The sequence below is a fragment of the Triturus cristatus genome, chromosome 5_1, assembly GCF_964204655.1.
Source record: "Triturus cristatus chromosome 5_1, aTriCri1.1, whole genome shotgun sequence".
Taxonomy (NCBI): Eukaryota; Metazoa; Chordata; class Amphibia; order Caudata; family Salamandridae; genus Triturus; species Triturus cristatus.
The window spans coordinates 983961521-984033609 of NC_140587.1; the positions used below are offsets into that span (position 1 = coordinate 983961521).

Genomic DNA, 72089 nt, shown 5'->3' on the forward strand with positions numbered 1-72089 from the left:
AGGGCTTGAAACATTTTGAACAGGTGAAGCAGATGGGTTCTTGGGACAGGCCTTTGAGCCTTCAACAGGGTTGCCACTGTTGCTGCTTTCATGTGGTGACGGCTGGGCTGCATGGACTGTAGCTTGAACAATGAGCCTTGATGGTCAGTCCTCAGCCCATGTAGGGAGTTCAGGAACAAAGGTCTCCTGTTCTTGTGGGGAATGTGTGCAGTCAAGGATTTCTTAAAGAGATAGAGAAGGATGGTGGTACCCTAGCCCGACTAACTTTCCTGGGGATGACTATGGCATAATTAAGTACAGGACTTGTGGCCAGGGCCTGAGAGCTAGATTCAAAGTCAAGGTACAGAGGTTCATCTGTCGAATCCAAGATAACCTGGCAAGTAGCCTTACCCTTCCTGTGCTTCACATTGGTTGGTGGTTCTCTCCTCGTACTACCGGACCACATCATTTAGCAGCTTTCACAGATAATAATACAGGAGCTTCTTTGACTTAATCTGAGCACAAAGAGATAGGAATACTACAGCATGCAGCTGCTAAGCTGGTTACAGAGCTGATTGAAGTGGTACAGCTTGCAAGGCTCCTTCTCCTCTCATGTGTTCCTTTGCCCGTCGGTAATCTCCTCTCTGTGGGTCCCACTCTGCTACTCCTTAGAGGGTTACTTTAGTGCTTGCTCGGTTAGTCATGCTCTTGACTTCTCAGCTTCTCTGATTCCCTATAGATTGTGCACTGTTTTGTACAGTTTCAGATGGGTTTAGGCCCTTCCTTCCTCCACTTTTTGCAGCACCGCCTTCAATAATTTACTGGGGGGGGGAACGAGCACGCTGCACAAACGCTGTTGCACTGAGTTTTTAGGTAGAGTGGAGGCTTTGAAGTAAGAGTAGCGTAAGAGTGGATAGTGGTGCCTCCTAATCACTCTGTAGTCACTCTTTGGGTCATTTGCTTCTGGCAGTATTGCTTTCTGTTCTTGTACCTGATGTTGTTGGGGGCTTGTGTTTAATGCTCAAGTCTCTTAGACGTCTTTGTACAACTATCAGTATAGGTGGACCTGGTGGCGAGCATTGCGGTAGCGGTGGTAATTTAAAAGGTGATGGGGGGGTAAGGGGATGGTGGACAGGCAGCTATTGCCCCCTTTAGTGATGTGTCTAAATAGTGCCTATGCATAACAGCCAGGAGGGAGGGGCACAAGAGGCAAAAGGTCAAGTCTGGAGGCACGAGCTGGCACAATGTGGGGAGGAAGCGTACCCAGACCACAAGCTGCACCTGGTCCTTGTCAGGCCACTTCCATGAGCCTGGGGCTGCACCAAGAGCAGCAGGACCTATGCCCATTAAGCCCGCTTTGCCCTTGCTGTAGCTGATACTACAGGCCGCTACCCACTTTGGCTTACTGCTGCTCCTTTGCGCTATGTCCTGGAGACCTTGTAGGACGTTTGGCCTCAGCCACTACACCCTATATGCTGTAAAGCACCTGGCGCAGGGTCTTGTACCGGTGTTGATGTTTGCAGACGACACACTCCTCCTCTCTAAAACCCCTATGGGGCTCCAGAGGATTTTGGACGGGTTTTTAAGCTTTTGCAAGTATCGTGGTTTAGAGATCAATGTACAAAAGACTAAATATATGGTCTTTAATCCACGAAAATACACCCATCCTGGTCCTCACCTGAAAGGAGTTCCTCTAGAAAGAGTTCAGGAATTTGAGTATCTGGGGGTGACCTTAAATGAAAAAATGCTCTGGGCTACCCATTTAACCAAGGCTAATCTCAAATTAATCCAAACTTCAGGGGGTCTAGCAACATTTTTTAAGAACACACACTACAAACCACTAACTCCCGTGATAGAAATTTATAAAACCCAGATAAGAAGTGCTACTTTATATGGTGCCGAGATTTGGGGACATTCTACAACTAACTCCATCACAATCACCGAGAACAAGTTTCTCAGGCGGTTAGTTAGGCTACCACAGAGCACTCCCTTGACTCCTTTGCGCCTAGATCTTGGCGTAAGACCTATCACTAAAGAGGCTGGTTGTAGGCCTCTCCTTTACTGGAGAAGAATTTGGACAACCCCGGAACTAGTGTCATTTAAAAAGGAGCTGATTGAGATCCTTAGTACCCCTGGGAGTGGGAGATATCCGTGGCTTGCATATATTTAAAAAAATCTAATTCTCATGGGGCTTGGCGTTTTATGGGATAATCCAAGTGTTACTTGTTTTAATGTCACACGTAAAAAACTGATCGAAAGGTACTGGGCGGTACATATGAATGATATGAATACAGGCACCAGATCTGGGCCCATGTCGTCTACATTTTTAGAGTTTAAATGTATATATGCCCTGGAACCAGTCCTTGATGTGATCCAACCCACTTGCGCCAGGAAAGTTTTTATGCAGTTCCGTCATGGATGTCTCCCGCTCCATGCTGTGACGAATAAATGGTCCAACGGTATAGATAAGGGTTGCCCTGCATGTTTAGCTAATGGAGAAACTGATTTACATGTTCTGTTTTTTTGCGAAGGCTATTGTAAATTCCGACGGTGTGAGCTCATAAATTTATGTAGGAATTTGGGCTCTTCACGTTGTATGGAAGTTTATAGACTGCTAAAAACAAACACTGATCTTTCTATTGTCTATGCAGTATCCAGATTTTTATATCGCATGTGGTAAATCAGGGCAAATCTTTTGGAAGAGAAATAATTTCTTACTTATTCTTAAAACTTGTAAATATTTTAAACTTGTTTTTTATTTAATGACTTGTAAAATAGACTTTGTATATTGATGTCTCTTTTATGGCTTATGCCGAAATAAAGATATATTGACTGACTGTAAACCACCTGCTGCTTTACTGATTGGTGCCTGGTGTCATAGAGGCATGTAGGTGTGTTGGGGCAGGCAATGGGAGCCGCTCCCAACAGGCCGGTCAATCCTTCTCTCGCCAGTCACCCGCATCGTCGGCACTGTAGACGTGCAGATTTGTTATGCAAATCACACAAACGGGTAAACGGGAGCAGTGAACGGGAGCAGGGACAATGAGCGGTAGGCCAGTGGCCTCTGGCCGTCGTCCACACTCTGCTACCTTCTCCTGCCAACCGGAGATCGCAATCCACTCTTCACCGCGTCTCTCCAGAATCCACTCCTCCTCCTTTGCTACATCCTATGTGTTACCCTTCTCCAGCATGTTACGTCTCTTCTCAAGGTGTCGGGACTTCGATGTGGCCTGAGACTGAAGTCACTTAGATAAGGAAAACTTTTAACAAATTAGAGACTATGAGCCAGATGTACTAAAAATGTATTATAAAATAAAAGATTTTGTAATTTATGCACCAACTTTTATTGAATGCATTCATGTTTTGCAAACTGACCTATTTACTAATAGGTCGATTCACAAAATATCGAATCATAATGGGTATTAAATCATCCTGCTTCTTGAATTTTAATGAAGTAGGTTGCAAATTATGACCCACTAAGATCTACTGCCACCATAGGAATGATGGACTGCTGGGTTCAGCAGACCACCATGTCTGTGATTGCTTTTAAATAAAGCAATATTTTTTTTAATTGCAGCTCATTTTCCTAAAAGGAAAAAGAGAATGGATTTTTATTTTTTAATGGAAAGTTTCACAAACCTTTTCTGGAGTAAGCAGTGGTACCATCATCTACTGCCTGCTCCTAAGAAGTGTATTTTATAAAATTCACAAAGGAGAAAGGGTCCCTTGAGGATATATGCCTGCTTACTAAGGGTTAACACATCCTTTGAGGTACTGGTAAAATATTAATGTTCTTCCACATGCCCAGGTGTGTTCTGACGAGCAGCCCTGAGAAGCTGGGGCTCAAGTGTAACTTTTGAACAATCTACCAGTCAGTGAGTGGGAGTGACTCCTGGAAATTCCCTAACCAATGGGCAAAATGTTCCCAAGGGCTAACATTCACTCTTTTTCAACACATCCTGCATGCCTTACTGCAGACATTCCCACAGTGTACTATTCTCATGACAAATCGATATGGCAGAACATTTCTGCCCCTGAACAAGGCTGGTAGAGCACACAGCGGTGTGTCGGAGGAATGAGCTGTTCTCCTCCGCCTCGAACCCATCAAACTGGTTTTGAGATCATCACCCCTCCATTTAGAATGGACCAAAGCTGCCTACAGTTGGCCCTAGGATCAAAGGACCCTTTTTTCCCAGGTCTAACTTTAAACTTAACAATGAATGGGCAGGCATCAGCCTGGTTCCTTTCAAGTTAAGGAAGTTCCTGAACCCTCTCCGTCTGCCTTTCCTGAGAGAGGATGAGTAACATACCTTATAACCAGGTCTTCCTGCCAAAATGCCTTAACCATAGTTTCTTTTCTAAGAGCACTCTTCACACCATATCAAGGGAAAAGCAATGACAGGAGGTACAGCTGCAGATAAATGAATGCTTTCTTTTTAAATATTAAAATCCGTGTTTAAAAGACACTGTAGCTTATTTCAAACTAAAGGTACCAGAAAACGCATTGTAATTATACTTTTGATTTTCTCATTGAAATAACTTCATCCCTATACAGTGTAAATAGCTTTTGGGTGTCTAGTCATTGTAGAAACATGTCAACTTTAACTTCGTACATATTGCACTTTTTAATACTAAAGGCCTGATTTAGATGTTTGCAGGACTGCAACGGAGTGGGCTTTTTTAGCAGTCCTCCCGCTTGCCTACCTGACGATCCACCCACTCTCTGACAATGCTAGTGGTTTGTTATAATCAGGAAGAGAGAGGAGAACTAAAGAGGCTAGTCCATTTCCCCAGTTTATATGTTAATAATCAATGAGAACTAGCTCTTGTTTAAATTGTTTGTATGTCTGCGGGTGGGGGAAAACCATTAGGTTTTTATGAAGGCCCTCACCCACCAACCTAGTTGGTGGCATGCTTCATCATTGGGCCCCACCCGAGGTTCCGAGTGTACCTCAGGTGTGCTTCGACGCCAGATTACTGCGGAGAGGGTTTTTTTGGTTCGTGAGGGTGCTGTGGGTGTGCTCTGAGTGAGGTTTAAAATACTGTCCTGGGTGTCCCAAAGACTGTTTTAATGGTGGGCCCCAGGCAGTCAATAAAAACAAAGGCTATCGGACGTGCACGGTAGGCTTATGGCCTCCGACGTCCTGTGCGGTCAACTAATTTCAGCCAGGCCTTTTCTTCTACTGGCTTTCGTCAGGACCTTATATGTGTGGGGTGTTACAGGGGTTGTTATGAGTTTGTCAGTGCCCTGTGTGTAAAGCACACGCTACGGTGCTTATATGTGCAAGAGGTGTTTCCTCTCGGGTTGTAAGCCTGATTATAGCGAACAACTCAGCATGGAGCTCAGCCGGGGGCCAGGACCATGTGCACTTGCGCATAGTTGCTGGACCCTCAATGAACCTGTTGTCCGGGCAGAGGCTCCGTGAGAGGAGACAGATCCAAGAAGCCAAAGCAGCTGTTGGAGGGCGGACTGCCATGTTCACTGCCCAGACATTCATCGTGTGCCTTCCCGCCAACGTGAATGTGGCAGTCAAGCTGCCACACCTGAGTTGGCATTGGGGACGGATATATGGCACAATCTCACCTTTACTCACGTTCACTGTCCTTCACGGCCATGAACTCGATCTACCATTTAGTGACCCTTCTCCTGCTATTGATGACGAAGAAAATCAACACCGTTGTGGATGGAATCGGCAGTAAGCAACACCATTTAACTGTTACCTTTTAAAATGTCACTGAGCTGAAGTGCTGTAGTCTAGTTTCAGAAAATCGTGCTTACAAGGAATAGCAAACCAATGTGCAATGATTATGTCCAAAATGTAGATAGTTAAGAATTTTAAAGAAATACACCTAAATCAGCACATTGGATATAAATATTTGGTGCAAGCTGCCTTCAAACAAATTTACACAAAAAAGGATAGCAAACCCAAAAAAGAAGAAAAATACATATAGGTGTGTTTAAAAAAGTAAGACAACTGTAACATTAAAAGTATATGCAACACAAATCGGGAGAACTACAATTTAACATGTTGTATACATTGCACTATAGAAGCTGGAACCTTTACCTTATTCATTAACACTAAAATCAATGTGAGTTTCAATTTAGAAGTATCCAACATATACATCCATGGAACTTTACCCTTTTTGCGACTGCAGGTCCTGTACAATATTCAAATCAATATTCACAATACTTGATAAGGTTTAATACATATGTGCTCAGACTGAGCAGGAATCAAGGTCAAACACACACACCTACAGTAACACATTTAGAAAAAACAAATGTTCAACATCAATTAGTTGGTGCAAGTAGTCCTTACAATGATAAAAGCCTGTACCTACAACAAATGATCATCACATACTGCATCAGCCAGTGTATGCACATAACGAACTACACATTAACTAATCTAGCAAGATTACATGCCACCATGGTAAAGAAAAGGATTACTTCACGTTTTAGTTGGAATCATTGCTAGGAATCAAACAATTATGAATTAACATTATTGACACGATAAACTTTGTGAAAATAAAACAATATATTTATTTGCAAAACTGAGATAATTCTCTTAAAAATAAATCGGCAAACTGCCAGTCCAAAGTAAATAAGTTACAATAAGTGTATCTTGCACTCCTATGTACTGGTACAACAACTTGCCTCCTAAGGGACTGCCATGGGAACCTCCTCAGGAAGGGGAATCTATGTGACAGAGAAGTCACCTCTAGACTTTACATGGGAGAGTGTGGTTTGGGGTCAGGGAGTTGGGCTTGGAAAGGGGGTTGGGTTTTGGCAGGGGAGATTTTCCACATTTGTTTTACCAGAACTTTTTTCTTTTTTCCCCAGAACTTTTGACCTTTGAAGGTGAAAGGGAGCTTGGGTTTTGGGAGGGGAGTATTTTTTCCCTTTTTGTACCAGGACATTTGGGTTTGGGAGGGGAAGGAGTGGGTTTGTTTGGTTTTCTGAAGGGAGGGTTTATAATATTTATGGGTAGTGTCGGGAAGGGGGGACGTTTTTTATTATATAGGAGGGGGTTTGGGATGTGGAGGACATTAGGGCAAAGGCAAACAGGACATCCTCTGGGGGAAAATGGGTGGGATGTTTCAGAAGGGTTGGGGTTAGGGAAGGAAAGGGAGTGAGTATGTCTGCTGTGTGTGTTGATGATGTAGGTGCCTGTGGGTCTGGTGTATGTGCTGAGTGCTTTGTGGTTTGTCGTTTGCTATGTGTGTGTTGCATGGGTGAGCATTGCCATTTGCTCTTCTGAGGTGTACATTCTAATATGAGTGGGGGTCTCAGGTAGAAGTGCAGGGTGTGGGTGTGGGTGTGGGTGTGGTGCATGTAGAGGGGGTAGTGCATGTGTGTGGTATTGTGTGCAGTGTCTGTCAGTGTGATGGTGGTGGGTGTGAGGGATGAGTGTGTAGTGGTAGGGGCGATGCCTGGTAGTGTGCTGGGGAGGGGGTGATTAATGTGTCTGTGAGGGTGGGTGTGCTGTCTGTGGGTGTATCAGCAGTGGAGTGGTGGTGAGTGTGTCTGTGGTGCTGGGTGCGCTGTCACTGGGTAGGTCAGTTAAGGGGGTGGTGAGTGTGTCTTTGGTGGTGGGTGGGCTGTCAGTGGGTATGTCAATGGAGGAGTGGTGTGTGTGTCTGTGTTGGAGGGTGTGGCGGATGCATGTTTGTCAGTGTGCCTCTGTGCCTTTTTTTCAGGTGTGTGTGTTGCTTGGGTCTGTTGAAGTGTTTGCATGCAAATGTTTGTGTGTGCTTTGTGAGCTGGCATGAGGAAGGAGGAAGGGATAGGAAGTGGGGCAGGAGGCTGAGCAGGTTGCAAGGCTGAGGTCATGGGAGGAGGCCAGAGCTTGACACGACCGCTGACGGGCAGACATACCACTGTGAATGCCTTCAATTAAAGCTTATATTTGCTGTATCTGGGAGCAAAGCCCCTGGATGCCATTCAGCAGGGCAGTCTATCTTATGGCGATCATGCGTAGGAGTCCAACAGCCTCCTCACTGAGCGCAGCCAGGGGGACTGGGGCACGGGGTGAGGTGTCTGCGGCAAAGGAGACCGCACTCCTAAGGAATGTGGGGGTGGCCAACAGGGGGGAGCAATACAGATGGTGGAGATGAGGGGCAGGTTGGCAGACAAGGATGCAGCTGTAGCACTTCCTGGCCGATCTGCCACCATTGGGGAATGCTTCCTGGTGGAGGCTACCGAAGAATATGAACTAGAGCTGGAGACCTCCAAAGCAATCCCCTCATCCTCCGTGAGACTGGGCCACTCGCTGTTGGTGGTGTTGGCAGCACTGGAACCGCAGAAGGTAGCTGCTTCCCCATCTTCTTGGCCACCCTCTCCTTCTGCTGAAGATGCTGTGAAGGCATATACAATAGGCCATTGTATGTGTGTAAATGGAACTGATCGTGAACTTATATCACAATACATTTAACAAGATTTAACATTGCACCTGCTTGAGGCTCTCCAACTTTGTTTAGACATTTCACAATCTCATTCATGTCGGCAACATTTCCTGAAACTATTTGGTCACAGTTTGGTCATTACACGACAGCTCCTATATTATGGATGATCTTGTCTCTTATCTATCCATTACATTTCTACAGGAACCTTCTAACACCTCTGAATGTTTGGCTTTTGTTGTATAGAAAAATGAACTTAGTTCAGCATAATTATATCATCCTAAAATACATTTGAACGGTGAATTTACAAGCCCAAAAATTTATTATGCAGCATATTACACCTTGATAGATTTCTACTTTTGACTACTGAGTCATAACTTGGGCCTAACTCTGTGTTTCCAAGATGAGTAATCGCTATATACATGTGATGGAACATTCCATCACCAAAAGGCCTTGTAAGTATTCCCTTTGACTCCATCATAGATTTATCTTCCCGACACAAGAAAGGACAATGATTATGGCTATATTTATGTGTTACTGTGTCACTGATGTGTACACATTTCTGTCTGTGCTGTTCTTAGATGTGTATTCCTCTCACAGATTTTGTATGAGAAACCAGACTGGCTTACATCCATACTTGTGTAGGAGTAATACACCTGGCAAAACTGTCACTACTAACAGGAATTAACATGCATTTATGATTCTCCGCACATTTTGGATGTGTGTATAGAATCTAAAATCTAGCCATTGAATCTGATGGGATTAGAAAATCTGGTTTTCTTGCTCACTCTTGTGTGTGTATGAAACCAATTTACCAAGGTGATGTATGGAAAATCCACTGTATTATGACTGCATTGTATGCTAAGTCACCTGTATTAGGGCTAAGCTTAGATCATTCACAAAAGGAAAGTATCATCACACCTGACACATTAGGAACTAGTGGCCTGTAAAGTACAACTTTCCTCTTACATCCAAACAAACACTCATGAGTAACAATTGTTTAGGCAGGCATGTGTCTGCTGAAACTAGTCCACTGGTAGTGAAAACAAAGAAGGTGGTATCCTTTTCCACAAATTCATGTGCTAAACACTTCATCGTATACCTTGTGGCAAACTCACACCTTCAAAAACTCCTCTGCATTGGACATGTGTCAACCTTTACGTAGATGTCAAAAATAGCTGTTGTAACTAAAAATAGCTAGTTAAAATGTTCACACTACAACTCCCCTCGTTGCAGCTGCTGTTGGGATCTGAACTGCCCATCAAGCACTGGATAGTCCACCGCAAGAACGCGGGCTATTAGGGGTGTCAGTGTGCGGCACACAAGCCCCCCACGTTGGGAGAACAGCGTCATAGGTCCTTCACACCTCTTCCTGAGGTAAATGTTGTGCCACCAGAAGATCCCAGGGCCTGCACCATCTTTGCGATGCCACTTCTGATGGGCATGGGCCTGTATGGATACAAAAAAAGAAAGAAAAAAGATTTGCTTTGTGACTTTCTGTTTGTCCTAAGTGATATCACACAATTTATCTGCACTATCTGAAGCATGACTCATAAGTTAACATAACACATGTACATCTTTACATGCTGACCAAAACAAAGATCTAAATCCACACTTTTGTAGTGACCTGTTGACCAACCTCATCCGTTGTCACTTCCTACACTCACAAATCCAGCACAGTGACATCATGTAGGCCAGAGTCACCAACATTTTCAGTGCTGTGAGCTACTTGAGATCACTGCAAAACATTGTGAGTTACTCACAGCCAAGCAACTTGTGCATTGTTAGCAGACCCCCTCATGGCCAGCTTCATTGACTTGATGCCTGAAGTCCATGGAGCCAGATACTCTGTTTGTAAGTGCATACTATGACTTGGGGAGCTCTGAAAGGTCTGCCATGATTGTCAGTGAAAGTTTGCTCTTTGGGGATGCATGAACATGTGTAACTATGGATGGGCTAACATTCTACAGATGACACAGTCTGTGTGGTAAAATCCTGTGGCACAGGACACACTTTTTTCCCATATGAGGTACTGTTACATGGATGACACAAACATACATGTGTATGTCTATTTGTTTTGTGGGAATGTGAAGGTGCAGAAAATGATTATATGATAAGTGTTTAATATACTTTTTCTCTGAGCCATAAAATGTCCTCGATTCAAATGGACATACAATTGTTTGTTTGTGTCAATCGTATAACAGTATCACAAGTGGGAAAAGTGTGTCCTGTGCCACAAGGTTATATCACAGAGAGACCCACTGTCTGCACTGTCTGACTGCAGCCAACTTCCTCCCAGTGGCTGGTATTCACTGTGTAATCAGTGCTAATGCAAGACACAGCCCTTTTTTAGATGCGAGATGAAAGTGCAGAAGAATGTTCCATGATAAGAAGTGTTTGGCTGAACATTTCTCTTCACTTCAAAAATATCACATCTAACAAAGGGCTGTGTCTTGCATTAGTACATATGGCACAGTAAATACTAGCCACTGGGAGTAAGGTCCCTGCAGTTTGAGAAGGAAACACTTCTGAATGGGAGTCAAACTGAAATGAAGTGTTTCCTCAAGAAGTGAGGTTACTTTCCATTTCAAATGTTCTTCATTTCTTAGAATACAGGGGCATATTCTAGCACACACCTTCAAACTTCTATTGTCAAGGAACCAATTTTAATGACACCAATACGTCAGTGCTTCAGTTATTTGCGTTTGTGACTCAACCCCAGCCTGGCCCATGATTCTGACTGAGCACTGCTCATTGCCAGGCCCTGATTTCTGCAGCATGCTGATCATGATGTCCTATGAACACATCCTTCCCTTAAATTTCACAAGGGAAACTGACCTTGTGCCCATCTAAAAACTTAGGTCAACGCTCTGTGCCATTCTTGAGGGGTCTGGGAGCTACTGGTAGCTCCCAAACTACTGTTTTGAGACCCCTAATCTAGACTGAGGTCTTGTGGTACTATACACATAGTAGACATTAATTTTCATTTGATGGCTACAGAAAACATTTACATGTACAATTGTAAATGCATTAGAATTTTTTTTCACATATACGTGATGTGCTATTAATGCAATTCACAAGTATTTAAAAACTATATATGTATATATCTCTATGCATACAGCAAACTGTATCTTGGGCTTCGAACACACAACACATACCAATTAATGGGGTATTTTAAATGTTATGGGAAAGTGCTTACAAATTCCCAAGATCAAGGTCCTATGTAAGGAACTAAATATATGACACTTCACCTCATTCAGTACACTTCAGTCAGGAACTCAAAGGGATATTGTAGCCTGGGTTTCAGGAAAATGAAAAAGTTAGCCAGATTCACATACACATTTCAAACATGTACCTGTTCCTCTGGCGAACCACAGGGTTGGCCATACAGGAAAAAAACCTTCCCTGCCAGCTTCTCCAGCTCCTCAGGCATGAAGGCAGGGGCTCTTACCCCCAAAACGTGAGCCATCCTAGCTCACAGAGGTCAGAAACATCAGCAAAAATGGAGGAGGTCCTGATGGCTCCATTATTATGAAGCAAATTAATTTTGTGCAAATTGGCGCGTACATGTAATCGATGGATGTGATCGGCGGCGGCGACCAACCCAGACACTGGTTGGTTTCACACATGTTAGCCTATGACTGTGTCCATTGTGCAGTAAAACACCCACTAGGTGCTCAAGTTTCACCTCAGATGTGCGCGTAGAAATATACTGACAGCAAGGTTAGGCAGCAGCAATTTTAGGACTTCAGATAATGCTTTGGTGACTGTTAAGTGCATCACCACAACTTTCTTTACACATTTAAAAAAATTGGAGGACACTCATGTTTGTATTTGTAGTACGTTAGGGTGACATGCAAGAGTAGCATGGTGTTAATATCTCCATTTTATTTTTAGGCAAAAAAATATTTTTTTAAAAGGATGTGTAAATAATACATTACAAGTGTATTATTTTTAAAATTCTTAATTTAATGAATTTTGAAAGCCAAAAATGGACATTTGGATGTGAAAAACGTGACAAACACAATTTTTATGTTACAAAAAATGTAGTGAAAGCACTTTTATATGTTGTGCACACCATGACATTTGAGTGAATGAGCATAAATTTATATGTGGGAAATGTTATCACTTTTTTCAATTACAGACATTTAAACCCTGGGAGAGTGAGGAGAAGACAGCTTCAAGTGTACCACCCATTTTCAGACCTTGCCACCATAGAGGAAAGGGATATTATAGAAAGTTCAAATTGAATAGTCAAATTATTCTGGATTTGTCTTCAGCCTGAGCCTGATCTTCTGCAATGCAACAGAAATCCCACAGCTATTACAGCAGTTGTTAAAGTCATGGCAGTACTTCATGTTGTGGCCACAGGATCTTCCCAATACACTATGGCAGTATTTGGTGGAATGGAATGTCACAACTAACTTTCAGTGGTGTTCTACATGAAGTTCTTGTGCCAATGATGAGACACAACAAAAGCTTCATCCAGTTTCCACGACATGAGGATTTGGCTAATGTGAAGGGTGACTTCTATGCTTTGGGTCACCTGCCGCACTTCCATTCAATCAATGTCCAAGTTGTCTGCTTAGCTGATTTGTACATCTCAAGTGTCTGTGACCATTTCCCGGATCAGCGCCTGATTCCTTTGTACTACGGAATAGCAGCATACCCAAGAAAATGTGTTGGACCTGAGGGGCCCTGGCTTATTGAGAAGTACAATCAGACATGACATTGTTTTGGTAAAAACAAGGTGAATCATCTGTAATTGTTTTACTTATTTAGGCTAATTTTTACATTTCCATTTAGGTGACTCAGCTTATCCTAACTGACTTTGGTTGTTGGCACCACTGAGGTATCCAACAATGCCAGGGGAAGTCCACTTCAGAGCGGCCCGTGGACGAACACGAGCCAGATTTCGCAGTCTGGACAGGACCGATGGAGCTCTCCTCTAATCACCATGGCCTGCTGCATCTTACACAACATTGCCTTGTGATGGGACCTCCCATACATGGCAGAGGATGGAGAGCGTAAAGAGCCACTGGGTGAGGATGTTGAAATGGCAAATGTAGATGATAGTGAAGCGATAGACGTTGACGTATGTCAATATGTTATTGCCAAATTCTTTATCTGAGTGTAAGTATACATTTACATTTCACGACATTAAGCTTAAACCAACTTTTGATCTCATGAGTAAACTAGTCTGTGCTGGGCATTTTTCAGAGAGGGCACATTTATGAAATTCAGGCCCAAGATGTTTGTTGCTCAAAGTGCTGACACGCTGACTACTGGGTTCACTACAAACTTTGCTGTTTGATTTGTTTTAGAAAATGTATCCTCCGAAGTACAGATTTGAAATGTGTCTAATGTGTCATCTCATTAACACATTCTTTTCATTTTAATTTGTTTTAGGATCCTCACCATGTCATCTTCATCTGGACATTTCAATGTTGGGACATTTGCAGTTACATGCTGCTGTTGCAAAGTACATTGGGAATATGGGTTGATCCTGTGGAAGACACACATAGACTTTGGGAGTACATATCCTGTACTGAGACAACTTGCAGAGTGATTGAATGGAAGTTTTGGAGATTGCACTGAGCTTGTTCTCTGTAGAATGGTGCCCCCAAGTCAATAGGTGCAGCTTGATTTGCTGTTATCAAATGTGGTGGTCAATCAAAAGCATATACATGGAAAGAAGAAGCAGCCGGGTCACAGGAGACTGCACCACCAAAGTCAGTCACTAGTAGTATGCAATATTGCCCACCTCAAACGTTCTGCTGCCTGTAGAACGTGAATAAATACTTGAAAACAAATTGAATGAGAGGCAATATAATGGCACAAATAAGTCAAATACAACACAGAACAGATCAAAATAGAGATGTTTTATATCTTCCGTCTTTTATTGTTCTTGTTGTACTTCGTAAAAAACAGCCAGCCAACGCGTTTCGCCCAAACATGGGCTTCTTCAGGGCAAAATTATTGTGAGTATAGGATATTTCTTTTGATGCTTGCCAGTCTTGTTACGGGACGCGACGTACGGAGACGGTGTTGGATACTCTATTTTGGACGTGGCTAATACCACTGTTCGATTAAGACCTCAGACAGAGATCGTTTACTCTTGGGTCTCTGAGGTCGTTGAGTCTCATTGTCGCTACACATTAGCTTGACGGATTTGACGTTTTTCTGTTTGCTGATCATCAAAAGAAATATCCTATACTCACAATAATTTTGCCCTGAAGAAGCCCATGTTTGGGCGAAACGCGTTGGCTGGCTGTTCTGTGTTGTATTTGACTTATTTGTGCCATTATATTGCCTCTCATTCAATTTGTTTTCAAGTCAATCAAAAGCAGTCCCCCCCTTCACATTAGCAAAATGCTCGTTTTCTGTTAAGGGTATGAATTATTAGTGTCTCATCATAGCAGAACAAACTTGTGGTAGCACACCACTTAAATTAGGTTGTGACATTACCTCAGATACTGCAAGAGTGCATTGGTCCGATCCTGTATTCACAAACTTGAGTCCTGACAGGATTTTATACAATTGGTATTATTGTTGTGCAATTCCTATTGTGAGGCAGGAGATGTGGCTCCAGCTGATGGCATTATCCCATAATATGTTGCCTATTGAATCTGAACTTTTTATTATATCCCCTTCTTCCATGGTAGACAGGTGTGGAACTGGTAAAGTCACAATGGCACAGAATATTGGTGTTATTTCTATTTTTTATGTTTCATACAAATTTGCCAAATCAATCTGTTGATTAAACAGTAGTTGATGATTTGTTGCTATTCATATTATGTTGTAATGGTAAAAACGTTTGGGAAACCTTACCTACTTGATATTCACTTATAAGTACACAAACGTTTTGTTGTAAACAATTTGAAAAGTATGATGGAATGTATAACAATAGCATGCATATAAAATATGACTTCAACACCAGTCTTTTCTTTTGTTATGTGTTCTTTTACTGCACAAAAGGAAATGAATCAAAAATGAGAATAAATCAAACAAAATAATAAGTCAGTCAGTCCGAATGAAACCATAATTGTAGAGCCAAAATTATTTGTTGTCCGATGTCCAAAATACACCTGTCCTCAGAAAGGTAAATGTGACCAGAAATAATCCACAGAGTGAATGGCAGTGACACACTGGATGAAATTAGGATTGCGGTTTCTTGCTGGTGGTGGGGGTCTTGCCATATTCTAATGGTAGTCCAGATGAACGTGTGCACCTGCAGATGGCTAGTGGATCATTAGTTGCAGGGACTGAGGTGGCTGCAGGTGTTGCCTCTGTTGGCATGGCCTTCCTTCCTGTAGATGAGTTTGATGGAGTTGGCCCACAGAAAGGGGACGATGGAGCAAGAAAAGCTCTGCATAGATGGGTATAAATGTCCTGCAGCACCTCAGTCAGGGAGCCCATGTTGGAGCTCAGATTCTGCATCTCAACATTGTGCTCCATCTGCAACTGCGTCAACTCCTGCACCCCGGAAAAAACCTGGCCCATCATATCTTGGGGCTGCTGTAATGATCCCAAGAACTGGGTGATGTTGGCCTGGGTGTTACTGACCCCAATGGCCGCACTATGCGGGCCCACAGACCCACTCCCACTACCCCTCACCGCACTAGCCTGTGGCATTGGCACAATGTGCCCCATCCCACTGGCTCCTGGCTGGACTAAATGTGGTGGTGTCTCATCACCAACCAGGACTGCGGGCACAGGATGGTGCTTCTTGCGCTTCATCTATAGGAAGTTGAGGAATCTTTTGGCTGTGGTGCTGTTTCAGTTTGGGTTCGAGGTGTAGTTGTAAGCCATGTGAGATACACTGAAGCAGACTGCCCAGGCTGATGCAGTGGACCAGTAGTGTTGTGTTCATTGAAACTTTGTGCATTGGAGATATCCCTGCAGATTGTGGGCTGGAGTGGAGTGATCAGGAGTGGCAGATGTTTGGCCACATGCTGTGGCAGTTGGACCGATCAGAAACGTAGGAGAAAATGTTTCAGTAAAAGTTTGGATTACACATCCAATGAGTTTTGAGCAACTATAATGTAGACACCTAAAATGTTAAAGGAATTGCATATCATAATTTAGTCTTTCAGTGTAAAATTTCTTTAGTACACAAACAGTTCATGTTTCATACTAAAATACTTGTAATAAACAGGTAAGAAGATGTTCTGAAATGAAAAAAGAAGCATTAGTAAGTATACCTGAAATGCAGCAACCATTCAACACAACACAGTAGAGAAGAGAAATGTGGAATTTAGCATTCTAAGTCCTAGCAGGCTAAAAGACTGACATTTGCACAACTTAGAGAGATGTTTAGCATTAGTCCGCATGTGACCAGTTCATAGTTCCGTTTTAAGATATGCTCCTTTTAATCCGCATAAAAGTTTAGATGGCATTAATAGTTACGGTCAACAAATGTTTTGTCGCACTAATGACCTCAATTTACTTACATGACAAGTAAATAAAATGATCCAGAATTCACCACAAACTATTTTCAAAAGAGAGCATTAAATAGAGATTGATGGATGAATGACACTTTAGCATATCAGAACATTTGATGAAAAAGGGCAGAATGAGCAAAAGTAAATTGCAATATTATTTCCCTACATAGAAACAAGACATCATGGTAGATTTAGTTATTTCAAATCAACATTCACAACACTTGCAAAATTCTAACTTGAACATACCTTGTGTAAATCTGCAGTAGTAACAGAAAAGACATTCGCTATGGGAAACACATATGTTATTTGAAGTATACACACTTACCAGCACCATAAGATCATATGCAATGTGATGGCTATTGAAAGCTGTTATCTTAAATCCAACCCAATACATTCAAACAATCAAGCCAAAGAAGATTTTACTGATATATTTAGATTTCCATGTCCAAAGAATTGTGCATGACACATTAGCAACAGCCAACATCAAACCAAAGCGGAGATATGTGTTTAATGACACATTGAAAGGCATAACTTACCAGACTCCAGTCCACCAGGGATCCCTCTGTAGCCTTCAGGGTGCAGGATGGACAAGACCTTCTCCTCTCAGGGCATGAGATGTAATGGGGGGGTGGGAGAACCACGTGCCGTCCTCTGGACCACAATGTGATGCTCGGAGGCCAGGGAATGCATTCTCCACTGCTTCCTACCTTCATCCTGTGCACGCAGATTGTTAGCTATAACTTTCACTCTGTCAAATATTCTGGTCCACATTATTCTTCTCTGAGACAGGGGTGTATTTTGGATTTGGGCTCCAAACAATTGCGGCTTTACTCTAAGTTCAACTACCATGACTGACAATTCTGCCTCTGTGGAACGGGGATTTTGTGGGCCAGGTGTTATGGAGAAAATAATATACTTAAATGAAATTAAATGAACACAAAGACACATACCAAATTTAAAAAAGAGAGAGAACAAACAGGGAGAACAAAAAAAAGCTGCTCGACTCCTAGGAATTAGCTACAGTGTTGTGGTGCTGTGGAATGACAAAGGATCATGGTCTGAGATCGGTTGTATTTTATAGTATAGTAACCAGGTGTTCACAATAGTGCAATTGACATCAGGTGTGTGATGCTAGCATCACCACTAACTACAGCCCCAGAAGCAGTGCAATGCTAAATGCGTCCCACAATTGACTCACTCCATCGGCAGATCACTGCTATGAGACTGCCAGCCCAACTGCATTATCTAAATAGGCTTGGGCGCAACCCCACTACCCTCGCTGCGATGGAGCACCGTTCACTAATATGGAAGTCTGCCGTGTCAGCTGTGGTGAGCCATGGTGGGAACCACTCCGTCATTGGCAGGTGTGAGTCAGCCCGCATACATCTAAATCTCGCTGATGGTCCATCATCAGTTTGATGGAGTACTCAGAACCTATCGTCAAGATCCAAATCAGGCGTTAATTATCCTATATTGTGGGCTACAAGGCCTTCCTAGGGGTGACTTAATATTTTAAAGTAGGATTCCTTCTTGTCAAAAAGGGTTAATTTGACAGGTTTGCCTGTAGTTTTAAAGGCTGCAGCAGCCTGGCTTCAAATACAGACCTGATACCATGTTTTCCTTGTCAGCCTTGTGGATGGCATAATATCTGCTTTAGTCCACAAATAACATTTCATTTCTGTGCCCTTCATTTATTTTCTGAACCATGTACTATGGCCTTATTAAAAAGTTAAATATGCCAATTGGGGATTAGCCAATTTAAGCATGTTTTAGTGATCATAGCACTTACACTGATTACTGGACCACAGTATACCAGTGTGCAGAGTTTAAGAACTAGCTATACTAGGCAGCAAGAAATGGAGATGACTACACAAAAAGATTGATTCTCTAAAAGAGACCTACTAAATGAAGGAAGATCACTCTGCTCTTACCTCAGAGAAGGTAAAAGATATTGTTGTGGACAGATAATGAATACTTTTTCAAATGCATGAACCGTAACCTTCAGTCATTGCCCATTTAAATAAAGCATCAAACCAATATTCAACACCTGTAAAGTCCAGCACACGAACACCAAAATAGAAAACAAATTCTACCTAACAATGTTCCAACAAGCAGTCCTGATCGGGTCAAGATTTCTGGAATTCTATGTAGTGACATTTATCAATATTTTTTTTTGGACAACAATTATTTTTGCCTGAAATGCGAAATTGCCAAAAACGATATTTGAGGACCCTTTCTGTGCTACATCAGAGCTAGCATTTTCAGCTAAGTGAACTTAATCATTGATGATCACCCAATCTCTCAATCTAATAACTGGTCACCTAACAGAGCTGCTGTCGAACTTCTTCCGATGCATGGCAGTGTCTGCCATGAACACTCAAGTGATGATAGGTGTTGGGATAGGAATGCCCCCTCTCAAGTTAAGGCTGTGTGCTCATGTCCTGAGTGACCCAACTGCAAGTGAATCTAGTATCATTACCTCAGCACACGTGAAAGTATGCTGCAGGCCTAAGCCAACATTCATATTAAGGCCCAGAGCATACATCTGAGGTCTTGGATGGGGCAGCAAAACCATACTCTTTGCTAGACACAAGTCCACCACTGGTGTCCCAGGCTATGTACAGTGAGTGGTGGTGACAGTGTACTATGCTTTTAGTGATCAGTAGCTGAACAGACCTTCTTACCTGTTCAGGAATATAAGCACAATGCCTACAGGCCTGATTGAGTAAGGTTTTCACTCGTATCATGACAAGACTCCACGCTGACATCCCACTATAAATATTAAGTGCATGTATAATGTATGGTAGTAGAACCCTATATTGTTTTCTAGTTGCGTCTATACTGTTACCAGTGGGATCAATTTTGGATTGTCCCCTGGTCTGACATGGTACAAGATGGAGGGTGTGAAACAGTGCCCAAACAGAGGAAGTGTATTTGCTGTATTCCTGAGGAGGGTGTAACTCTAGATACAAAAATGTGGAGAGATGGAGACCGGACTGCCTTTAGAAATTCCATGTGATCTTTGAAGGAGGGGGTTACTGATTAGCTCATCCTGAGCACTTTCATTTGGCTATTGGTGGGGAATTGTGTGAGGAGGCAGAGACAGTTGCTAGTAAAAGTGAGGTTTCTGGGGAGAGCCTGGATCCTTTGTTTTCCATTGAATGGTCCGTTCTGGAAGGATGATGAGAGGCAGGTGCAGAGTTTCACACATATTGTGCTCATGTTGTGGGTACTCCTGCCTGAAGGTAGTATCAGTTTCTAAACACAGATAATGGATCCACATCTCTTGTCTGAAAATACTGTGTATAAGTGGACCCCGAATATTACCACATTGTTCCAGTTGCGCTACTTTACTGCCTGGGGAGAAGAGTACTATGTTCTAGGACCGGTATCGGCAACAGCCAGACTCCTAAAGACAGGGGATATTGCCTGATTTATGCATATTCCTGAGTGCACATAACATCAGGTAATTCCATATGCCTAAGAGACATTCACTGTAAGTTTCTGCCTAACACTTTGATGGGACAATTTATCTCAAGAGTTATTTTCTACAGACTGACTTGTGAGTCACACAACTCTATGAAGCTCAATTGCTGCAACATAGTGAGCCTGCACCTCACCTTCAATTATTACTTTTATGTTTTCATTCCATAGAGAACCCTGTAGACCCCACAGGGGCATCCTTTTAGTTTTGCTCACTCCATGTATACCCTATTAAGTTCTGTTGAGATTAAAATACTTATTTTTTTCTAATAAGAGAAGTATTGGGCTGGACAGTACATAAGGATATCTATTGTGTGGCTTTTTGATTTCTGAGTGTCTACCCTGCACACAACCTTCCTGAGCTACCTTGCACTGCTCTTCCTCACCACCCTGAGAGTCAAGGGTGGAAAGGGTATATGTGGCCCAGTCTGGAGAGCCATAGTAGGACATTGCCCAGGACACTAGCGGAAAATGACCTTAGTAACCACTTTTGGGTCCTAGTAGACATTGTCTGCCCTGTGGCTCCCCAAAGAGAGTCTCACCTTAATGTTGGTTTACACAATGTGACACAGGAATAAGTAGGACTTCATTTTAAGAGCTAAATAAAACACTTATTAATTAATTTAACCTGCTGAGCTATTTTGAGATTGGCAGGTGGCGTGACAGCCCACCAGTGTGGTGGAGGAAAACAAGAAAGTGATCGGTGGATTATGTTTAATTTTGCCCAACATGCCACCCCACACAGGAACCCTATGAAAATCAATCCTGTTCCTGCCACATAGTTTTGTCCTATTAGGGCCTTGTCAATAGGCTGTAGCTTGTAGCCTGTGGGGCACTGACTATGGGACCAATGTCTGGTCATACCTGCCATGCTTTGAGCTTTGCACTGAGAAAACAAAAAAAGTGAAGGTTGGCTTGCTAGAATTAATCTTAACCACCATGATACCCCAGACAGGAAGGACTGATATGCATATCACCAGTGTGCCTGAGTACCTACCTCTTCCCATCTGACCAACTTCATCCCACCGGACCAAAGACAGTCACCTGCTCTCATTTTAAGGTCTCTCCTAGCTTGTCAAGGATGGTTTTGGCAAAAGAGTTTCTGGCAAAATGGCCGAAGCACTTTTGTCAAAAGAACAGCGCTTGCTGGCTACCATACCATGTCAAATGGCCAGTCAGCATTTTCTTTTTTTGTATTTTAGAAACAAACCCGAAAAGCAGGCATTTGTTACTGAAATAGCAAAAAAACAATGGCAGAGATGCACAAGGAGTTTTCATATTTTCAGAACTTGCACGTAGGTACTCCTTAAATAAAGTGGGTTTTCCAAAGCATTGCCCAGTGGCCTGTGGAATATTGAGTGGTGAGTCCCAGGTAGCTGAAGCTAGAACAAGCTGGAACTCACTGTTGAAGCCTTGTAGTTCCCACACCTCCTAATGAAGCATGCAAAATGTACTCTTGGTGGGGGTAGCCCCTGCAGATTTACTGCAGGGTTCCTGCTGCACAATGCCATATTTGTTCATGAAATGGGGGCCAGCCTGTCCTGGCATCAGGCCATACACCCCATCTCCAAAGTACTGAGAGTCCTTCTGTACCACTGGAGGGGGGAGACTGTAGAATTTACCCCAATCTACTCTGCCCAGGGAAATGGCACTGAACACCCGCTGGATGCAAGATAAAGGGTTTTTTTTAAAAAACAGCAGTTTATCTACCCCCCAAATACCAGTGCCTAGAGCCCAAATAGTGCAGCCAACGTAATGGCAAGCAAGAAGAAATTTGGGCTTTTTTGGCCTAATTTTGACATATATTTGAAAGGCAGGTGGTTAAACGCCTCAAATCTGCCTCCTTGTGTGACCGAAAGACTGGCATGTGACTAGAGGTAGGGACTGCACTGTGGTGCCAGGATGGTCAAGACCCCCCATCTTGTTCTGTTTCTCACTTTCTTACCTGATGGTCGAGTAGGTTTTCTGACTTCTGTGATTGTGATTACATTAGTCTGTAAAAACTTAAATCTGCCCAACCAGGGTGCTGAAAGCCTACCAGATAAAGAGGAAAACAAGTTAGAAGAGGAATGGGGCGGAAGGCTGGACCATCTTGGTATCGGGCTCCACCTAATGCAGTTGGGCGCTGGGCTATCTTGGCTTTGGGTCACACCCCTGGGCACCAAACAATATTTCTGGCAGAATGATGTTTACCTGCCTTTGTTTGGTTTTGTGTAAATTTGTTCAGTAGTTTTTGAGAAATAAGCATTAGAAAAATGTGTCTCAAGCTTTCCTACAACCCAGACTCGAGGACAGTTCGTAGTCCCAAATTGAGGAAATAAAACTCCCACACTGGATAAGGGAGCTTTTTCTCCTTCCGTCCTTTTCGGGGACAAATACTCTATAAGCCCAAAAGCTTTCATTGTCTGGCAGAATCAAAAAAAATTATATTGTGACTGCCATTACAGGACGCCAGACTGAGAAGGTGCAAAGAAGAGGCAGAGTGGGTACACCAGTCCTCAGTCCCAGCAAATTTCCATGAGCCTGTGACAAGCCCTGGGACAAAGGTGCATAATTGCAGCACTGTAGGTGAAGCATTGTTAGCTCCCAAAACCCCCATCAATCTATCCAGGCCACTGAGGCCATGGAAAAAGTAAAAAGAAGCCAACTGAATCAGTTGATGGCTGTCCAAGCTTGCAGAGCTTGCAGAAAAGGAGAATGATGGGTGGTATCGGACAGTGGCAAGCAGGGTGATGTGATATTCCCTCTCTCTGAGGCAAGCCCTACAACAAACTCTACCACACAGACTCAGGACCATAGCTGCCAAGTTTTCAGTTTGCCTATGTGTGACACTGCCATGTTTTTAGTGTGCTTATGTGTGACATTTCAATGCCTTATGTGTGAGAGACTGAGTAACATTGTGAGTAGATCTAAGTAGTTATATTCATGTAATAAACTAAGGGGTATATTCACAAGAATGTGTGATAACTACCGCAAGAGTAGCGTAACGCAACTTTCAATATCGCAGCCCATCGCGGGAAAATAACCCTGTGTCAACGTGGAATTCACAACAAGGTGGTAGCATGCGATAGACACCAGATTACGCGTCAAATGTCAGTGTCAAAATCGACGCCACACCGCAAACATGCGAAACGCAAAAAATCATGCGATGAGGACAATTGCGGTACACAAATCAGCGAGGCCAGCCACAAGCCTGCAAATCCCAAACGTCTGGCGGGAAAAAGCAACATAAAAGCAAGAAAAAAAAAGGAAAAAAACATTTGGAGCGGCGTAGCAACATGGATGCACTCGAACCAAGTGCAGAGGACAAGCCGGACACCACAAGCCCCATGGAGGACCAGCCAGGAACCCCGCGTTTGTGGAAGGACAAGGACAAGAGGAAGAGGTAAACGGGGTTCAGTCCGCAGGAAGACCGGATCCTCGTCACGGAGGTGACCAAACACCATCCCCAACTGTTCGGCACCTCCACTGCGGCACTGGCAACCCAAACCAAAATATGGCAGGCCATCGTTACCAATGTCAATGCAGTCGGAGTGTCGAAGAAGTCACTGGAGGAGGTCAAGAGGCGCTAGCATGATCAAAAAAGGCAGACCAAACATAAGCTCGCCGACAACAGGAAGGCAGCAACGGCGACTGGAGGTGGGCCTCCTGCGACACAGGAGGAGCTGGATGAGCTGGAGCAAATGGTGGCTGCAGTCAGCAGTGAGGAGACGGTGGCAGGATTGGGGGGCCTGGACACAGCATGATACGAACTGACCCAACAGCAACAGGGTGAGTAACGACCAGGGACGGGGGGACGGGGGGAGATGGGCACAATGGCACATATGCACACTGGCACATATGCGTGGCACACTGGCACATATTCGTGGCACACTGCACACCCACAATGACCTTGGAACATGTCCCTGATTGCCTTGGCACACTGCCACACACATAGAAATGCCAAGCAGGCCCCCACCCACAATGTGCGCAGAGGGCCCCCCAATCACCAATATCACAACCGACCCATGCACATGTGCCCGAATCCAGCAATGCAAGTATCAACAATATCTCAACTGGATTCAGTAGAAGTTGGTATATATGTATTTACAAGACATTACAATGAAGGAACAAAAGGGAGAGACTCTGTGTGTTTCGTTGAATGTGCTCAAGGCATCATATATTAGAAAAAGTAAAACAAGACAGTTATATCAGCAATGAAGAATGCAGAGGCAACCCTGAAGGACTTAGTGCACTTTCTGCTCATGACAAGAGGTGACGGCGCAAGTGACAAGTGAAAAACACAGCGCAAAGTGAAAAGGTGACGTTAAATATATACAGGATGATTGGTTCCAAACAATGATTTTCTGAAATTAAATTAGACACAATTCAGAACAATTCGATGAACCAAAATTGACAGGGTGCTGATTACATGGTGAGTCCAGTGTTAGCTGGGTAAATACAAACAATTAAAAAATTGTCATACCCAGTCATACAATCAATGTATAATGGCATATGAATATAAATCGAGTGAAGGAGTAGTATAAAATCATTTGTACACAATTCCAATGATGATGCAGTCTGAGATACCGGATGGAATTTAAGTAATGAACACATGGACAAATTATAATGATAACAGAAATCAAACAGGGTGTCACAGTTGGTGGGCAAGTAGACAGCAAACATTTCATTAGTGGTGGCACATCGAGGACAAATGCAGACAAGTGGTGACATTACAATGACAAATGATGACAAGTGTGATGAAGGCAAACAACGGTGTCATCAGCTCAATTATGTATCCAGTGTTGGGGATAACCCAACAGACTATGTGTAGGTTAAAATAGCCAATGACAGGTAATCAAGTAGGGGCAAGGGACAGGGATCATAACTGAATGGTGCTGTTCCACTCATCGATCGTATTCAGGCCCTGGGTCACTGAGTTACAGCGTGTGATCCATTTGCATTCGTTTTTATTCAGTAAGGTTTGCAAATTGCCCCCTCTGAGTGGAAGTAGAGGTTGGTCAATGACTTGCCAGAGGATGTCGAGTTCACTGTGGTTTTTTTCAAGGTAGTGTGCCACCAGAGGGGCTGTCAGAACTTTGGAATGTATCCTGCTCTTGTGTTGTATGATTCTTTGTTTAATCATCTGGGTGGGTTGGCCAATGTATATAAGATTGCATGGGCATTGGATGGCATAGATGATGTTCTAGGAACGGCAGTTGGTGAAGGTTTTCATGGCGTAGGATTTGTTGTTGTAGCTGAAATCCTTTGTGTTGCAGGTCAGTTCACAGACGCTACATGTTTGGCATCTATAGTGGCCGATCACTGGAGGTAGGCCCCAGGCGGCGGTGATTGAGTGAGACTGGGTGGGTTTGGTTGGCCAGGTAATGGCGTGAACCAGGTGGTTTGACAAGTTATTGCCTCGTTGGAAAGAGAAGAGAGGTGGTTCCTGAAAAGATTTGTTAGTTCTCAGTATGGTCCAGTTGCGTTTAATGATTTTTTTCACATGGTTACTACAAGGGCTGAATTTGGTCACAAGAGGGATTCTGGAATTTGTCTTTTTTGGTTGGGGTGTGAGGAAGAGGTCTTGGTGGCAATACCACGCTCTTTTACGGGCTCGTGAGATTAGTCTTGGTGGATAGCCCCTGGAAATCCATTTTTCGCAGAGAACGTCAGACTTCCTGAAGTAATCCTGGCACCATTTACAATTTCTACGAATGCGTAAAAATTGACCGTATGGTAGGCCATCTCTCAAACTGCGTGGGTGGTAACTGCAGTAATGCAGTAGGGTGTTTCGTTCTGTTGGTTTTCGGTATAGCATGGTTCCAATTTTTCCTTCCTCTGCATGGATGGTGTTGTCCAGGAATGGTAAGTCATTGGATCTGGAGTTCTGGGTGAACTTAAGATGTGGTTGAGATTGATTCAGCCAGAGGACAAAGGAATTCAGTGTGTCAGAGTTACCCTTCCAAAGGAGGAGGACGTCATCTATGTAGCGCCGCCACAGGGAAATTTGTGTCCTAAATGGGTTGGTCGGGGCTAGTATGTGAGAGTTTTCCAGGTAGTGTACGAACAAAATAGCAAAATTAGGGGCAAAACAAGCACCCATGGGTACACCCTTGATTTGTAGAATGAGTATTGGTAGAGAAAGTAATTGTTTCAAGAGCAATGCGTAATAGGTCCATGATGAAGTCCGTCGGGATCAGGGTGGGTCTTGGTCTGTCTTCAAGAAGTTCCTTGATAACTGTGAGCCCCTCGTCATGAGGAATGTTTGTGTACAAGAACTCTATGTCCAGTCCGTCTATGAGTTCCGTGTCGGTGTCATAGGGTCTGTCTTCTATGGTTTTGATCAGATCCATACTGTCATGTATGAAGGTATCAGTCAATGGCTCAAATTCTTTGATGACTGCATCGATGTATTTTCCTAGTGGCTCCAGGATCGATCCGCAACCGGAGACAATCGGTCATCTAGGAGGACTGTTGCTATCCTTGTGGACCTTCGGTAGAACGTAGATCACAGGTGTTCGGGGGTGTAGGTTGTGAGGAAGGTAAACTCTTCGGCAGAGATGATGTTTGTAGTTCGAGCATCACTGGTGACGCGTTGAATCTTGTTTTTCAGATCAGGCAGGGGATCTCTAGTGAGTTTACGGTAATGCAGGGTATTAGATAGTTGTCTTTTGTTCTCGGATTCATATTTATCGCTGTCCATGACAACGATCCCGCCACCTTTGTCAGCTGGTTTTATGATTAGGCCTGTTCTTTCTTTGAGACCGATAAGTGCTTGTTTTTCGGCAAGTGGGAGATTGTAGGGGACATATTCAAATTGTTTCTGGATATCCATGACCTCACGTAGGACCAGACGTTCAAACAAAAGTATTTCTGGGGGCATGGCTGTCGAGGGTGTATTAAAAGTGGAGGGTGGACAGAAGCGTGGTTTATTCCAGTGGTTGGATTCAGGTTTGTCCGCAATCCAGCAAAGCAGCGGCTCTGTAACCTACACTGACTATGCAAGCAACACTGCATGTCCGATAGTATGGCAGCAGCCAAAAAAAGATGACATGGCCCACGAATCGACGTGGAGGTAGCCTAGTGCGGATCACATCCGTAAAGGAGCAGTTCACACTCTGACATATCCACGTACACCCACAACCCATGCCGTAGAATACACACAGCAGACGAACAATGCACCAGTACACAAAATCTGTCCGAGCGCACATATGACCCAAGTCAAAAAAGATTCAGCCCCCGAAAAGCACATAATTCAAAGGCACCCCACCTCAAAGGGACAAGGCTACACAAAATCAGAGCTGCAGGGGCAACTCCCCCCACAAGGCAGCACATACACATAGCAATCAAAGGACATCAGCAACGACGGCAATGTGGTACAATGTGCAACACCAGCACTACAGGACAGAGCCCACAACAGGTTCCGCTTGTGCGTAGTAACTGTCCACTCACATCTGGCATTGCCTGACACAGCGTGATGATAATGAACGGGTACCACCACACATCCATCATGTATTCGGAAAACATACTGACTGCCATCGAATAGCCAGCTCCCCCAAACATTCATAATGTACATTGGCATGCAGTCTAAATGTAAACATATACATGTGGAATACTGTTAACCTACATCTCCCCTTAACGTTGCAGAGGGACAATCAACACTTACTGCAGAGCAGAACACAAACCCCATCATTGATGATGTAGAGGACAACTTGCACATATGTCAAGATACCCTCCAACAGATACTGGACAGCCTCTGTACCCCACCCCCAGGAGCAGGGCAGGCCAGCTGCCTCGAGGTGACCCCACCACCTGCACAGACCACACAGCAGGAAACATACACCACCACGGCTGTCTCCCAGGACCCCCCGGCCAATACATGGAGCACATACAACGTGTGTGGTCTTCCCAGGTGGAGTTGGCTGAACAGCTGCGGGTGGGTTTCGAGATCATGGCAGCCAAACTTGATGCCATACGTGGTGAAGAACCGGGATTTAATCCCAGCGGTGCAGGGGCACGCCCTAAGTCTTCGGGTTCTTTCCTGTCCTGGAGTACAGAGACACGGGACTCTTCTTGGTGACGTCAAAGATCGTATTTATTGACTGCAGCCAGTAGCAGAGATCCCAGAAGGACAACACGGTGTATGTTCTCAGGAGACTGCTCAACTCTTTACCAAAAATCACATTCCTGGCTAGCATCCATTACTTCAAACTTGACCAATCAGAGAATGACATTGCAAAGGTATCCCATAACGACGAAACCACTTTCAGTTTGTCCAGCCCACTAGAAATGACGAGGCAAAATCTAGCATTCTTGTTCGAACAGGTCGGTCGGACCTCAACCCCAATCGATAACTAGGCCATAAAGGAAAGAGCAGAGGTAGATGAGAAGCGAGATAGAAGGGTGTGTGCATGTACCATAAAATCAGCAATGCCCTGTTCTTTGATCTCTATCTGACCAACTGCCTAACTTGGCACTGGTTCAACAAGTTCAGCCTCGGGCAACAGGGCCAGTTCACTCAGGTCACACAGGAGTCAACACGAACTCAAGCTACGGTGCATGCGTCCCCAGAGACTTGTTTGGCCACAGTCATCCTGGAGTTATCAGCCTATGTGAGGGCAACCACGAAATGTCTGCTATGCACAGAATGAAACCCAGGGGTTCAGACTAGATCGTCAAATGTACCATGAATCCGTTGGAGAAACTTGACGAAAACACTCATGCATACCGCACTTGTCATTTGCGGTTCGCTGATACCAAAATCGTCATGATACGACAACCTAGATTGAACGGGTTCAGGATTCACGGAACCACAGACCCTCCTTTTGCCCTTACTTAGGCAATAACCTAAATTCACGTCAATCTGAATCCAGGTCTATGCTCATCAGATCATCAAGATGTTGCTGTAGCATCATCCTAGAACTTAGTAACTCTCTCTGGACAGGTCTCCTTGAACATGAAGTAGCGCAGAGGCCACATATAACAGGGGCACACTGCACACAAAGACAGAACAGGAATAGGATAGCTAATATCATTCCGATGACCATCAGAATCTTCCATCCCCAGGTGGATAACGATCCCCAGAACCATCCCATTAACGACCAATCTCCTTCGTCCATATGTATAGACTCGGAGATCTTATGCAGCTTGGAAATGGCTTGGAAAACTGTTGGAGCGTTGTCTGGAATGAAAACGCAGCAGCTCGATTGGATCAATTTGCATACCCCACCTCTATCTGCAAGTATGACATCTAACGCAACTCTGTTCTGAAGAGTCATAAGGCGATCCGACTGGAGCTCAGCAGTCAAATTACCAAGGGCACCGGCAGTTTCGACTATGGTGGATTCAACCACTCTCGTCAATTGCCGTACGTTCCTGCTGTTGACCATAGGTCCCCAAAACGGCAGAGAACCCGTCAAGAAATCTCCCAATTCTTGTCCTGCGGTATCTTCCTTACTGAAGACACCTCTAGCAACTCTCATCTTGTGATAATCTGCCACAGCTGTAAACGTAGGAGGCAACAGGAACGAGACAAAGCATGTGCCCGAGAAATCTGGGGGCAACCATGTATATGCTCTGTCATGGCAAACGAAGTAGGTACCCTTAGCTGCTAGAAACGATGGGGAAGTTTGGGATGCAAAAACATAAGTCTCAGTGCAAACACTTTTCCCCAACTGAGCTCTCGGATTCTTGCCATTACCTTGCAGACAGTAATGACCCTGATGTGGTACTATCCAGATCGGAGGGGATCTCTTCGCTCGCTGGTTCCCATTCAGACTAACTCCATATCCAGTAACGTTCCATCCAATATACGCTAGCGTCTCATCTCTCGGGATAGTCTCATAGGAATCTATTCCTCGAATCATGTCGACTATACCCTTGACCAGAGCACTATTCTTCTGGTTATCCTTCACAGAACGTAGGGGGTTAATTTCACGGGCATAAATGAACATTGTTCGGTATGCCCACACAGAACCATTATAGCTAAATGGCAGGATCAGGTAAGGAATACCTCTATCGATAGTATGGGGCATAAGGCCACACACCCAATAATTAGTTGTGTTCACAACTAGCTGGTGTTGGTGCAGAAGCTGAACAAAGGAATTATTGGCGGATTCCATTCTCCTAGTGGACTCATGTTCAGGCAGAGGGTGGAAAGAATGAAAAGAAACAGTAGGAGGAGGCATAGGTTGTGTGGTGGGCATGAACGTCACTTGAAAGGAGAATGTCACATATCCAATTAAAAACATCATTAAGCTAAACAGCATAAACAGACATAATATTAAAAATCGTTTTCCACTCATTACTATACACATTTTGCTCTTGAAACTCATTCTTTTAGCAGGTCTCTCCGTCCCGATAAACTCCATCCTCTAATCGTGCTGCTCGCGGCGGCTGAGTGTTCCCTGCTAAGGAATGCGCCTGTCAGTCCAGGGAACGCCCTAGACCAACCAGAACCGTCGACCTAACGTCTTCGGCTTGCACTCCAAAGACTTGACACCGCGACCCTACAGCTGAACCCGGATGGTGGTTCAAAAACAAAAATCAAAAATAGTTTCTCGGAGGAGAGTTAACCTGAAAAAATGGCAAGGAAAGAACTTAATCGTCCATTTGTCTCGTGGCTCTCGATCGCAAATTATAACGCTTTTTGCCAGGCAATGTCTGTTCTCGAAAAAGTAGTTCAGGTTCAACAGTGTTCAAACGGTTCAATGGAGGCACAGCTTCTTGAAGAAGATCGTCACTTTCTTGCTCAGTGTTTGTTCCAATCAAACGGGCATCGCTGAAGGGCAGAAAACGAGGCACGGTCTCAGTCTCAGAATCAGGAAGTCCGTTTTGGACCCGCTGATCGTATGGCAGAGGCAAAGGGGCCGTCTTACAATGTATGCCGTGATTCCAGTTCTTTTTACCGTGCACTCGTATTGCAGAACGGGTTGACAATAACACTAGGTAAGGTCCTAGCCAGCGGGGATGCTCGTTCTTGGTTCGCTGGAAATTTTTCACGAACACCCACGAGCCAGGTTCAATAGCGTGCCCTGGATCTTCAGAAGCCTGTGGCAAAGTATCATGAACCTGTTGATGCAGAATACGTAGTTTAGCCGTCAATTCGTAAAAGTAGTCAAGCAATACAGAGTGTTCTATCTCACTAAATTTTGTCGGCCGCGGCACTCCCCAAATATTTGCCGGGCGACCAAACACAATCTCATAAGGACTCAGACCCATTCGCGAATGCACATTCATTCTTGTGGATAGAAGGGCTAATGGCAAAGCATCGGGCCATTGTAGACCAGAGCTTGCTTGAATTTTGGCCAATTTCAGTTTTAACATGCCATTGTAGCACTCAACTAGACCAGCCGACTGGGGATGATTTGCAGCGTGGAACTTCTGCCGGATTCCTAACCCATCACACACTCTCTTCATTACTTGACCCACAAATTCACTCCCATTGTCACTCCAGACCATTCTCGGCAAACCATACCTAGGGAAAAATTCCTTAATAAGAGCTTTAGCTGTGGACAAGGCAGTATTGTCCTTCAAGTGGTAGGCTTCCACCCATCTAGAAAAAGAGCAAACAACCACTAAAACATATTTCAGGTTGTTGCACCTCTCCATGTGGATGAAATCTAGCTGCAAAGCCTCAAACGGATACGTTGGAGGAGAAAAATGACCAGCTGGAGTTGAAGTTCCCTTACCAGGATTGTACATCAAACAAACCATACAGTTCTTGACCAAATTCTCTGCACACTTAGGAATTCCAGCATTTTGCCATACTGGAGCCAACAACTTACAAATCCCTTTCACACTGATATGCGCCATTCCATGTGCCATTGTAACCACTGGAAGTACATACGCATCAGGCAACAACCATCGCTGATGCTCTGACAACTCAACCCAACAACCATTCGAGTCCAATTTACCCTTGCTTTCTCTCCATTCATTCAACTCTTTCTCTGTAGCGTCAGCTTGGATGGATTTCCCATTCTCAATCGTATCTTCACACATACTTTTATCTGGAACCCATCTCGCCGGACCTGCAACATACATCCGACTCATCACATCTCTCGCAGTCTCCTTCGCGACCTCGTCTGCAAATGCATTACCACGACCAACATCATCCGTGACTTTCTTATGCGCACTGCATTTCACGATTGCAACTCGCAACGGCAGAGTAAGAGATTCAAGAAGTTCATTCACCAATTGACCATGTTGGATCTTGGTCCCATGCGAAGTCAGAAACCCGCGTTCTCTCCACAATCGTCCAAAACTATGAGCAACACTAAATGCATACTGACTGTCAGTATACACAGTCACTCTCTTCCCTTTTGACAACGCACATGCTCTTGTCAATGCAATCAACTCTGCTGCTTGCGCTGAGTTATGTGGGATACGTGCAGCTTCAACAATCGTATGCAAAGTCGTAACAGCATATGCCGCAGTCGTATCACCATTTGGAAGCTTGAAACATGAACCATCAACCCATAAAGTACCATCACATTCTGCAAGAGGAGTGTCCCTAAGGTCTATCCTCCCTTTCGTTTCTTCCTCAGTCCTAAGGAAACAGTCATGCTTTTCGGCATCATCTGTCTCAGTTGGAATGGGCAACAACGTGGCTGGATTCAACGTGTTGCATCTCTTTATGTGCACATGACTTGCTAACAAGGTCAATTCGTAACCTGACAACCGAGCACTAGTTAAGTGCTGTGTCTTGGTACGGTTCAACAAGGTATCCACTGCATGTGGAACCATCACAATCAGTGTATTGTCCATCACTAAACCAGCAGACTGTCGGATTGAAACAGCCGCTGCCGCTGTAGCTCTCAAACAACTCGGCAACGCTCTAGCTACCGGATCCAGAATCGACGAAAATTAAGCACATGGACGTTGCTTATCGCCAAACTGTTGAGTCAAAACTGACAATGCACAACCCTGTCTCTCGTGGACATACAACGTGAAAGGCTTACTGTAGTCGGGAGTACCCAACACAGGAGCCGAACACAGCGCATCACGCAATTCTGAAAAACTCTTCCGACATTCGTCAGACCAAGGAATAGGATTCGGAGTATCCTTAACAGTAAGAGCTATCAAAGGCTTCGCAAACAACTAAAAATTAGGAATCCACTGTCTACAGTATGACGTAATACCCAAAAACGCGCGCACTTCTCTCTGTGTCGTGGGCACGCTCATGTTCGCAATTGCTTGAATTCTTTCTGGTGTCAATCTTCTTCCCTCCTTCGATAAGAGGTGACCTAAATAAGTAACTTCTTGCCGACAATATTGCACCTTCGAAAGAGAAACCTTATGATGAAAATCAGACAAGTGACGTAACAACGACAGAGTAGCCTCTCTACAAATCTCTTCATTGTCAGCAGCAACTAACAGATCGTCAACATACTGAATAAGAGCAGCAACATCAGGTAATATCAACAAATCAAGTTGCGTCTTCAAAGCTTGGCTATAGATCAATGGACTCTCACAATAGCCTTGAGGAGCGCGTTTAAACCGGAAACTTCGGCCTCCTAAAGAGAAGCCAAAGATATCTCTACTCTCCACGGCAATCGGGATGCTGAAGAAGGCATTCTTCAAATCAAACACCGAAAACCATGTGGCTGTAGCCGGAATCAAAGTTAGTAAAGCGGTGATGTCAGGCACAACAGGGAATTGCAGAACAACGATTTTATTCACCTCGCGAAGATCGATCACAAACCTATATACAGGAGGCTGTGAAGAATCGGTTCTTTTCAGAACAGGCAAAACCGGACTATTGCACACATTACCTCTCGTTTCCTCAATGACACATTTCTCAATCAGATCATAAATGATCGCCAAAAGTGCTTCTTCACCATCACTTGGGATACGATACTGTGGAATACGTGCCAATCTAGCATTCGCCTTTAATGTCACAACATATGGCGAAATCTCCAAGAGACCCACATCATTAGGACCAGTAGCCCAAAGAGAATCAGGGAGAGAGGACAATTCAGCTGGAAGTCGATCTTTGGACAAATACATCGGAGAGATCACTCTTTTCCCCAATGTAAGCTGTACTCCTGAAGGAGAACAATAAAGCGTCGCATGTAATCTCTTCAACAAGTCCAATCCCAACAAGTTCTCACCGCAACCAGTCGTCAAAATGAGGGGTGCTTTGAATTCGCGAGGTCCAACAGAAAGAGACAAAGGACTAGAAATCGGATTACTAACCGGGGCGCCAGAGAAACCTACTGAAATATTCGTTAAGCCAGACAAAGGTGCGCCAGGGAGTTTGGAGTGCATGATAGAACTCTTCGCAGCACCAGTATCCAACAGAAAAGGTTCTGACACACCTGATGCAATCACCTCAACATAGGGCCCACTCTGATCTACTGCAACTGCGACGACTCCCTCTCTTTGTCTGTGGCTGTCCTAGCAATCATGACCTTCCATAATCTCACCCTCAACATAATAATCATCCGCATAATACTGAGCCGTCCTACCAGACGCACCACTCTGTTAATCAAAACAATTCATCGAATTCTGTGGGGGCAAGGAACGTGCAATCTGCGGCATACCACGTCCTCTACTACGAGGAGCTTGTCGCGCACCTGGACCTCTCACACCAGAAACGCCACTCGGGTGTTGTATCAAGCTCGGACAACTATTCTTAAAGTGGCCTTCTATCTTGCAGTATGCGCACTGATTAGGGCCTACAGGGAAACGCGGTTGAGAAGACTCGAACATTTGAGAGTTTCTCGAATATTGCTGGGGTTGCCGATGATCATGTTGGGTATTGCGAGGCGGATATGCTTGCTGCAAAAGAACCTTAGTCTTCAGATCTTTAGTCTTTTTATCCGCTTTCTCTATCTCATCCTTATTTCTATTCTCATAGTATTGGGCAGTAGCCAATATCTGTGCTGGCGAAGAAACAGCCCAAGCACTCTCAGAATCCTTCAATCTATTGCACAACTCGGGAAGCAAATTATGCACAAACTTGTCAACGAACAACCGTTGACCACCTTCGGTACTCATGTCTTGACCACTATGGTCTACAAATGTCTCTTCAAATCTAGTGAAAAAGTCGGACGCAGTTTCGTCTTTCTTCTGCTTGCATGCAGACAACTTGTCCCAATTGACACGTATAGCAGGCATCAAAGTCTTCATATAATCGATAATTCTACCAGGGAGGTCAACAATCAAATCCTCGGGTTTAGCACCACCTACCTGTCTTTCATCCGCAATTCTAATATTATTCCATGTATCACCTAATTCCTGCGCATGATCCGTATGACGAATCTTACTCCATATAGGCTGTGGAACAACATTCCCAAACAACATATCTATATCGGCCAAATTCATAATACAGGAATTCGCAGTTTGAGATAGCTCCTTATAAAACCCCGTAGGATTTTTACGCGGATCAGGCAAAGTCTGCTTTAAGGCTAAGACTTCTGCACGCTTCCACGGAACATGTACCCAAACTCGCTGGAAATGTGGCAGAACAGGTGGAACATTTTGCGCATCGCCAGGTCTCCAAACTGGAGGAACCTCACGCATCGGATACTGACGCGCCTTTCTCCTAACCGAAGAATCAGGCTCAAATAATGACCTAGAAGGAGACTCACTCCTAAATGACAACAATATGGCGACTGCTTTTTCAACATCGGAACCCACTATAGTTCCTTTCGCAAACTCGGACTGCACACGGGACAGCTCGGTCGGAATCTGTCCCATCTCACTATCTTCCCATTGTTCACGAAGGAAAGAACACATCATCCCAAATACATATCTTTGTTTCGGCGCTTCCCATTGACGGAAAACATCCATAACACCCTCAAGATCATAGTGCGAAGGATAGGTAACCCACTCACGCGCCAAGTGATCTAATACTGTCCGTTCATCAGAACCAGGCAATTGACTACGCAATTGCTTACGCTCTACAACAGGAGACATACCCACTGAACCCAACAGAGGAGAAAAGAGACTAGCAACCGCATTGGTCATTCTCTGTCGAGCAGAAGGAGAAGGTGACAGGAAAACAGGAGACAACGCAGAATGAGAAGGAACCGGAGTCGGAACAGTAACAGTAGGGACAGAAAACACAGATATAGGAGTAGAGGAAAAAGAAGGTAACAAAGTCGGCGGTCCTTGAGAGGGCTGCGCCAAAACAGTAGTAGCCAGTGGAAGAAGGGCTGGCTGTTGGGGAACCACTGGAGGCAAAGCAACCGGAGGTTGCGCGACTACAAGTTGCGGAGGTGCGGTAGCATTCTGGGCATAAGGGGGTGGCGAATTTAATAGATGCGACATTAAAGGATCTTTCACAAGATCTTTCTTTTCTTCTTGCTGTGGAGGCGGCAAAGCTGGATAACATTTGCCTACCGCTAATTTACGTTGCCTATGCATCTGTTCGCTTTCTTGTTCTTCCTCATTATCCCTAAACTGTATAGCAGCTTGCACCATAGACATACCTCGTTCACGCTTATTTCGTTTTGCTAGCTTAATTTCCTTCTATTTGGCTTCTTTTCGCCAAAGGCGGAAAGAGTCAAACATTGCCGGCCGGGCTTTCTTTTTGAAGAGTCTAACCTCTAAATTATCTAAAATGTCCGTGTCATAGCTACCATATTGGGGCCATCTTAGGACACCATCCTTTCTAGTATACCTAATCCATACCTCATTATACGTGATGGGGCCCACGCCGTGTTTTAAATAGAGCTCATAGGTCGGAGTTCCAATCGGAGGCACCGGACACGAGTCCTCCAATCGGGAATCCTTATTACAACCACAACAAAATATCTTTCCAAGTCTGCTAAGACCAGGCATCTTCGCTCACTAGTCTAGCTTCAAACTCAAGGGAATATCAAACGATAGCCTCGTGAATACACGAGTCCCTCGGCTTTGGGGCCTGCAGGTACCAAGTCAAAGCGATCCCGAAGGATACCAAGACAAACCAAGTCAAACGATCCCGAAGGATACCAAAACAAACCAAGTCAAACAATCCCGTAGGATACCAAAAACAAACCAAGTACTGGGAGACGCTCCACGTATACTTAACTGAGATATCGATGACGTCGCCAGAAGACCCGTCTATCATCTCGCTTTACAAGTCATCAAAAGGGCTCCAAGACAGGGCGACAGTCAGGGCAGCAGTCCTTTGTAGCCGTCGGAAAGCGGGGAACTTCGCAGCAAAGACTTTCGGACCACAACAACATACAGGGGTCGATGAAGTGGTAGGCCTCCCTCCAGAATTTTCACACGAAGCTCCTCACGATCTTCAAGCTTGGACCAGTACCGCTGAAGTCGCCCCACGTTGGGTGCCAACTGAAGAACCGGGATTTAATCCCAGCAGCGCAGGGGCACGCCCTAAGTCTTCGGGTTCTTTCCTGTCCTGGAGTACAGAGACACGGGACTCTTCTTGGTGACGTCAAAGATCGTATTTATTGACTGCAGCCAGTAGCAGAGATCCTAGAAGTACAACACGGTGTATGTTCTCAGGAGACTGCTCAACTCTATTGAGCAGAGCATAGTCTTATATACCAAAAATCACATTCCTGGCTAGCATCCATTACTTCAAACTTGACCAATCAGAGAATGACATTGCAAAGGTATCCCATAACGACGAACCCACTTTCAGTTTGTCCAGCCCACTAGAAATGACGAGGCAAAATCCAGCATTCTTGTTCAAACAGGTCGGTCGGACCTCAACCCCAATCGATAACTAGGCCATAAAGGAAAGAGCAGAGGTAGATGAGAAGCGAGATAGAAGGGTGTGTGCATGTACCATAAAATCAGCAATGCCCTGTTCTTTGATCTCTATCTGACCAGCTGCCTAACGAGGCACTGGCTCAACAAGTTCAGCCTCGGGCAACAGGGCCAGTTCACTCAGGTCACACAGGAGTCAACACGAACTCAAGCTACGGTGCATGCGTCCCCAGAGACTTGTTTGGCCACAGTCATCCTGGAGTTATCAGCCTATGTGAGGGCAACCACGAAATGTCTGCTATGCACAGAATGAAACCCAGGGGTTCAGACTAGATCGTCAAATGTACCATGAATCCATTGGAGAAACTTTACGAAAACACTCATGCATACCGCACTTGTCATTTGCGGTTCGCTGATACCAAAATCGTCATGATACGACAACCTAGATTGAACGGGTTCAGGATTCACGGAACCACAGTGGGTGCCTGAGTCCCATCATGGACCATGTACAGTCCCTATTGGACACCCCCTGTCCGCACCATGCTCTGCCACAGACCTTGGCTGACCTCACTGGTGCCATGAATTGGAACAAGAACTGTGTGGGCAGACGGGCACCAGCCATTATAGCACAGAGTTGGGACAGATGCGGAGGTCAATGGAGACCATGGAGCGGATGCAGACTGGAAGAATGTCTGACACGGATGGACACTAGCGAGTGGTAGCTGGGGACTTCAATGCCCTGCAGTACTTCATCTTGCCATTGCTGCCACTGAGCCGTTCCCAGATGACTGCAGCGGGAACATCGACACACACAGCTCCAACCCCTGATGTGTCTGTGGCACACAGGGATGCTGCTCCATCACCTTCATAGTCTGATTTATCAGTGGCCCACAGTGATGCAGCCATCACCCTGCCACACACACCGGACACAGAACCCGTATCAGGGGAGTAAGAAGGGGATGTGAACTACTGTGTGGGGAAGGAGGCAGTAGCAGCCATCACCGCTGTATGGCTTGTCCCTGCCTGGTTGTGATCTATGCATCATGGCCTGGGAGACACCTCATAGTGACCCCTGGAACACTCAGTGACTTTCACCCGGACCCCAAAACGGACTGCCATTTCTTCACCGCTGGCCAATTACACAGCTATCCAGCTGCGAACTGTATTCTCCCTCTTCAAAATCACTGTGCAATCCCCAAAGGGCTCTGGTTGGCACACCACTGGGCTTCCATGTGATGTGGGCTTGGATGGCCATGTACAGCCCCAGCTCCTGCAATCACCTGAATGTGAATACAACATTTGAAATCACACAGATGTGTCATCACTATGTTCACTCACGTATGGAGGTATGGCTGGATGTAGGTACAATGATTGCACATGAAGGTACACCCTGGTAACTGACATCTATGCGCATGTGCATCCCTGAGACACATGGCCAATTTGATGACTGTGAAGGTGAGTACTAGCTGTGTCCCCATTGCACATCAACAACAATCTCACAACCCCTAATGTGGGCACACGTCCATGTTTTGAATAGGGCTGTGTGTAGGACTGGCCCAAACGAAAGCAGGCCAGGAGTGGTGTCCTGCAGCACATGTGACACCAGAAGTTCACGTTGCATACCTACTCACACACATCTTTGTGGACACCTTCTGTTGTGATATATGATATTGCTCCACATGGTCAGGGGTTGGACACCATACTCACATTGCTGATGTCACATAAGTGCACATGGCGTCCAGCACCTATCCAATAACAATGTTTGGCTTACAGAAGTGAAGCTTGCCAAAGGGACAGCCCCCCATTGCACATGTGTCAGTCAGTTCCTCCCTGTGTAGGGACGATGCCCATTGTGGCGCACGTGTGGACAATCCAAACAACACACCTCACAGTTAGACACCAGTGGAGTTGCATAGACTTTATTGGCATGTGCGTGTCAGTATGGACGAGGCAACGGCCACAACAGGCAGGGACATGCTTATCACACTTACACGCAGCATGTGTACATGTCAAAGTTCAGGAAATGTTGGGGCTAAACTGGGCAACATTCATCACGGATGGCAATGCTCTCAGCCCACCTTGCCTTGCTGGATGAGCCATGTGTTGTTTGGCGTCTGCCCATTGCCCGTGTGAGGGGGCACAACTCACTGCCCATGAGATCTGCATAGGGCTCTGCCTCCGGAGTGCACCGATTGTCTGCTCTACTGACAGTGATCAGGTGTGAGGGTCCGACAGGTTCACATGTCGTACTACATTGCCATGTGTGTGCTCTCCCCCAGCTGTGTGTCCAAATTGGCAACGTTGCCAAACGACACTGTGTTGCGCCTGCATCACCTTGCACAGGTGTGTGTACACACGCGTTGTTCCATGCACATGCATCCGGAGCCCGGACATAGGCAGACGTATCCTCTGTTGTGATGGGATGTGTGAGCAATCCCCACGATGCTGTGGATGACAATCGGATGTGGCTGCAGGAACGTAGTTACTCGTCCATGAATGCCCGTGCAGCTTCATGTGCAATGTGTTCCAATAGTACGTTGTTTTGTGTTCATGGAACCCCAGGGTGAGCCAATCCATTAAGTGGTCCGGGTAGGTGTGCTCTGCTCACGCTGTTTCACCAATCTGCAACACAGCCCAATAGGGGAGCGCCTCGATGTGGTCACTGCACACGAGGAATTGTGAAATCTCCCATGCACAACTACCAATACATACGCAGTATGTCAGAGCATTCCATGCACGGCTGTCTCGGTTACACTCCTGTTTGTGATCCAACAGGGGGCGCAGACACAAGTCATAGTTCAATTCTTCAACAGTTGTGTTGGATAGGCAGTTGTTCGGCAGTGGAACCAGGGCTGGATGCATGTGACGTAGGCAATGCGGAAGCTGAGCCGGTAACTGATCCGTAGCACTGCCAGTGGCACTGCGCCTAGTAAATGCAGCATACATGCACGGTACTGTTCCACGTGACAGGGGTTGTACATGTGCCTGGTATGGCCTGTAATTGCGTTGGTGCGTCTCGTGGAAACAGCACTCTTCTGTACAGCGGCAATTGTGTGTAAGGGTGGGCGTAGTTCGCGAAGTAGCACTTCGCGAAGCTACGCAAAGTGAAGTTCGCACTACGCGAGCTACGCGTAGCACTTCGCGAACTGCGAAGTAACATGTTCGCACTGTGCAAGATGTTGTTTTCAATGATTGCACAGTGCGGACAAGCAACCGGCACTGTGCAATCATTGAAAATGGCATCTTGCACAGTGCGAGCTGTAGTTTTCTGCTGCTCGAGTAGATTTTTACTCGAGCTGCAGCTTTCTCAACGCGAACTGGTAGTTTCTCATCGCGAGCGGTCGCGAGCATACGCGACCCCTCGCAATGAGAAACCTGACCTTCTCGCGTTGGGAATCTCGCCGGGAGGTTTATTTTCCATGCTCGCGATCGCGAACAAGGAAAAAGTCTCGCCAGGATGTCATTTTGCTTGCTCGCGGTCGCCAACTTGACGTTGAGGACCGCGAGCAAGCAAAAAATGACCGCAGCACTACGCAACACTACGCTACGCGTGTTCGCACTGTGCTACGTGCAGTTCGCGTAGCGCGAAGTAGCGCGAACTTCGCAAACTACGCGAGCGTAGCGTAGTGCTTCGCCCAGGCCTAATTGTGTGGAGGATATGCCACAGCTCTGAGCAATGATTCGAATGTGTGTGCAATGTTAGGGAGAGTGGGTTGCTGTTTCCGTGAGTGTCAAGGGCATCCCATGCGGGGGTACCCCAAGCAGGGGCTTCTGTGTGTGGAGTGTGGATGAGTCGGATAGTTCATTTGCAGAATGCATGGTGTGGAAGTCATTCCCATCTGCCATGGCATCTCTCTCAGGGTGTTCAAGGCGCGTTCTGGACCAAGGTCAGAGGTGCAGGTGTCCTCCCGCATTGGAACAATGGAGCTTTCATCCCTGATGTTTGTCTGACTACTACTTGCTTTTTCGGAATGTGATGTGGCTTTGGCTCAGAGATTGGGACACAGCCTTGGGCTCATGGTGTACGGATGGTGATAGGCACACACATGTTGGCATGTGGAGCCAGGTGCCCGAGGGGCCTTGCGCTGCTTGTGCAATCTCACTCCGTCTCTCTCCCTCGCTCTCTCCCTGTCTTTACTTTGTTGGGCGCATGGCACACCTTCTTCTCTTGGATTTGGTCTTTCAGGCTGTGTGCTACGGATTGTCCAGTGAGGAGCTACTAGGACTCATCCTAAGGGTTGTCTCAGCTTTTGTTTGTATGGTGTTTGTGTTGGTGACTGCATTGCTGTTTGACTGAGTCTCCATTTCCTGGCCACGCATGTGTGTTGATTTTCCTGCTTGTGCGACATCAGGCAAAATGTTTATATTGGGATTCGTGGTGTTGGTGTGCAGTTTCTTAGTCCGGGGTTGGGGGTGGTCCAAGGGGGGTGGGTGTTGCGGGCCTGGGTGTGGTGTCAGAGGGTGTTGTGTCCCTCTTGGGTGTTCAGGCCGCATGATGGGTGGCTCCATGGCATCTGTTGCCCTTCCGATGTGGCCCTGGGCTGTGCTCCCTTTTGTTGTGCAGGCTGCTGTCCAACTTTACACCAGGTCAGAGCAGGTGTAGATTTCCTGGTGCTAATGCGCCTTATCGCCTGTTTTATGTTTTTATCGCAGTGCTGTCTGGTCGTTGTGAATGTTGAGGTGTGATGTTGTCGCAGCTTTTGGCACGGGAACGCCCACTCTGCATCTTATTAGCGATAGTTGCGGGGGGCCTCTGTGGCGATGATTTTTGCGGCTGCCATCGCTGGTATACTGGTGCTGTGGGTTGTTTACACCAGCTTGTGAATGGGGCGATAGATTTATCGCAACTTTGGCTGCCATAAAGTGCCGTTGACTTGGCGATAGTTTCTTGTGAATATGCCCCTAAGTATCAGAAATTTCTCCTTTTATGTACTATAATTCTAATTAAACTGCCTTATATCAGATGGTGGGCTCCTGAAGTGCTTAGATCACTAACGTAACAAAATGGGTTCTGCCCATGTAATACGCCCTTTTATTCTAGCTTTTAGATCACTTGTGTTTTTTACCATTTTACTGTGAGTGAGCCTCACAACTGGTGACTCTCCCACTGTAAACAAACAGTAAATGGACTGAGCGTGTTTACTGCCAGGGTCCACCCTTTAAGCTTGTAAGGGGCACTTGGCTAGTTGCACTTGAGCACGTGTTCACGCAAGTGTTTGCACACGAGTGATGGCTGCACGTGTGAGATTACAGTCATGCTCAGCCCAGTAACTGTGTACAGGTAGTCTGGTGCACAGGGGCCTCTACAGGGTTAGAATTGACCTGTGGTAGGCCTTATAATATTAGTAGGCACTCACAGGTAAAGACAGTTGGGTGTACTGTCTTCTCTGCAGTGAGCCTTTATTATGCACATAGGGGAAAATCTGCTTTAGAGTGCAGTTTTGCTCCCTTTGGCCTACAAAGTCCAGTGATATAAAAATGGGGCAAAACTTGTGCCAAGACCAAATCTGCAAGGTCTAAAAAGGTATCTGTATGTTATGGATCATCCAGAATTATCATATTTCTTTGACTCAGGGTCAGAGACGAGGATATTTGTCACCCTTCTGGGCCAGGTTAATTACATTGCTTTTCAGCAGCAGTAACAAATGCCTTCCTTTAGAAAGGCAGTAATTAACAGTGCTTAACTCATCTCCTGAGGAGGATACAGTGGGAAGACAAATCTGCATCCATCAAGTAGCTGTAACACTGTACCATGGATGGCACAGCCCAATGAACAAAGAAGGGAGCCCAACCCTCTGGAGCCAACACAGGAGCTAGTTCCTCTTTCATGTTTTGGTTGGAAAGGTCCTGGCAGTGGTGTCAGCAAGGGGCAGAGCTGAGGCCCCCAGAAGAGATGTGGCCAGTGGCTTCTGAGTGGCGCCACCATGAATTGTCCAAGTATGCTGGGCAGGTGGGTTGGGACAGGGAAGGAAAGAGGTGATATGGTACCCTAGAATTGGCCTGGGGTACCTGGTTTCTAGAAGTTTCCATCTCCACCTTAAAAGTCTTATACAAGGGGGAGAGGTTTTTTTGTTGGAGCTGAAAATTGGAACTGGAGATGGCTGCCATGGACAACTGAAAGGAGGAACCCTCCAATACCCATCTTGACTAAGGAATTTGCCTAAGGTTGACCCCAGGACCAGTGGGTCTAACCCCAGGACAAGGAAAGCAAGTCTCCATACACCCCCTTAGTACTAATTGGGGAAGAACTGGACTTCTACACCAAGGAGAAGGAAGGCTAACACAGGAGGAAGGATAGCACAGGGAGCCAAAAGAACCAGCTCCTTGCAAGGTGTGCCACCTTGGAGGAAGGGGGGACTAAGGAGTAGGTTCCACATGGCTGTGGCTCTACCATTAGCAAAATGAGCTCAAGATCAAGCAAAAAAGCACAATGGGCCCGAGATAGCAAAGGAAGAAGGATTTGACCTTTGACCCCCCCCCCAGCAAGGACTCGAAGTGCCTGGACATCCGCTGCAGATGCTGAAGAACCCCCCCCTTGGGTAGGTCAGAGCCATGGAACAAAGTACTATGGAAGTGTGTTGCATGGGGCACATTCCCCAGATTCCAGGAGGCCCAAGGATCCCAACCTCTGGGCCAGTTAATGTACTGGGGAGCCCAGGACCGCAACTCTGGGCCAGCGACACCAAGGTATCAGGAGGAGCGTTGTCGGTCCACCCAAAGAAGAGCCAAGGGGCCCAGGCCCAAGGCTCAAGCTGCAGGGAGCAGGTGGAGCTCTACTGGCGCTCCCCTCAACAGTTGTGGGGCTATCTCCAGCTCCCTATACCCATGTCTGGCAGGAGTGGGACAGCCACCACAGAACCAGGACTCCCTGCCCACAAGAGAGGACAGGGGAGAAGAGCTTCCAGAACCTGTTGCAGCGGAGGAGAAGCTGCTAGCGTGGAGAGACGTTGGGCCATCCTGGGTGGGCTCTCCGAGCTATCCCCAATGGAAATAAAGGCATGTTTGGTGGCAGAGCTGTACCGGGCACCCTCCACAGAATGAAAAGAAAAGAGATCACAAAAAGGAAAGTTGGTCAGTGTGAGGCCATGTGGCAACATAAAAAAAAAATGCGGCCGGAGCCACTGCTCCAATGTTCACTCTACTGGTGCTGGATACTGACCAAGGTTTCAAACGGCTTCTGGTAGCCCCATGACGGCGAGTCACTTTCCTCAACAGTGGACCAGGCACCTTGCTGCTAGCACCATGGATGCAAGCACATGACCGAGAATTTAGAACACCGGGTTTGCAGGTATACGCTCATCAGCACATGATGGCAGGCCGGGCACCTATCCACAGTGTGATGGGTGCTTGGCCGCATCCTCCAGCCTGCCACAGCAGGTGGGATACGCATCGGAAACAGCATCAGGGTGGGTGCTTACACCTCGGTCTGTATTGGCAGACCAGCCTATGTTCGAGAACAGCATGTTAGTGCCTCTTCCTAACCTGTGAAGGAAGGTGCACACACTTCCCCACAACCTTGACAGTGAGAATGTGTGGATGGCCCTTAGTCCACTCCAGAGATTCGGTAACTCTCCAGGAGTATCCATGTGGAGATTTGAACTCTAAGGCATGGGAAACCCCATTGGGGGGTTTCTTACTACCTGGCCAGGGAAAATCCATATGTGCCTGCCTAGCCTTCAGCCAATCACCCCCCCTCTTGGTGTCCATCAGTCCTGGCTTCCGTGGGGGAGGGGGTCTGCCCTCATGATAGAGGATGACCCACTCCTGTTTGGCCAAGGCATAAATGATGCCAACCTAGGCAGGGGTACAATGGAGCCCCACAGGCATGCCATGGCAGACCCGATTTTGCGCTGCCGGCTATCTGGTGGGTGGCACACTCAGTGCTACGTTTCACTACTTAGCCCATGCCATACCTGTATGTGGTGAACTTGTTTACAGCTCACACAGAGGTACAACACCAAAGCCCCATCATATCCACAACCCTAGCCCAATGCTGATGAGGCGGGTGCCACCACCTTCCTTCTGCCGTACAGGGGGAAGGTGCCTAGTTTCCTAAGGTTAGGCAGAGAAAGTCGTCAAATATTAGGATGAAAAGGAAAGCGAAAAGCTTTGAGGAAACTTCCCCTAAGGAAGCAATGTCTAACAGTCAGTGAATTGTGGTTACTAGGCCTCACCACCTCCCTTGAGTAGGCCTTGGACTGCTCTGCTTCCCCACCCTGAGTGAGTCAAGTGCTGCAATTGAGTGTTTGGTTCCCAGTGAAAGGATGAATATGGACCCATTACTTGTGCAGGTCACACAACTAATGGCCCGTTTCCTTACAACTATCTTATGCATTTCTAAAAACGAAACAGGCGATCTGGCAACTGTGGTACCTAACAGTGTACCTCTGGGCCTGTGCAAATAGAAGAGTACAGATGAGGACAGGCAGTGAATGAATATCATGACCCATCCAAAAGATAGTCTGCTGAAGTGGACCATAATCCCTTAGTTGTGAGTGCCTTGAAATCCACACATTTCTAAAGAAAGTTTCTTGTTGTCATTGTTGAAGGGCAGGCTTAGAGCCTGATTTAAAGTTTGATGGTAACAGAAAACTCTCCTATTTCTTGAGAAAGGGATAAAGCCAGAGAATAATAGATCAGTAGTATTTCCTTACTAACCCTTTGGTAAAGGAAAATCCACTGGTGGATTCTCCTCAGAATTAGCACCACTCTCTAGCATTCTAACACTTTTCCTTTACAGCTCACCTCTAAATCAAGCTGCACTGCTGGACTAAAATGGAACAGCAGTGAAAAGGCCAACGCCAGCCATACTTCCATTTTGGAGCCAGAAACCCAAAGTAATGGACCAAGACGGGACTACTTCGGTAAGGAGCTGTGCAATCTGAGGCCAAATTCCATTGATAATAACGCCAAGCTGTTCGAACTCGGATGGGGAGCGGATTCTCCATTTAAAAAGAAGCCGAAAAAGGGCTGCTCAGTCACTAATGCCCTCACCTTTGGACTAATCAGTGCACGCTCACTCGTGAGTTGGTCAGATACTTTTCAGTGCCCTTCCAATTAATTAGATCCAAATTGATATCAAAGGAACATATTGGAAGAAATAAAGATCAGGGCAGAGCCTAAACCAAGCAAGAAAAACTGTGTGGTCAAGAGTTATTTGATATCACACTATGCTACCATGAGACAGATAAAGTAGAGGTAAACTATGACTGCTTAACAAAGTCAATTGCCGATTCTCTTGACAATATAATTCCCCTGGAGTTAAATTGACCAAAAACTAAATTCACAGATATGGTGAAGAAGCTGAAATCAACCCTTTAAATTGCGGGAACGGCAGTGGAGTAGATCTTACCCTGAGAAAGACAAAATAATTTTGAAGACGACAGTCTATGAATACAAAACAGAAAATAAAAGAGCTAAAGAGATCTCATACAAAAACCATTACAGAAGCAGGCAACAGATCCATGAACGTATTTGATATCATAAAAGAACTAGCTTCCCCATGCTATTTAAAACAAAAGATTAAACCTTCACAAGAGCTTTGTGACACCCTCTACATTTTCTTCTATAATTAAATTTATCAGATTATAGATGACATAAAAAGTGGATGATCTCGGGCTTAGGAAGAACCCACCGAATGGAGATCGGCCATTGACTGATACCCTAACATCAAATAGTGACAATTTCCAGTGGAAGGAGAGACCAGGAATTTTGGACAAGATGGAACCACTTAATGATGAGAAATTTTGCATTTTAGCCTCATCAATCTCTTCTGACTCTCCATTGGACCCTATCCCCTGAGAATTTGGAAGGATAGAGCAACCAAGCTCTATCCAGTCCTATAAAAAATCTGTAATTAATCCTTAAGCATTGACATTGTACCAACTGCTTGGAAGAAAGCTTTGATAACACCATTGCTAAAGAAATCTATTTGCAATATTGAGGACCCCACTAAATATCGTCCAACCTCTCTGCTTCTGTATCCAGTTAAGATCCTTGAAAATCATAACAGTTAAATACTGGCTGGTTTTCTGGATCATAATGATTTATTGGAACCAGAGAAAATGGGCTTCAGACCAGCCCACAGCACGGAGGCAGCACTGGTGGTATTAACAAATGAGTTGAGAAAGATGGGTGACGATGGTCAGATACCTGTCCTTGTCCTGCTGGATCTGTTGTCTGCCTTTGACACTGTCAACCATCAAATCCTACATAATAGACTAAAGGATATATGGGTAGGTAGTGTCCTTGTCGACAGCATTAAGTCTTATTTTTCTGGCATATTCCAAGCAGCATCTCTTCCCCATATGTGTCAGAACTCAAGGCAATTTTACATGGTGTTCCTCAGGGGTCAGCTCAAAGCCCTATTTTGTTCAATTCTACCTCTGGCCATTACTGGCCCTGATTAAATCTTTTGGGGTATCATGCGTAAACTATGCTGATGACACCAAACTAATACTTTCCATTGACAATAATGATCTGACCCAGCGCGGAACATCTCACGCATGCCTAGCTGAAATAACAAATTGGTTTATTAAGAACACTCTCAAATTTAACAGTAGCAAAAATGAATTTTTGTGCTGTTCCTCTGGCAAAGTACAGCCCCAATTGCCGTGCAGCTTCTGACCCTGGTCAAAGGGCACAGGTCCAAATTCTACCCAAGCCATCTGAAATTTAAGAGCTCTGATTGACGACAGTCTAACCATGGAGGTGCATGTCATCAAAACAGTGGCTACTTGCCAGGGACTTTCGAGGAACCTGAGAAAAGTTGTTCATGTACTACCACAGCCTGCTAGGAAGCTGCTAGCCCAATACACAGTCCTGAGCAGACGAGACGGGGGCGTGAGCTCCGCTGGCCCCGATCTAAATCCTGTCATTATCCTGTTCCTCTTCACCCTTACAACACTGTATTAGTGATCGGAAGGCATGAGCAAGCAGTGGCGTGCCCAGTGAGGTGTTTTGAGGTGTTTTTCGTCCGGAATTGAGGAGGTCGGGAGTGCGGGGAGCCCCCCCTTATTGCTGTGGTAAAGACTCTTGCGGCCGGAGCGGCTGCCATCGGAACCCGCATCCACCTGCTAGAGACTAGTGTGAGACTCCGTGGAGGGGTAACCAGCTCCTTGATTCTCCCATCCCTGCCTGATCGGGGCCCCACATAGTGCATCAGGCGGGTGGTGCACTTGAGGCCCAGCGAGCCTGGACTCCCCCTGGTGGGCCAACATCAGAGACTGCGCTGCATAGTTGGACCGGGGGTGCACTCCGGTAGTGGACCAGCATTGTACTGGTGCAGCTCCTGGGAGTGCTCCCACCCCCGCTTTCCCGCCACTGCACACGTTATAAATATGCTCTTCCTGGCGGGACGCGAGAATTCTGCCGGGCTATGACAGCTGGGCGTATTGTGTAGGACAGCGGAGCGCCAGAGACCTCTATATATCTGGCCGGGTGCCTATTGTTTTGGGGTGTGCAACAGTCTCCTACACTGGGCGGTAGGATGCTGTGCGAGTGAGACCTGCCCAAACCCCGTGGACATAGCAATGGGGCGAGGAGAAGACCTAAGATTGGCCCCGCGGGAAGCCCGAAGGGCTGAAGCGTGCGCACAATTCTTCTGTTTTGACCAGTGGGGGTACTGCCGGCACGCTAACCTGCACTCTGGGGGCGGCGTCGCTGCAGTGGAGAGCTGCGGATTGTGTCTCTACCTGCCAGACTGGCGAGAGTGGCAAGGGTGCCCTCCTGAGACCTTTTGTGGCCTGGTCGGAGTAGACGTTGTGGTGTTACAGGCGCAGTAGAGGGCCGGGGAGAGAAGCGCAGGGACGCATCCCTGGAGGCAGTGGTAGGCGCATAACCTGGGAGAGACGCACGGCTGCGGCCTGCCAACAGCTTGGCCACGATGGCAAAAGATTAGGAACCCAAGACATCCAAACAGGGGAAGTTGGACCAATTCGCTAAGGTACTTCCAGTGCCCGTAGGAGCAGAGGGAGGTTCGAACGCCCGCCCAGACACGGACGCGATAGTGCAGGCAATTCATGCGTCTTGAGAAAGCCTGGAAGGTAAGATGGCGGAGGTGCGGACTGAGGTTTCCTTTCTGCACCAAGACCTGCGAAAGGTTTCCAAAAGAGTGACCGAGGTAGAACAGCGTGTCTTGGAACTAGAGGATACCTCATAGACCTCAGGTAAAGAACTAGTGGGACTTATGGCAACAGTAAAAGAGATGGTCTGGAGAGTCGACGACGCCGAAAACAGAGCCTGCAGGAATAACCTGTTATTTATAGGTTTTCCGGAGAATGCGGAACGCTCTGACCTGGGACATTTCCTCTTGACATTTCTCAAGGATGTCCTTCTGGAGACACAATTCTCATCATGTTTTGTTATAGAAAGAGCGCATAGGATGCCTGGTGTCCGACCACACCCGGGTGCTCCCCCTAGGCAGCTGATAGCCCGATTCCTGAATTTCCAGGACATAGATCTTATACTCAGAGAGTTACGGAAGAAGGGAGAGATCAAATATGAGAACACTGGAGTGAGGTGTTCCCAGACTACCCGCGTGATGTTCAAAAACTGCGGCGCAGCTTTGACCCCATAAAAGTGAAAGTTCGCGCTCTCGGGGTCCAATATATGCTGATGTTCCCCACCAAACTTAAAGTTATTTTACAGGGTACTACGCAGTTCTTCCAGACACCGGAGGAGGCATGGTTCTGGATTGAAGAACAGCCTCGACTGAGGTGTGGGTCGCCATCCACTGCTCCCTTCCCGTTGACAAGCAACCAAGCCCCAGTTGGGAACAACCTAAGGAAAAGTGGCGGAGACGAGTGCTAAAACACTGAACATCCATCAGGGCTACGCCGGGGAGATCCCTGAGGCTTAGGGAACAGAAAACCACCATATCGGACACGGATGATGACACAGCCCTTGAATGTACGTCTTGTACATCTCAGAGATCAAGTGGCAATGGAGATTCTGACCAGTCGGAGAAACACGAGTCCCTGGAGGTGGACAGTGAACACGCTCTTATGGAGAGCATTCTATGGCTGGAGGCTTCAGGCCCGAACCCTCCTGGTGACGACGTTCAATCGCTGCAGCCTCACAATAATGGCAAAGAGGAATGATGATTTGGGGCCAGACGCCCACCTAGAGACGCTGTTGGATTCCCGAGGCTTGGCAGATATTTGGAATATTTGCCAAGATAGAGGAAGGTATACAGTGGGTTGTTGTAATTGTACTGCGATATAGTTGAGTGAGCAGGGGTAGGAGGATGGGTTACAGACTTCTGGGTGGTTTACCCGCACCAGTGTTGTCCCGTTGACGAAATTAGGGGTGGTGGGGGTGCCTGCAGAGCGTGGGGAGGGGGACAAAATGGACACTGTTAAATGTTCTGGACTATGTTTTTGGGAAGAGGGGAGGGTAGTTTTGTTCGGTCAATGTGCATGAATACTGATACTGAGAACGAATGGCATTGCATGGTCCTTGTTCAGGGACTTGGGTGTGCGTGGGAAGCTTTGGTCTTTTTTACACAATGGCTATTGGCGGGTATCCAGTGATGACGTGGAACAGCAATGGATTAGGGAATAAAATCAAAAGAGGGTTAGTTTCTAATTATATTAAAAAGCTTAAACCAGATATTATACTACTACAGGAAACACATCTCATGGGGCCACACTGTTCTTTCCTGGGTAGGGGGCACTACATCACCCTGGCACACGCGGGTTTAACACGAGGTTCGAGCGGAGTGGCAATCCTCATTAAAAAATCACCCCCTTCCGGGTCACTCGATGCTGGGAGGACCCGGACGGCACGTACGTAGCAGTCCATGGCACCTGGAACCACAGACCTTGGCTAATTATTAGTGTTTACGCACCCCCGCGTCTCCAGCAGTGTACGCTGGATAAACTGACCAACCTTCTTTTACAATCTAGCCCTGCTACACATATCATAGGGGGCGACTTCAATGATGTGATTGATCCCTCCTTGGATCGTACAATGACATGACCGGGGCCGCATGAGGCTACTGCACTGGCCAGGTTCCAGGCGGCCCTGGGACTCACTGACCTCTGGAGGAGCCACCATCCATCCATACGTGCATACTCATATTTTTTCAGGGCTCACAAGGTGTTTTCACGGTTAGATTACCTCTTTGCCCCAGCTGGTGAGATTGACCTGGTAGAGGAGACGGAATACTTGGCTAGTTGTATCTCGGACCACTCACCACTTTATTTATTGGTGGGTGGGAGTACGGAGAAATCCAGGTGCATCGTGGAGACTGAATGCCTGGGCACTGAAAGATGAAATGGTGGCCAACGAAATTAGGGTAGACACCAAACTTTATTTTTAGGAGAATGAAGGCTCAGTGCAATCGGCTGTCCCTCTATGGGAAGTTTTCAAGACTGTGATACGTAATAGAGCCCAAAATATCATCCCCACAAAAAACAGCAGGAACTTCAAGAGATTTTGGCGCTGGAACACAAACTGATAGACCTTGAAAGTGAGGGTGCCCCTCCATTGAGTGCACACACTCTCCGTCAAATTGACATTATGTAAAGGGAATACCAGGCGCTGGTTACTAAAGAGGCATGGGCACACCAACTTGCAATCCAACAGAGACTTACGAGACTGGGGATTGAGCAGGTAAACTGCTGGCATGGTTGGGCAGGAAGGAATAAGAGTCGAGGTGGGTCATGTCTATCAGGGAACAAGGCCGGATTTATACCACACCCCAGGATATTGTGGGGGCCTTTGCCTGATATTACTCTACACTCTATGCAGCCCAGACACAAGCAAGTGAGGTACAAATAACCCATTACCTTGAGGGGGGTCGAACTTCCCTGCCTCGCTCCAGAGGAGAGGGATAGGGTTGATGAGGATATCACCCTGGCGGAGGTCACAGAGGCCATTGGTCGACTGAAAGCAGGTAAAACCCCTGGCCCTAATGGCCTTCCAGGAGAATTCTTTAAAGCAAATAGTGCCCTGCTGGCCCCACATTCACTCAAGATATTCATGACCTCTAAAGACGATGGGGTTCTCCCGGCAGATCTCAGATTGGCAACGGTGGTGGTGATTCCCAAAGTGGGGAAACCCCCAGACGAGTGTGGGTCCTATCGCCCCATATCTCTATTAAATATAGAAACTAAGATCCTGGCCACTATCCTTGCGACACGTCTCTTATCCGTTATTACCTCTCTGATACATTCCGACTTCATGACAAAACGAGCCACGTGTTACAACCTACAACGAGCGGCCAATTGGATGGATGTTGTCAGGGACCGAGGAGAGGCTCATCTGCTGCTCTCCCTCGACGCAGAGAAAGCATTTGACACCATCCATTGGCCCTTTATGAGGCATACTCTGGAGAAATTTGGATTTGGCCCGGGATTTAGAGAATGTGTGGAGTTGTTATACAATGAGCCAGAGGCCAGGGTTAGGGTCAACGGAATTCTTTCCAGGACCTGGCCGATCCGAAGGGGGACTAGGCAGGGAGGTCCACTTTCCCCTTTATTGTTTGCCCTTATTTTGGAACCCTTGGCCTGTGTCATCAGAGCCTCCCCTGGGCTGGGTGGTTTCGTGGATGATTCCCGATTGATAGACGAAGATCGCATATCTTTATATGAGGATGATATTTTATTGTATTTGACAAACCCGATGGAGACTCTCCTTCACATCCTATGAAAATCATTGAGGACTATGGGTGTCATGCGGGATATAGAATCAATTGGACTGAATCAACCTTATACCCGGTGGGGGTTGGAGCCCCAGAGATACCCTAGCTGCCTGCACTGGTCAACGGAGGGTTTTACCGACCTTGGTCTCTACATCACCGCAGATGTGGCAATTAGCCTAGCTCGTAACATTAGGTGGGTCTTCTTAAACTTCCAGGAGGACGTTAAGAGATGGAGGAGACTTCCCTTAACCATTATGGGAAGAGCCGCCATGTATAAAACGGTAACGCTTCCTCAGTTGCTCTATGTGCTGCAAAACACCTACATTAAGATTCCTGACATGATGTTCAAAAGTATTGACACTCCTATGGGATGGGGCTCATTCACGTATTGCCCTTCCAGCCCTGCAGAGGAAATCCATATAATGGGGGTTTGGCTCTACCAGATATTAGGATGTTCTATAGAGCTGCCCACCTATTGTAATTAATGAGTGGATCCACGCACCTGGAGATCACCCGGCCTATAGGGTGGAAAAATTACAGTTTAGAGAACGTACCCACCTTCACTATATTTATGCTGGCAAGGGATGTAGTAGATTGCTACAAGCAACCCAGAGGATGCTGGAGGCTTGGAAAAGCGCCGAGCGACACATGAAATGGGACCAAAAATGCACCAGAGAAACCCCACTGTGGGAGGGGACCTGGCTAAAAGAGATTGGAAAGCTGAGAGGTTTTAGGCAGTGGGACCTAATTGGTATCTCTAAAATAGGGGATGTCCTGGAACATGGTGTGTTGGCCCCTTTCAGCACACTCCAAGCCAGATACCAACTTCACGACACTCAGGCATATGCATACCTCCATTTGAAACATGCATGGATTGCTGAGGGGTTAGATGGGGAGGCACAACCGGAATACGCCCCGTTAGAAGGTCGGCTCCTTAAAGAGGAAATCCCGACCAAGGCCATTTTGTTCACCTACAAAACATTACTTAATAATATGCCCAATAAACTGGGTCCACTTCAAGCAAAATGGGAAAAGACCACTGGTGTATTGGAGGATATAGATTGGGAAGTCATTATCATGCATCCATGTGAAGTGGCAATCAAATTAAGGTTATGTCTTATCCAATACAAAATACCACACTGCACTTATTTTGATAGAGCCAAATTGCATACAATAGGGAGAGCTGAGAGCCCGGACTGTCTTCGCTGCCACACAGAAAACAGAACGTTCATACATACCCTTTGGGAATGCAATGAGATCCAGGCTTACTGGGGAATGATTGTGGGGGAGCTCAATCACATACTGGACGTCCACATAGAGCTAGAGCCAGAGTTCCTCCTTTTGGGAATTCCGACTGATGTAGACATCACGCGGCGCAAACTTGTATTAGCCAACTTGAGGTTGGTAGTAGCCAAACGGGACATAGCCAAATACTGGGGGACCCCAGAAATACATACCCTTTACAAATGGAGAGCAAGTCTTGATTTGTATATGGTTGCGGAACAAGCCTCATACAAGGCCCGGGGCTGTCCTAGGAAGTTCCGGAACATATGGGCCCCCTGGATAAAATTAACCCTAGGCGTAGTGGGCGTAGTGGGGCTACGTGGAGCATCGCGTAGTGTGGCCAAATCTACGCACACTTGCGCGCTCCGCGTAGCCCCATTACGCGCCTCCCGCCCACCCTCATTTTAAAATAAGTTAAAATATTTTAAAAGTAAGAGAAAATGCCTTACCTGCGGTGCGGCGTCCCGGGGCTCCCTCTTCCTGGTTGACGGCAACTTCTTCTCACAAATACGCATGCGCGGACGCCCGCGCATGCGCATTTGTGAGAAGAAGTTGCCGTCAACCAGGAAGAGGGAGCTCCGGGATGCCGCACCACAGGTAAGGCGTTTTACTTACTTTAAAATTCTTTAAACTATTTTAAAATGAGGGCGGGCGGGTGGCGGGTGGCGGCCAGCTCTGCTTTGCCGTGGCGTGTGCGTAGTGCTGCCTGCTACGCCTACTTCGTAAAGCACTACGTACACTCCGTGGGTGGAGCAGAGCACTATGCCCGGGCTTAGATAAAATATTATGACCTGGAGGTGGAGGGGGAAGCAGAGGGTGGGAGTCTGCTGCATGAAGGATCGTGAGAGGAGCCTTGACAGATGTACTGTTTGTTCCTATTGTTTGTAATCATGAGCATTGTAACTGTGACACTTTTTAGGTCTCGCCTGACCCAGCGCATGCGCTGGTCTGGCGAGACTTATTGAGAGGGCTCCAAAAAGTGCTACCAGGCCAGCCTAGAGCTACAGTGCATGTGCGCGGGCGCGCGCGCCTCGTTTTACCGCGATTACTTTCACTTTCGGCCGCTTTGATGTTTGATCGCGATCGGATCGCGATCACTTTCACTTTCGCGGCCCCACGGCCGCTTTGCATAGCCAATAGGCCTCGCTTTTGGGACCTTATAAGTATTTAGTTACGCAACTGTTGCATGGCTAAACACTTATAAGGTCCCAAAGGCGAGACCTATTGGCTATGCCAATGCTTGTTCTTTGTGCGCCCAGTTCGCTCAAGCCCCTTTGTAGATTCTATTGTGATAGGCTTTTAGGTTTTATAACTGCCCTACACAGCCAATGTGGCATGACATTCATTATGTACTGTGTATTCATGCTTCGTTTGATGTTTTGTTCTTTTTTCAAAACGAAATAAAAATATTTATATAACAAAAAAGACTCTATAGGGTACAAGTGTTTGCCGCCAAACTAGCACTGAACAAAACCAGATTTGACTCGGCAACCAAAACTTTGATTGAACTCCACTGGTTACCAGTTAAGGAGAGATGCATCTTTAAGGCCATGGGTCTAATTCATGAAGCCCTTAACGGTTCTGGACCTAGGCTCTTACTAGAAATATTTTGCCACTATAGACCTTCAAGATCTTTAAGATCATTCTCCTCAAAGCTGCTCTGTGTACCTAGATTCAGAAAGTTAAGATGTGGAGGGATATCCTTTCAAGTGAAAGCAGCACAAATTTGGAACACACTCCCTAATTCTCTTAGACTAAACCCAAATTTGCTGAGCTTCAGAAAGTTTCTGAAAAAAGTGGCTCTTCTTCAAATAGGCGAGACACAATACAGTCTTCCTACCCATTACCTCTGCTGCAAGTAAAACCTTCTGTGCCAGCTGACATTGCTAGAGTGCCAACATGCCAGCTGGGTGAACGCTGCACTTTATAAGTATTGACTATATATGTATGTGAACTCATAGCGCACATGAGGCACTATCCATCCCTCTCCCCTTGCTCTGCTTTGCCATTCACTCCTCTTTTGCGTTGTTTTCTGACTCTTTCTTTTCACACTTTCACTTCCCACCCTCCTCCTTTCACTCTCTTTCCAAGTCTGTTGTTCCCTCTCTTCGCCACACTTACTCCTTTGACTGCCACCTTTCTTTCTGCATCCAAAAACTGCTCCTTTCTTCACCTTTTTCTTTTTTCCCTTTCTTCTTCCATTTTTGTTGATTAAGCTTCTCTTCTTCACGTTGTTTGAAACTGTGTTGGGAAAAATGACATTGCCTTAGGTTATAAGAGACTGGCTTACAGAGTGTCTGAATTTAGTTGCAGCGATATTTAGGCTACCCGAACTGCACTCTCAAGAAGCTAGGGTTTCAGTTTCATACTGCATGCCGAGTGCCGATGTTCTGCAGAAAGCTGCGGAACTTGCAGGTACTTAAACAGCCAACACTTTCTTAATTTGGATATTTCATTAAGATAAAAATCATTTCACTGTTTTGGTGTGAAAGAGAGTTTATATTTTAATGTACAATAGCATTATACAATTTGATTGACATGTAGTTGAAATAAAGACATCATGCTGAGGAAACTCAGCTTATTTTAGCATTGGTCAATGTAGGCCACGATTTAAACATTTCCAGTGCTGCTTTCAGCCATCTTTCAGCACATAGTCCTCTTTTCATTTCTGCCCTACCCTGCATACCGCGGATTCATGTGCATGCAATTTAGCAATCAATGTTTTGAGATGTAATGTCACTAGGCCTGGGCTAAAATTCCGTTCCGGTCGCGGAAATTGCGATATTTTGACATTTTCGCATTCCGCGGAAAGCGCGAAAATGTCAAAATTTCCGCATTCCGCAGCTTGTTTCTTGCTCGCGCTGTAAAATAATACATTCTCGCGTGCGCGCGATCGCCTTACCTCAATCCCCGCGTTCGCCGACAAGTTTTCCCGATCCGGTCGCGTTCTCCATGAGATGTTGGATTGTTGGTAGCCATTTGCTCTGTCTCGCGACAGTTCGCGCCCGCAGTGACGTCATTTGTCGCGCGATCAAGTCTTTCTTCTCGCGATCATGCACCGCGAGACAACTGAAAACAAGATGGCCGCGCCCGCGAGCAACCACATGGGTAAGTTGGCGAGCCACGACCATGCAGAAAATACCACGAACGGGCGGGAAAAAAACTTCCGCATCTTCGCGATATTTCCGCGTGTTTGCGGAGATTTTTAACATTTTCGCGATAATTTGCAAAAGTGAATTTTGCAAATTCCGCCCACCCCTAAATGTCACTTTCCCATGTGCAGAATGATGTTTCTTTTCTCCAAAGCTCTGTGGCACGTTGTTCCACTGAGAGTGAATTTTCTCGAGAACACATATGTTGGTACCACTGTGTGATTCTTCATTATGTGAGCTTGCCATTGTATATTAAGTCAACAACATTTGTATTAACAATTTTGGTGTCTGAAAGGCACCAGGGATGGGAACTGTATTATGTGAATCTGTGGAGTAATGTCGAGAATGTGAGTTCAGATCTCAATTAATTCAATTCAAATCTTCATTCGATTTCATGTATTGAAACCATAAATGCACAAGATAAAATATATGAAATATACAAATATAAGAGAAAACATAAAATATATTATAGACACGATCCACACAGAGACGTACCCGATTTTACAGTAATATATGCAAGTAAAAATTACACAGTTACCAAGTCTCCAATAACCTATTGATGATGCCAAATTAACAAATCACTCTAGATAATACAATAGGTCCTCACACATAATCCAATTAATAAATAAACAAGCCAGATAAACAGGCAAGGTGCATGGTACCACTTCAGATCTCACTTTGAGCCGTGATTGGTCCAACACATGTGACTTGCGTAATTCATCTAAAGGTATCACTTCCTCTGTATAACGCATTATAAAAGAAGCCCCTTCGTGGGAGTGGTGAGCTACTTCATTTACTTGACTTTAGGAGGCAGCACCACACTGGTCTGACTACTGTAAAGATTTTAACTCTTAATGGTGTTATTCTGCTGTCTTAATGGGCTTTACAGCTTGAATTATAATTTTGTTGAGTAAATCCAGTTGAGGAGCAACAAAATCCTTGGAGGATTAACACCATCCTGGGCCCATCAGAGCACTTCAATTTGACGAGTGAGAAAAAGTACAATGAGTTGTTTATGTAATGTTAAATGGACTGAGATGAGGGCCTTGTATGTGATTCAAGTACTCAAGTTTAAGCTTCTTAAATATATATCAAGTTTACATCAGTGAATATATTTGCTGTTCACAGGAAACCGCAATTGTCCATCGTCCAGGGTCGGACTGGCCTATAGGGCAATCAAGCAGTGCCTGAAGGGCTGGTCTCACAGTTCAATGTATGTATCGTTTTTTGGGCTGTTTGTCGGCATGTTTTATGGTCTGGTGGGCCAGTATTTACTACTGATTTCCTTAATATTATTACCACAACCAATGACTGCAGCAAGCTCACATGCATATGTTGCATAAAACCTATCAAACTTGTATTTACAAGATTAAAATGTCCCCGATTTGCAAACATGGACCATGTTTTTAGCTATCTAATTCACTAATAGAGGCCACTTATACTTTGGTGCCTGGGCATATTTTTTCTCCCAGTCAGACCCTGCCACCATCTGCCACCCAGCTAAAGTTATACATCTCGTACCAGTCACTCAGCCGCAATCTGCGTTGTCAGCTACATGAGCATCAGGTCCCCCACACCCAGGGTGGGAGTTGTTATCAGCCAGTTCACTGAGCGTGCCACAGTCTTGAGCAGCACTGTTGGCCACCCAGTAATATTGGTGCTGCTGCAGGTAGTCAGTGCTGCTGGTGCTGATAATTTGGATGCGCTGCAGACAGTCTGGCTGTGGAAGGGGTGACAAGGCTGACTGCCCTTAATTTCTATGCAGACAGCCAGGACTGTCTTACTCATCGTATGGAGTATTCATTTGTCCATTGTTGATTCAGTTTGCTGAGACCATGGGCACTGGGAACTGGCATTGGCCCAGCTTGGCTACTCAAAACTAGCAAGTGAGATCTGCAATGCATGTGGGGTTTGCCTCAGCTGTATGGTAACCAATCCAGGCTAGATGAATGCCACATGTGAGAGATGAGGGGTCGAGGGAGCCTCCTCTTGTCTGTGTTACTTTGTAACAAAGTTCAGAGGACACCAGCACTAAAGTGTGTTAGACTAACCCATCATGAGTGGCACTTGGCAGGGATGCAGGGCCATCACATAGGGAGGTGTAGTATTCAGTAATTTACTGTTAATGGGTTGTGTTCTGTTTTGCTCCTGGGCATTCTTACTGTGCATTGCACTGATTGTCAGTTACTTTGGGGAGTGGAATAATGGACTCGGATTCTAACTACAGATGCAGCATTTGCGGTTGGGATCCAAGACCTGAAAGCTGCTTCTCGTTGTGGGTAACCTGTATGAGGACTAAATCTACTTCAACTTAACTTTTCTTGAGATGTTGTTCATGCACCACATATTGGCGACGAGCATTCCTTTTGTGTTGGTCAGTCCACCGACTTTGCGACCTACTGCACGCATCATATTTGAGGTTTCTTGGCAACTTTTTTGAATTGACTGTTGACGTTACAAGTCCTCCTGGTCTTCACTTATGTCGGATTTCCTTCCATTTGTGCTGCTGGTTTGTCTTGGTCACATTGGCCTTCCGAGGGCAAAATTTGCCAGTGAAATCCTGTTTCGAGTGAGTGGCTTGTCTCGATCTTTCTCCTGTGTGCTCTTTGAGCTGTGGGGCGCCAATATTCCTTGCAGTGCTGAGTCTCGAGCTGCTGAGGAGTGAGCAATATTTACACCATCTTTGCGAGCTCATGTGTTTCTAGATGTCCGTACGTGCATTTGCGCAATACTGAGACATGGAAGCCATCTTAACTTATGAAGAGTATTGTGTTGTAACCAACACACGGGCGGCCATTTTATTTTGCTCTGTTTATGCTCCTTACATTCAGTACAAACAAGGTTATCATTGCAGCTCATTCTACTTTAAAGAAAATACTTTATCCAACAGAACAGTTACAAGATCTCTTATAAAAACTAAATGGCAATTTGTAAAATCTTGTTTATTGTTGCAATGTGGAAAATCCTTGGCTTGTAAGTCAATGTCAGCATGGTGAGCTCTCAGTAAATCATTTCTATCACATCCTGGTAAGCTGCAAATAAAGTGATGACAATTGTTGAGACATTTTGAAAACCGTTTGGTAGCTATTGATGCCACAGGGTATAGTCTTGCACGTAAATTTTCTTTATATTCGGCAGTCTCAGACAGGTTTCTCTTCAAATTTTTGATAATCTACCTACAGTACCTACTCCACAAGGAAAATCTGGTGTCACAAATTGAAATGTTTACATTGATGCAGTTGAAAGAGTCAAGCATTATGCATGAGAAACACAATTTCTTTAAAGAAAAGCAGTTTGCAGAGGACAGTGTGAAAAATATGTGGCAGCATTGAGAGTTTTGGATTCAAAATGTGAATTTGGGGTAAACTTGGATATTTAGATTCATGACCACTTTGTTTTTAACTGTTATTCAAGAAAAATTCAGGAGAGGTTGTTAAGATGTAGAAATCCAACACTTTTAGAGGTCTTTGATTTAGCCAAAGGTATTGCAAGGTCCATGGCTTCTTCAGGGGTGTGGAAATTTGTCAAAAATCTACTTGGCCAATGGACAAACTTTTACAGAAATCTTCTTGTCCTGGGAAGATATCTGCTTGCCCCACCTATTCCATGAATCACTAAGGTGGGTCTGCACGGTGAGAACCTGCACTGTAATCAGTGCAACATACTGTGCAACATTATTTCAAGCGCCAGTCCAATTATGCAGTGCATGGTCATGCATCCTTAAATGCAACTGTTGTACTGGCAGGTTGTACAGTATGTGGGTGGATGTGTCAGTGTGCACCACTCCCAATTATCAACCAGTATGCATGTGACAAAATTTCAATTGTAGAGAGAGTACCTAAAGACAGTCTATACCAAGTATACTTCAATTGATGTCAATTACCAGTCTGCACTCTGTGTCGGAATATGAACCTGTAGGACAGAAGGGTGTTCTCCATCCTAGGGCGAATTCATAGCTATCCAGCGTCAAGAATACTCACATGTGAACATGATCTGATAAACGTGTGGATAGGAATAACTGTACTTTTTGGTGGAGCTTATGAACTATTCATGGAGCAGTCAAAATTGTGTGGCAGAGGTGCTGTGGTTCACTGAGGCAGTATCCACAAGTACAAATACACAAGAGGCAGTACTGGGCAGTTAAATCAATCTCTCATTTTACATTCCTGGGCAGGTGAGGTGTGATTATACTACTGTGCACTCACTGATAAATCTCCAAATTCTTCTCCCACACAAGGAGCATATGCAGCACAAGCAGTAGCAACAGGGTTCTCTTGTGCACAGTAGTGGTATAGTAATGGCACCAGAAGAGTAAGATCCCCAAACATGAATAGGTGCAGCTCCACAATAGATGTGCAAGTTTGTCTCACTTAGATTTGTGAAGTGTTCACTTTTTTCTTTAAAATCCTAGTTCTCTGTCACTTGTCTCTCTCCTTCCAATGACCCCGGCCCCCCACTGCCCACCCAGATGTGCCAGTTATCGTCTTTTCTGTTGCCGGATGCTGACATACGAGTATTGGTAAGCCTGGTGAAAGATAAGGTTTTAACGTTGCAGCAACATGTGCAGTCAGTTGGTTTTTTTCAGAAGCTGAGCGTTCTGAGGGTCTGAGGGATGATGCTTGGATATTTCGAAATGGGCACATGCATCAAGAAGGCACAAAGTCCAGCACACAGGAGAAACGCTCCTTGTCAAATCATGTAGGGAAAGAAAAACAAGCCTTTATGTCTACATAGGACGAATACTCACACAGGTAGCAGTGTCACTTTTCCTTGGATCTGGTATGGGCTCATTTTTACTGCTGACGTAACTGTGCAACAAAAATGCAACAATACAGCGGTTGCATAAAATTAAGGTGGGAATATTGTATAATTTCATGCAGTTGTCAATAAAACGTGATTGTGAGACCTACAAATGTAAATTCTGATAATTTCTGCTTTATATTGAAGTCTGTTCTGCAATTTTTGCCATTTTACATCGTTGCAAATGACAGATGGTCCCCCACTGATGGCAGGTTCTGTGTACGTGCGTGATCTATAACAGAGTCACTCTAATAATGAGATTCTACAGCTGAGACGTTTTCCTCGTAATTTGCCACATAATCATGCTGCCTAAACTGCATATTTTAACAAAAATGTTGATTCTAGCTCAAAGGTTTCTAAAAAAGAGGGTATACCATCCTGCCACACAGTAAAAAGCCCATAACAAGTAGTGAGGTCACTTTTACATTGCTATTGCTGTATTTGGGTGTTAATCTGAAAGTAATAAGGCAAAACATTTATACTGACAGTGTTAACGTATACAGATGTAAAAAATATGAAGTAATACGATAAACAAAAATGTGCTGCATTCTGCTACATAATTCAAAATATTTTTGGCAACATAATTTAGTCAACCCTGTGCATAATTTAGGCCTCCTCTGCTGCTTCATTACACTGGCTCTGTTTATTTAGCAAAAACTGCCAGAGCACTTTGCATGGTGGGGGTTGTTTACAGTAGGTACAGGAGACGAGAAATGCAACCAAATAGAGGTACAGGGCGGCTAACAGGAATGAGCCCAAAATGTGAAGAATAACCGGTTTCTTGCCAGATTAAGCCTGTAAAATAGACACGGCCATGAGGCTTTTCCTCAGCTGCAGTGGCAAGGTTAGAAAATAAAGTGGGGGCACTGATTAAGCGAGAAGCAGTGGAGGGAAGGTGGAGGTAATGGAATAAGGAAAAGGCAAGAAAGACTGTGGGGGATGGTATTACCCCAGGCAAAAATGTGACATTGCGATATTTGAGACACCAAGAGTGGCCCACGTTTCAGTGAGCTGTGTGAAATACGCTGCACACATAACATTGCCTGGAACGCGAAGATACTTTCTGCCTGCTTCATTATGTGGCCTTTCTTTTATTCAAATTTAGCTTTATTGTTTAACCCCAGGAAAAAGATGCAGTTTAAAAAATGTTTCTATTTACAGCGCACGCATAATCTTCCAAGGCTGCCTTTTCTGTAAAACTGCCAGGTGTTAAAGTCTAATCGTTAACTCCGTGCCCCCGAATGCAACCTTGTCCATAAAAGCTGACTGACAAAGTAAAGGTCAATGTCTCTAAATAGTGAGACTCCCTTCGTTGTGTTTTCACTCATTATGAACGCTGCACTGGTTGCATTGCAATAGGCGCCTGCCGCGCCTCATTGATCAGCCGATAGCAGTGGAGAAGTTCCCGATTACTGTAAATTAACATTCCACACATTTGACCCTGCCCCCACGCCCACTGATAACAATCCATACTATGCAGCATAACAGTTAACATACTTTTCTTACACCTCTGACCTCTGCAAAACCCATTATTAGATTGACTCGCCTGCTGGTGAAGTATTCACTGTGTCAGAGACGGCAACTTTCCGCTCCCGATTCCAGGAGGTGCCTCGATGCGCACCAAAGGTGAGTGGACTGCCGTGGACGGATCCCAATGGACAGGGTGATCGAGCCCTGCATCAATCAGTAACAGAGAGACCACAAGGCCAACCGGCCCGCAGCGCTGGGACCCAGACAGACACAAAAGTGTTTTGTGCCTCGGCGCCTGCCCTGTCATGTTCAGCAGCTGGGTTCCAAGAGCAGGTGGGCTGCACCAGTGTGGAACTCACGCTAAAACACTGATGTCTAGCGTAAGACTCCCCCAGCCAATCACTGACTAGATAGAGCCCAGTCATGTCAAAGGCCTCCAAAGGTTTTCTGACAGCATTTCAATTGCCTGTGAGCCCCAGAGCGCCCACAGCTCATTTATTTTTTGTGATTTAATGTCTACTTGTCCGTCGGACAAAATAGACAATAAATCTTCTTGCCCTTCATAAAATTCTAGTTGGTTCGGGCGTCGGGCGATATGATTCCCACACCCCTCCTTCTTGAAAGATTTTGAATGCAGAAACTGTTGCAAATATTTAGTCTACATCTGAATCAGAACAGCACATGGAACCGGTGTGCTTAGATAGCACATGTGGGAAAAATTGGAGGAACACAAAAAGGAAATCCATGTGTACTTGTTACTGATGTGGATCTAAAATCCATCTTAGCAATTATCCTGTATGTTCAGCAATTGGGAAACAATGCTTGTTGTGTAAAAGAACTGGTCATTTTCAGGTTGTATGTAAAAGTAACAAAACGTCTATGAAAATCAGTAATGTAGACATGATAGATAACATATGCTCAGAAAAACTTAGCAATGTGGTTCTTACTGTTGAATGCAATTCTGCATTGAATGCTGTTTATGTAATGGGACAGCTGTATGAAGCAACAATAATAAAATTTATTTACAAGTGATGGCTGATTCAGGCTCTCCAATCTCTATTCTCAGAGATACCATGTTTTATAATATTTGAAGGACAAGGTGTCTTTATTGTCTACAGATGTGAATTCTAAAGCGTTTGGAGAAAAGGACAGTAATATGTTAGGGTACTTTGAATCTAAGTTAGAATGTTTAAGTAAGGAAAACCTCACAAAAATGTATGTTGCAGTTAAGGGGAAGGATCTGGCCAGATGGGTTTATATCTCAATCCAAGGCTAGAGAATCCCATAGTTGTTGGAGATATGCCTGTAGCATATGGAGAATTGACTGACAGTATTTTACATGATTTTGACAAGGTGTTCCAAGAACAAGTTGGTGTGGTAAAGGGTTTTGAACGCCACTTATACTCAAACCTCATGCACAACCTGTAATTCACAAGGTTCATTCCATCCCACTCAGCATTAGAGATTATCTCAAGCTGGTTTTAAATGATTTATACTCCCAGAGTATTATTGGACCTTGTCACTCTTCTCGGCGGGCCGTTCTAGTGGTTGTGCCTCGAAAGAAATCCTGAAGACAAGGTTATGACCCGACTTGAACACCCTCAATAAAAACATATTGGTAGATTGCCATCCTCTTCCTAAAATACATGAGTTCATAGCCAATTTGGAGATGCAAAGTTTTTTTAGGTATTGACTTGTGATCAGCCTATCATCAGATTGCTTTAACGACATTTAGTGCTTACAAATATGTCAGACTACCATTTGTGTTGGCATCGGCGGCTAGAGTGTTCCAGAAATTAATAGATATGCTGTTTCAAGAGGTAAAGTGAGTACAGGCATATTAAGACGATATCTTGTTTTTTGTGGAAAGTGTTGAGGATCACAACCAAATTCTAAAGAAATTATTGTCAATTCTGTCACAGAGAGGCATGAATATTAGGTGTGACAAATGTAAATTTGCAACTGAAGAATTTAAATATTTAGGTTACACTATTTCTAAATCGGGGATAAAACCAAAGTTTTATCTGATCAAAGATATCAGAGATGCCAGGCTGTCAAAGGACTAGCAGAGCACTATGCCTGGGTTGTACATAGTGATGTACAAGTTGTAGATCCATTAAGAGCCTTGTTGAGTAAAGGGCAGACATGTTTGTGGACAAGCTAACTGGAAGTTGTGTTTGACAACATTAAAGGGTTGACTGAGGATGCACCTGCTTTAAGTGCATTTCATGAAGAGAGCGTGTCTGTAATTACTGTTGATGTCAGTTGACATGGTTTATGGCTGTACTAAGTCAGTAGGTAGCTGAAAGCAAAGTGTAGGTTTTGCTTCCAGGTCCTTGAAACAAAGTGAGAGTCATTACAGCACCGTTGAACGTGAAGCACTTGCATGCATATGGACTGTACAAAAGTTTAAGATGAATATATGAGGTTGTATATTTGAGTTAGATACTGACCATATACACTTGATGCACATTCTGAATGGAGGTGGTTTGGGTAATCTGTCAGCAAGATTGATAAGATTGGTTTCCAAACTTCAAGAGTACAATTTTGTGGTCAAATATCTGTCTGGGGGAAGAATTGTAATTGCAGATTGTTTGTCACGTATGCTTCTGGAAGATGATTGCTTGGGTGGTCTTGATTGTGTTTTGACTGTTCTGGATGCCATCAGGAAGTGCAACACTATAATAACAGACGAAGATTGGATGGATGCATATCAATGTGATGAGAACTTACAGAAAGTGAAGGAGTTTATCATAAATGGCCCGCCTGATAGTAGGTGTTTTTCCGATGAAATGAAAACAATTATGCAATTATCAGAAGAGTTGTCTGTAGTGAATTAAATGGTTTTGAGAGGCACTTTGTTTTTGCCACCTTCAAGGATGAAGAATGATATCATTTTAATGGCCCATGAAAGACATTTGGGCATGACCAAGACTTGCGAAAGACTTAAACAACATTATTGGTGGCCTTCCTTGGACAGTCACATCAAGTTTATTATTGATAAATGTTCTGAATATTTACTTTCAGACAAACATTGGAAGACCACTGAGACACCTTTACACCCTGTTTCTTTCCCTGATGGTGCATGGAACAAAGTGGGTTTGGATTTCTCAGGTCCGTATTCAACACTGTCAAGCAATATGAGGTACTTGATTCTTTTAATTGATTATTACTCTAGAGTATGTATTTTTCTTTTGTGGAAAATGCAAGAGCTGAATATGTCATTAATTTTCATGTACCTGAATTTTTATTGGAAGGTTCCCCACAATAGTCACTGACAATGGTTCGCATTTTATTTTCGATCATATCTGTGAGTTTTTAGTGCACCATGATGCAAGACATTTGAAAGCTGCTTTATGTGCACCGACTTCGAAGGCATGGAGCTGTATTTCACCACATTGTACAACCGGAGTGACCTCCGTTTTCTGTATTTATAAGAAGAGAAGGTCTCACAGGTCTGTCTCCTTGGTGGCTTGAGGATACAGGATGTGTGAATGCACAAAAGTGAGATTTCTTCAAATGTGGTTATCAGTCAAGCCAAAATGAAAAGTAACTATGATAAGAGACATAATTTGCTTGATAACAGTTTTTTTGTTGATCATTGGATGTTAATCAAAATACCGTTCAGAGTCAGGAATGCTGAGTCCAAATTCAGATCACCAGTAGAAGTGGTTAGAATAGGCGAAGGTGCTTTACTACTTGAGGGCAAAAAGTGGTGGAATAGAAGACAGCTGGCGAAGGTCACTAAGCAACAAGCGAGATTGTTCTAAAGAAAATTTGTGAAAACACTGACCCTGATTGGTCATGTTTGTTACAGCCTAATGATGTTCCTCTTGACCAGTTGAATGGTGGCAATCCTTCTCAAGCACAAAAAATTTCACAGTTAACGTCTGATGTAATGTAGGATAGTAATGTTGCAGGGCGCAGTGAGGTGAGGTGGCGGCCTGGTTCTCGCAATGTAAAGACACCAAGCAAGAGTAATGATTGTTTAATGTATTGATGTTATTATTTGATACCATTGTTGATTTTTAATGCATACTAATATTCATAGGTTGTGTTGTGTGTCTGCCCATTGTACTACTTGTCATGGATTGTGTTGCTCTGTTTCACTTTTCAACGGGGAGAAGTGATGTAGTATTGTGTAATTTACTGTTAGTGGGTTGAGTTGTGTTTTGCTCCTGGACATTCTTACCATGTATTGCTTTGATTGTCACTTATGTTTGGGAGTGGGATTCTAACTGCAGTTGCGGTATTTGCGGTTGGGATCCGGGATCTGAAAGCTGCTTCTCTTCGCGGGCTTACTGTATGAGGAATAAATCTACTTCAACTTACTTTTTCTTGAGATCTTTCTCATGCATCACAGGAGGAAAGTCAGGGCTCTTTGCCCCAGGCTTTCTCTTCCTGGAGGTCCCACTGTTGTGTTGCAACATGTATTCCCATAATTAAAAGCAGGCCTGACCTGTCCTTTTGTGATGTAGCAAACACTGCAACACCACTAGGTGACATCAAATAGTGTGGTTTCCTTTTCTCCAGGGTTCTTGTTTTCTAAAATTACGAGCTGCAAAATGGGTGGGAAACCATTAATGGTCCTACAAAATCTTTGGCTTCCAGCCACACCAAAGCTTTTAAAGTGCTCGCAAGACCCGCCTTTGCAGTGAGCGGAATTGACGTCATGAACATATACCGCTATTTGCAAGTCCATGAAAGGGGGAAAAGTGTGATATCAAACACTAAATAGAAAAAAAAACGTATTCTGTACTTTGATTAACATGGCAAACGGTTACTTCAGGTAACGGATGTTGTAAGTCAGACTTCTAAAACATCATGGGTAAAACTTTGAACTTCTAACCACATTTATTAGCCCTTGCAACATCACCCTTTTACTCTGAAACTATCCATAACCGTAACGCGATTATTTAAAAGGTAAGCATTGTATTTAACACCACATCTTTTTCCTATGAACGACAGAAATATAATTAGAAAAATATTTCTTGAAAACGGAAACATTGTTTTATCTCCAATAGAAATGCAGAATCAAAACAGAACAGTAAAAGATGAAGCACTGTGCCGAATCATGGTTGACAGAATTGTAGGTGTTAAATGCAATGTATGAAGTCCAACTGTGTATGTCTGATACTGGGGGTATCATCGCAGCGCCGCCAACGCATGCCGCCATTACTCATTATCACCTGCTGACCTCAGCACTTTCTGTTGTTTCTCCGTCCGCCACAGAGGACAACAGCCATCACCATGGATACCGCTGCAGGGTCGGTAAACACAGCATTCTAGACCCGTGAAAGAGGCACTAAATTCCTGGCTCAGAATTTGTTATATTTTTCGATCGAGAACAATTAAAATACATATAAATATGAAAAGTGTTGCTAAGCAGAGGTAACGTTCCTATTTTAGCTGACGAAAGCAGATTTTTAGATCTTTCCCTTGAAGCACAAAGACCACTGCTGCTGAACCTGAAAAGTGCCTCATATGTGTCTAAGCTATGGGTCTTCTGCACTTAACTCTCAGTAGTAGTGTAGGTCGAGCAGTCAGTCCAAAGCTTTTTAGGGGGGGGGGGGTTAGATGCACAGGCTGACAACTCAAAATTCGTTCAATAGCAGCAATAATTGATTATGCAGTCAAATACTAGATTTTATGAAAAAAGGAGTATTATATACGAACATAAAGTAAACTATTTCATACACAAGCAATACACACAGTCCCCTAATGTCAGGGCGCTAGCGTTTGATAGGCAAGTCCCTGTGTCTCACTGCCCTCCTACTAATGATAGTGGGTATTCCCTATTAATTATAGGTGACATTCAGGTTAAGCCCCACTAGTAGTTTGATTGTTAGGAGGCCCATTGTGACTCCTCTATAAAACCTTGCTCTGCACAGGGGCGACAGCCCAATTAACACAGCAGTAACTTCCTCTTCATGCCAGCCCCCTCTAGCTTACGAGATCACCAACTTCACTGCACACACTGGCTTCAGCCCGATTGACACAGCAGTGATGCCAACTACAGCTTACTTCACAGCGGCCGGCTCTGGCATATGGGGTTGCTGACTTAAACTTCACATGGTCTATGACTCAATCAGTGTAGCATCCATCTCCTCACACCTAGCTACCAGAATCCACTCACCAGGATCCCCCACTGGACCATGCTTCCTCAAATTGCTCTCCTCTTCCTAACAAGACACATTGGTCTTGGCAAGCAGGCAGGCACTGGTGCTCCAGGTGCATGTCTTCTTGGATTTCTCTGGGTGATGTCCACTCACCCATCTGGGAGACTGGCAGGCCTTAGGCCCCAGGCTTTGTCACATACAGAAGTCTTGCAGACCTTCTCCTCCTCATACAGACCGATGTGCGGCTTGACAATTAACAATTTTGAGGGCTTTGAACTCCCCCTCTTACAGTCCATTTCCAGACACCAAATGTGATTTTGGGAGCCCGTCATCGTGCTAATTTGGTCACCGCAGCTGCCACCAGGGGGACTACCAGCCCCAGAATGCTTTGCTGCCGGAACCGCCGCCAACGACTTGTGACAGCGCCTGGAGGCGCTTATAAACTGCTCGGGGCTCCCGCAGCGTGGGAGCCCATCATCTCGCTAATTTGGTCACTGCTGCTGCCACCTGGGTGACTACCAGCCCCAGCCTGCTTTCCAGCCAGAACCGCCACCAATGACCCGTGACCGTGCCTTGAGGTGCTTATAAACTGCTCGGGGCTCCCGCAGCCTGCTCTGCGGTAGGAACTGCCGCCATCGACCCACGACCGCTCCTGAAGGCACTTATAAACTGCTCGGGGCTCCTGCAATGCGGAACTTGCACGGGCGTGTCTGGGTTGCTTGGGCCAAGGAGACGCTGGGATGGGCCACCCCACTGACATCGCCTGCTACAGCTCTTTGACTTGGCACTTTCAGCAAAACAAGGTACTGTGCACTTGGCAGCAGGATCTTTTCCTTTTTCGCACTAGGCAATTTGCCAGACTGTACTGCCCACCTTGGCTTATCTACTTTATTTCCTTTCACCTGTATGTCATGACTGGAAGCAGGGATGGGATCGCGCAAAAATACGCAGGGTGGCTCGAAGCAAACCTGCTCCAAAAATGCATAGAAGAAGATAAAGTCAATAAGTTCAGCAGTGTGGGGGGGGGGCTACTCAACCGCATTGATAAGCTCTCATCGGAATGTGAGGATATCCTCGACCCAATCAGCACCTGCTCTTTGTCCCAATCCATCCATGCGTAATCCCCTCCAAGTCCTACACATTCTGGTCGCATACCAGCTATGTTTAAAAAAGTCGTAGGTACCAATAAGGCACATGATCAACCCATCTCGCATCCCAGAGGGCTAGGTTGTGGGGGTGGTAACGCACCGGAAACCACAGTGGATTTGTCATCCTTCTCCTGCAGTAACAGTTTTACACCGCTGTTAGAGTATGCAGACCTAGAGGATTTGCCCACCTCTCTGGGTAGTCTTATACAAAGTAAGAGTCCACACACAGATATCCGCCCAAACACGGATGTTAGAGTAGCCGACAGGCTAAATGTGAACATAACCAGCTCTATTGCCAGTTGCACGGACAGCCTTCCAAGACACACATCCACCCAAGTCCACGAAGCACTGGCACAAAGGCCGCTGGCATCCCAATTAATGGCTATAGTGCAGGAATCAGAGCACTTAAAGCAATTGTGGGTAGCCTCTCAGATTCTTTGAATAATGTACATACAGATGTTCAGAGTATCAAGACCCAACTAAGATCACAAGTAACCAGCCCGAGTAACACACCAGAG

General features: G+C 45.3%; 1 long non-coding RNA gene across 1 annotated transcript; it reads right to left on the minus strand.

Annotated features, from left to right (window-relative positions):
* Positions 1 to 6168: 6168 nt before the first annotated feature.
* Positions 6169 to 58271, minus strand: LOC146832745 (uncharacterized). Its single transcript, XR_014961331.1, has 3 exons — positions 57004 to 58271; positions 17357 to 17534; positions 6169 to 9825 (listed from the first exon to the last, which is right to left on the minus strand). It is a non-coding gene; the product is annotated as an uncharacterized LOC146832745 (long non-coding RNA).
* Positions 58272 to 72089: the final 13818 nt, after the last annotated feature.